Below are 52,288 nucleotides of genomic sequence, written 5' to 3'. Positions count from 1 at the left end.
GTTTATGGAAGAATTCCATGCTCTTTTCATTACATTTGGAGTCCCCTCTCATAGTGCCAACAAAGGACTTATGTCGAGTATTTATGAACTCTTACACTCAATAAAACAGCTGTTTTTTAAATGGGCAAAAGATGTGAACACTTTACAAAAAATGTGAAAAGTTGGTCCATGTCATGGCTCATTTTGAAAAACACAATGAGCCACCAAATACCCAGAGCATTGCATGCTTTAACTGTTGATCCATACCCATCCCAGTAAATCGCGCATAGGGAAACACAGAACCTGGTCTTCTTTGCTAACTCTGGCATCTGCTCCTCTTACACCTTCCTGTGTTAAACAAGCAAGAAGCATTACTGGAGGAAGAGAGGAGCAAGCTAAGAGTCTTCTCCTCCCATGAGCTGTACAGTCAACTTGGCACTGAGATAAATTCTCTTCACTTGCAGCACCAGCAGTTTCTACAAAGCAGAAAGAAAACTACTCTGTACTTTCCCCAATGCAGCCAGAACGGGGCTTTAAGAGCATACAGAACTGAGATCGAAGACACTCTAGCTCCAATCCTGAGGAAGTCACTGATTCTGAGACTCACATTATTTTTCTGTAAAAAGCAGAGAATCTACAAGGAACACAGTTGGGTGCATTTTTAACAACTTAACCTCTTTTTGCTAGATTGCTCTTTTGTTAGAGTCCTTAACCTCTTTTTGTTAGATTACTCTTTCTAGTCAACATGTCTAAGGGGAATCTTGATTGTTAGCCACTCATGTCTTTGCCAATGACAGGAGTGGGTGGATGACCAACAGATAGCTAATGAGGCATGAGGTCAAATCTGTTAGGGTTTGTAGCAAAGTTTTGCTTTTAAGTAATTCAATAGGAAAAGTAGAACTAGAAAATGGTGCCTCCTTTGCTAGATGTTTTCTCAGTATTTCTTTTATAAAATTATGGCCATTTCAAGATAATGAGTTGAACCAGAATGAGGATGCCAACACAGAAATGAGTGGAAGGAAACAATCACAAGTACCAATTTCCTTGATGTTTTCATTAAACATCTTAACCCACCTTGTAACAGCTTATATCAGAACTTATGTGAAATGAGTTTGTTTAAATTACTTAAATTTGGATTGTTATATTCAGCTTAAGGCAAAGTAATTGATAAACTATTAAGTCATGGCAATGAAATGTGACCACAAACTATATAAAACACCTCATGTACCCAAGCTCTTATTTTCCTGTTCATTTTCATTAACACACTGCACAGCCCTTTTCTAAAATCCTGGCTGGGGACCCCTACTGACCCTTTTAAAAGCAAAGGTGAAAGAAGTACTAAGAGCTCCCCAGAAAGGTCCTGGTTGTGTGTGTGTGTGTGTGTGTGTGTGTGTGTGCGCGCGTGTGCGCGCATGCTCAAGTGGCACATATCACTTTCTCTAGCCAAAACATTTCCAAGTAGATGATGGTGAAGGTGCTGTAGCATCAATTTTCTTTTCAGTTTGGGAGGGAGAAACCTGAATTAAGAACACTGCCTCTAGGTCAATGGCTCTCAACGTTCCTCATGTTGTGGTGACCCCAACCATAACATTATTTTCATTACTATTTCATAATTGTAATTTTGCTACTGTTAAGAATCGGGTGAGTCACACCATCACATTATCCTAAAAGAACCAAACTAATACCCAAATACAAAATCTCATTTTTTCATTCATCTAAATTAAATGTGGATGAGACTTTAGGAATAGTCCATGGTGAGACAAAACTTCTCTGTGGCTGTGAACCTGTGGAATTTTAATGGCAGCCCCACATTATGGAACTGAATTGGCAAAGATCTGACTTTGAAATCTACAGGCTGTAGCCCCACCTTTTGCAGCAGAGGTGGTCTTCCTCCTTTCTGCAGTTCTTGCATTATATCTGTTTATCACTTTGGGTAGTATCAAGTTTCACAATATGCACTCTTCCTACCCACACATACTAATCATTTTATATTAAAGCCCCACCACAAGCACATTTAATGTCCACATTTCTAGCAATACTCTGTTGCTGGTGCTATTCAGTCTCCAAAACAAGAGAGCTCTCACTTCCTTTTGAGCCCTCACTAGAATTGCCTTTGATGCCCATAACGCTACAACCCAGTCTCAAGGCAATCCGAACTTTTGTTGTTAGGTGCCCTCATATCTGTTCCTACTCATAGCAGTGCTATGTACAACAGAACGAAACATTGCCCAGTCCTGTGCCATACCAACTGTTCTTAAAGTTTGGACCAATTGTAGCCACTGTGTCAACCTGGCTCGAGGGTCTTACTCTTGTTTATTTCCCGCTACTTTACCAAGCATGATGTCCTTCTCCAGGGACTTATCTCTCTTGACATGTCCAAAGTATGTAAGATGAAGTCTCACCACCCTTGCCTCTAAGAAGCATGTTGGCTATACTTCTCCACTTTCAGCCAAGATCCATCTGAAATCAGTAATGATATCCCTTGTTCATGTCCTCTTCTGAATCTGACCGAAACTCTGGCAGCTCCCTGTACATGTACTACTGCACTGTTGGATGATCTTCAGCCAGATTTTTTATTAATCATTGTATTGGGGCTCATACACCTATTACAACCCATACATACAATTGTATAAAACACATTTGTACATTCGCTACCCTCATCATTCTCAAAACATTTGTTCTCCACATAAGCCCTTGGCATCAGCTTTTGTCCCCCTCCCTCCCCGCTGCCCCCCCCATGAACCCTTGATAATTTATATTTTGCCATATCTTACATTGTCCGACATCTCCCTTCACCCACTTTTCTGTTGTCCGTCGCCCAAGGAGGTTGTTATATGTAGATCCCTGTAATCGGTTCCCCCTTTCTAACCCACCCTCCTGGTATCGCCTCTCTCAAAACTGGTCCTGAAGGGATCATCTGTCCTGGATTCCCCATGTTTCCAGTTCCTATTTGTACCATCCTCTGGTCCAGCCAGATTTGTAAGGTAGAATTGGTGGGGAGGGGTTTGGAGGAAGTATTTAGGAACTAGAGGAAAGATGTATGTTTCCTTGCTACACTGCACCCTGACTGGCTTGTCTCCTTCTCGCGACCCTTCTGTAAGGGAACGTCCAGTTGCCTACATATCGGCTTTGGGTCCCTACTCCGCATTCACAATATTTTTTGTTCTTTGACACCTGATACCTGATCCCTTCGATACCCCATGATCACACAGGCTGTTGTGCTTCTTCAATGTGGGCTTTGTTGCTTCTGAGCTACATGGCTGCTTGTTTACCTTTAAGACCTGAGACGCAGTATCTTTTGATAGCCGGGTTCTATCAGCTTTCTTCACATTTGCTTATGCACCCGCTTTGTCTCCAGCGATTGTGCTGGGAAGGTGAGCATCATGGAATGCTATTTTAATAGAACAAAGTATTCTTGCATTGAGGAAGTACTTGAGTGGAGGCCCAATGTCCATCTGCTACCTTAGTACTAAGCCTATATAGGCACATAAACCTATTTCCCCAACCATATATATATTTATATTTACGTATGTACATGCCTGTATTGAAACCTCTATAAATGCTCTTTGCCTCCTAGCTCTTTCCTCTATTTCCTTTTACTTTCCTCTTTTCCCATTATTGCTGAGACCACTACTTCCAATCACGGGCCTTGACAAAGTCAGCATATGGAGGAGCATTCAAAGGAGTCTCCACCAAGGAAAATCTCTCCTGTGAACCCTTTGGAATTATTGGCCTGATATAATTATTGATAATTGTAGCTGCTCTCTGGTTCCTGTTAATTTTGATTACTTCCCCTTTGGGGAAACTGATGTCAACTGAGGAATATTCCCCAGAAGGTTTTGAAAGATCCATGTCCTGATTATGTGCAAAGTGTATTGTATAATAAAACTAGAAACTGGAAGCCAGAAACCCCCCTTAAGGAATTTGTTAGATCTTGAGCAGGATGAACTATTGTAACCAGAACCCATGGAAATATGAGGCTCATTTGGAAACTTTTGTTCAAGACTCTAAAAAAAATTTGTCCTCTTCCCACGGTTTTCCCCCTCCTTATATTGGTTACTGCATAGGGGGTAGAATATGGTACCCCCTCCAGGAAATAACCCAAAGAGAAATAGAGTTCCTGACCCTGATTTACCTTATACGAGGGCTTATAATGAAAATGGCATAAGAATAGTTAACAGTAGTTAATAGTAATAGTAGTTTAAGTTTTATGGAACGGTTGGCAAGAAGAGGGTCTCCGTGATGTTTTAAGTCCACTGAAGCAAAGCTACCTATTGAGGCAACTCATACCTTGGTACAGAAAGACTTTTGGGAGTTTACTTTATGGGAACTTAGTGGAAAAGAAAGAACAAGAAATGAAAACCCTAGAGGAACAGCCCAAGAAGGAACAGAAAGAACAGCCAACGCCTGTCAAGTAATTTCTGTGATAATGAAATGCATTAATGCCTTATTGATTTCATAGTTAGAACAATATGCCCTAGTTGAAGTGTGCTCAGTTATTGTTAGGTTTATCACCCTTGTAGTTGAGAAAGCTTTAGTTTCAAGATGTACTAATTTTTAACCAAGGATCATGATGTGATTTATGTAACTTATCATGGTCTTGTGGCCTGAGAATTTCCTGATGTATGACCTCAGGCCATAAGCTTGAGAATATATAAGTTGGAGCTTTGCATGAATAAAATTGGAAGTCACTCGCAACCTTTGAGTCATGTGGTTTTTGTCTCCCACTCACTGATGCCGTGACCCACCTTGCTGCAGCTGACTGCAACACACTATCATGTTCAGCCTTCATTTGGGTTTCAGTAATCCTTCTTGGTTACATTATCCTTGATCATGCCTATCAGGCCTCCTACACCCCCCTCACCACCAATTTGGATCACTTATTTTCTTGTCCCTGGGTTTGTTAGCACCACTTCCTTTCGCCTGACCTTCCCCTGTCCCATGTCCCCCCGGAACTGTTTGTCCCGTTGTTTTCTCCTCCAAATTGTTCATCCAGCCTATCTCATTTAGACAAACCTGCGGAGATAACATGCACAAAAAAAGAAGCTTGTAGTTAATTCAAGGACTGTTTGTGGGCCTTTAGGAGTTTTTTTCCAGTTGAGTCTGATAGGGTGCCAAGCCGTGGCCCCAGTCTATTTTTGGTATTCCCTGGGAACTTTATTGCTGTTCTCCTTGCTGTTCTGTTGCATGCCCTTAATGTTTTGCCTCGGTGTAGTGTGATCAGATTGGTGCAATTCCCACACTGTATCTCGTGTTGTCCCCCGCAGGGCTAGGGGTCAGTGAGGGATGTCGTGTCTTAGTGGGGCTGGGTGTATGGTTTTCTCTGTGGATTGGCTGCTCTGAGTGGGAATATCGTCCTCAAGGCTTGGTGGACTAGGATATGCTCCACTCTCCCCCTCCCCCTTCATTTGCTCCCATGTGCTCTGATCAGACATGTCCCTCTCCCTCAGCTGCAGCTTCAGTGCAGTCCTCTGACATAAATTCTTCTGGGGAGATGGGCAGTGTCCATGTAGTTGGGATTGGGGCCGGCCCCTCATCTTTCCATCTTCTTTTGATGCTTCTTGCATCATTCACTATTTTGTCTGTGGAATATTTCAATATTGCTACTCAGAGCTTGATTTTTTTCTTGAGTTCTTTCAGTTTAAAATATGTGGAGTATGAAAAAATATGTTGAGTATGTTTTTTCCTTTTTGGTTGTCTAACTCTAAGTCTTTGCACATTTCATTCTATCTTTGTCTTCCTGAGCTACCCTTTCAAATTTTCTGTTCAGCTCTTGACTTCACCATTTCTTCCATTTGTCTTAGCTCCTCCACAATTAAGACCAAGTCTCTTTTGATGTTCCTTTTCCTTCCTTTCTTGTCTTAATGACTGTTTGCTTTCTTTTATGGTGGTGGTGGGGTATCAAATGACTTTATCTGAAGAAATGGTACAAATGAAAGAACGGAAGTGGATGTTTGGGTACAATTTTTTTTTTAAAAAGGAGGTCTACTCAACCTGCATGTGCTGACTTGGTGACATGGGGAAGGCCAGGCAGGCCCTCAGCTCTGTCACTGTCTCTCAGAGTATGCTTGCCGGAATCCGGGGCTCCAACTTGCACAGGTTATGACGTTGTCCAGTTCTTTGATGGATTTCACCTGCTTGTCTAGGTACTGCATCTCAGTCACACAGATGGGGGTCATTCTTGTCAGTGGCCAATTTGTGCAGTTCCAGTAGGGACTGGTTGACATTCTTCTCCACGTGCAGCACAAACACTATGGCACTGAGCCCACTCTCCTGGTTTTCAAGGTCTGGTTTCTAAATATCCTGGAGGAAGAGTCACCCCTCTTGTTGATTCTGCATCAGCGTCAGGTTCTCAGCATGTTCCCTCTCCTCTTGAAACTGATGCAGAAAGTATTTGGCAAAATTCTTCAGAGCCACGTCATCCTGGTCAAAGTAGTAGGACATGGACAAGTAGACTAGGAGGTATAGAGCTCCAGGTTGATCTGGTGGTTGGTACTGGCCTCCCCTCCCAGTCATGGCAACAGTGGTGGCTTGGGGGCTTCAGAGGGTGCAGCTGAGAGGTGCTGCTGGAGGCTGGCTGGGTGGAGCCTGAGAGCACTGTTGAAACAGGAGGCAGTGGTGGCTCTGCGAAAAGAGTCTCCCATTTGCTTTATGTATGCTGTTCTTGATGTCCTCCCACAGCTCATCAGGTCTTCTGCCATTATTGTACAATCTGCCAAATCTTTCTTTGAGGTGATCTTGAAACTCAGGTGAGATATACTCAAGGTTGTACTTTGGCTCTTGTGGATTTGTTTTCATTTTCTTCAGCTTCCTGAACTTACTTATGAGCAATTGATCTGTTCTATAGTCAGTCGCTGGCCTAGTTTTAGCTGCTGGTGTAGAGCTTCTATGTGCGTTTCCACAAATTATTCAGTTTCACTGATTTCTGTGTATTTCATCTGGCAAAGTCCATGTGGATAATTGCCATTTGTGCTGTTCAAAAAAGATTTGCAAAGAAGTAATTGTTGGTCTTGCAAAATTCTACCACATAGTCTCCGGATTAATTTATTTCACCAAGACCTAATTTTCCAACTATAGTTCTTTCCTGTTTCTAACTTTCACATACCAATCACATTATCAATGCATTTTGATTTCATTTTTGACCAATTTCATGATAGAATCCTCTATTTTATGCATCACTAGCTTTAGCTGTAGGTGCATACACTTGACTAATAGTTGTATTGACTGGAATTCCTTATATGGGAACCTATGTTATTACAGACAGCACAGAACCTCAAGATAGATTTCCCCCCCCAACAATTTTATTGGTATATAGTTTAAATATCATTGAATAGTTTAAAAAGATCAAAAACAGATGTACAATCATTACAATTACTTTTAGATCATTTTCTTCATCTTCGTATTCATTATTAGCTCATTTCCCCCAACCTCTCCTGACATACCCTCATGGAACTATTAATCCAATTACTGTCTCTATAAATTTACTTATCCTGCATTTCATATGTATATATATATATAACATTAAAGAAAAACAAAGTAAAACAAAACATTTAGTAAAAAATAAAGCAGAAATTTTTTTTTAATTGAGCAAATTTAAGTAGATCATAGGGAGATAAAGTGATAGGGTCCTAAATTTTAACCTAACTGCATCTGCAACACTCGTTTCCAATGATTTGCATTGCATGATAGCAAGGCTATTTATATCTCTGGTCCAGAGTCAGAATTGATTCCCCAGGAGCTTAATGTACATGTATTCCCCCCCTTCATTTTTAACTGAACCAGCTTTAAGGGCCAAAAGAAAGATAAAATTATATTACATTTTTAACCTAATCTCAAATGCTATAAATGACTTTAAAAGGTTCTGTTAACAGGGCTATTGACTGCTCTCAACTGTAATCAGAGGGGATTAATCTGTATGGACCCCGAAAATGGATTCTGGGCTTCCACTGTCCTCTAGTGTTTAGAGGAACAGTTCTCAACCTGTGGGTTGCAACCCCTTGACCCCTTCACAAGAGATCTCCTGATTCATAACAGTAGCAAAATTATAGTTATGAAGTAGCAATGAAAATAATTTTATGGTTAGGGGGTCACAACATGAGGAACTGGCTCAAAGGGTCAAGGCATTAGGAAGGTTGAAAACCAATGGTCTAGAGTCTTTTGCAAACTGGGTGTTCACAATCCTTAAATGACAAAGAATAAAGTTCTACCATGTAGAATCAGTTGATGCCTCACTTGGCTGCTTGTTTGAAAACAAGCCTTTAAGACCCCAGAAACTATTCTGATTGCTGGGCATCCTCAAGTTTCTTGACCACACTTTTCATAGCACCCGCAGTGATTTCTTCATGAGGGCATCAAGAGAGATCTTGTAATGCCCTTTTTGACAATGAATGTGATGCCATTCCTCTTGAATCTGTCATTCCCAGCATAAGCCCCAATTTTCTGATTCAAAAGCCAATGCCAGTTCATGTCAGCTCACTAACACCTAGAATGTTGATCTTTATGAGTTCCTTATCATTTTTTACAGCTTCTAATTTTCCTAGATTCATACTTAGTACCTTCCAAGCTCCGTTAATTGATGTTTGGGGCTGTTTGTTCTCATTTTGTCTCTGGTGGCAGTAAACATAGGCTCTGAAAGCTTTACTCCATCTACATCACTATGGTTGACTCTACTTTTGGGAAGGCAGCTCTTCCTCAATCACATTTTGAGTGTCTTCCGACTTTAGTGTCTCATCTTCTGACACTATTGCTAACAAAGTTCTGCCAGATTCATGGGATTTCATTGTTTGACAATGTTTTGATGCTATCCAGCAACAAATTCCTCAGAACTGGACACCCTATTCCTTCTTCATAGTCTGTTCTTAAGTCTGTATGCTCTGCTGAAACCAGTTCGCTACGGGTGACGCTCTGTGAAATACCAGTAGCATGGCTCCTAGCATCACACAAGCCACCACAGCAGAACAAACTGATAGTGGGCGATCTAGACTTTTCCTATTCCAAAATTCTAAATCTCTACCATCAATTTGATTCTGACTCAGAGCAGTCCTACATAGGATTTCTGAGATTGTGTTTTCCCAGAGCAACTGCAGTTTGAACACCAACCTTCTGACAGTAGCCCAAACTTCCAGCTGCTACACATCACTACTAGCCCAATTCCAAAATCACTTCCACAATGTATCTGTTAAGAGCATAGGTTCCCCAACTTAATTGGCCTACTACTTCCTTTTCAGAATAAAATTTACTCATTAGCCTCAGGCAACTAAAAACTTTTGTACTATAGTCCATAATCCAGGATAAAACATAGGTATCTGCTTTTGAAGCCCCGCTAGATTATTCCAGTGCCCTCCAGCATCACCCTACTCTTCTAATTTATATGTTAGTGACCTAGGGCTACTCTAAGAGAAATACAAGTGGATGGCTTACACAAACAAAACTTTATTCTCACAGCTTATGATGCTACAAGTCCAAATTCAGAGTGCTAGCTCTCTTTGTTGGCTTTGGGGGAAAGTCTCTTGTCTCTTCAGTTTCTCCATGGTTCCTTGGAGTCCTCCATGTGTCTTGCTATTGTGCTCCACCTCTCCTCTGCTTGCTTAATCTCTTTTCTATCTCGAGAGACTGACTCAAGGTACACCCTATACTGTAACACAACAAAGTCTACCCATTCCCAAATGGTATTATGATCACAGGCATAGATTTACAACACACATTTGAGGAAGACATAATTCAATCTCTAATTTGTGGTATCCAGGGAAAAGTGGTTGTTCTGCCCCAGAAGTCTACTTTTCTAGCTCCCTCTCCTAAGAGCTGCTTTGAAGTTCTGTCATGATCTGCGTACCTTCTTAGCCTGCTGTTTCCTCAATTTATAATCAGATAAGCAAATGTCTGAAAGCTAAAAAGAAAATGGGAGAACTTCTTTTCCAACTGAATATTACTTTCCATACCAGCAGTGGTCAGCAGTCTTGGGATGGCCCTAGCTCTGAACTTAAATTACATTCTGTACAACACAACCCTCTTTTAGCCACTGGAGTGCCATGAGATTCTGGGACAGCTGAGCCGAGGTAGCCAAAAAATATCCAGCTTCACTCTGTTCCAAAGTACTTGGTAGATAACAATGTGCTACACTATGTATCGGAAAATGATGAGGGCAATGGGGAGACAGAACAATGCTAAAAAATATGTCCAGAAGTACTAGAAGCATGAAGCGAAAAGTGTGCTCCACGTCCATACAATACAAGTCTGTGCACCTGATAGCAACCAAGGGCCAAACCCTGAAGGCCAAACCATCCAGGTTCAATTATTTCTCAGACTTAAGTTTATGACAAACGTTCCCCTAATGGTATCCCTCCACCCCCACCCCAGGCCCCTCTAAAACCTACTTCTGCTTCCTTCAGGCTCCTACTTTTCTTACTTTAGTTGGGAAAAATCTGCTTCCTGTTCCAATTTGTTCTTTAAATTCAGCTCATCTCCCTAACCGTAATGCTAAAAAGGAGCGTGGACTTACTTGGTCTTTAAAAACCTGCTTCCCCATGGGAATCTGGCAGATGGTAGCTGCAACTACGCAATTTGAAAAGTCACAACACCTGGCCTCTAAGGAATGCTAGACCCATGTAGGCACACACTGGCTGCCAGTGAAGCTCTCTCCCTCGGACCTCTGCCAGAACCCAGCTCTGAACACGCTAAGGAGCCTTCAAGTGGGGATGAGTGGGAAAAGATCATGGCAATGCTGAAGTCTTCGCTTGCCTGAAGATTCCTGAATGGAAAGCCAATCCTGTGCACTATCCCTTCTTCATTTTCACATCTGTGTTCATGATTATATTTCTAGCTCATTTCCATTTTATTTGCAAATATTGACCCTTTGGTATATGCTACAGCCTGAGATGACAAAAATTCATAAAATATGTATTTCCTGTTCCTCGTAGGCTTCCCAGATAAAGTCACATAAATAATCTGTTAAGTGATAACTGTACTGGTATATCATCCATGACTCTGGTTAGGAGCAAAATTAGTTGTTATATTTTTACAAGTACCTCCTAAGGGCAGGAGGTAGTGAGGGTTGGTGGGGATTTTGGTGAACATGGAAATTCTAGTCTTAAGCCTTTAATTATTTAAATTTGGGTTTTTCTAATGCGTACTTTCAAGGAAACACTGGAAAAGTCATGTAACTATAAGACACCTGAGAAGATGAGGTAATAGGAATGTTAAACTTTATAGAAAAAAACAAACCACCCACCTCCTCTGTAGTTATGTTGCAAACTGCTCCCTTCTTTGGACCCTATCCCACTCACCAAATTAGTCAACAAAAATACAAGTTATGCAGTAGTGATGTGATCATCAACTTAAAAGTTCTGCTTTCTCTTAGTGCTTCCTAGAGTTGGACACACTATGTTTCCTTGCTCTACTCAAGCCATCTTCTTCATTTTGATGGTGTTGTTGCTGATGGTGGTGATGAATCTATTTAGGCTTACAGTGATCCTATGTGACTGTAATTGCTGGGTCAGAACAGCCAGTCGTTCAGCTAACTGATCACATAACCACTGCAGCACAGGTAAAGTCCCATGGCTTTACCCACCATTGACATAGGACTCCCAAATCAGACCAGCACACCTGGTGATTTGCCTCCACTTCTCTTTCCCAATCCCCTCAGTTCTTGAGTCCTGTTATTTCAACCCCCCCTTCAGGCTCTCTCCAGTTTGCCCTTTCCTCTCTGCCTTCATTACTGTTGTCCTTCATCATCTCTCTCCTTTACTAGTGGATTACTTGGCAATCTATCCCATGAGACTCTCCTTAAGGCCAGGGAGTTTTCCTTATTCTAGCATCGCGCCTGCCTCTTCCTACACACTACTATTGGATATAGTGATTTGCATGCTTATCTAATGAAGAACTGATGCCCCATGAAGTATGATTGCATATAAACCAGGTGAACAGCTGCAGTTTCAATTCTCCAAAATTTAATTGAATTTTCCTTCTGTGTGCCAATTCTGCTCTTACAACCATCTATTGCTCTAACCTAAAATCTATTAGAAATGTAATTAAACTCAATAGTTCTGCTTTGCTAGTAAAAAAATCAAATAAGAGAGGGACACACTTTAGAAATAGAAGCCACCGTTGTCTTTATAAAACACAGAATTGTGCTGCTGCTGTTGCTTGCTTCAGAAGGAACTGTACATTACAGTTGCAGGGGTAATTTCACAATGGACAAGGTACAGCTCAAAGCAGGACACAAACACAAGTCTTAGTAGAGGGAAACAAATGCAAACAAGTACACAGCTGTGGGGCTCCAGGGACATCTCCCCATCCATGCTGGACTTGAGAGGGATAAAGTTTAGAAACAAAAGTGAAACCCAGAGTAGTCACACATGCCCACCATGTGGCTGCTAAGTGCAACGCCACACATTCCAACCAGGTTGGACTGTGTGCACAGGAAGTCATTTTCCTTATTGCTACCACAGACACCAGTGCGTTTGACACATTGTCTTTGCTTGCACAGACCTTGAAGGGTTTCCCATTTCCTTTGTCAAAGGAAATCATCCTCCCACCCTATTCTGTGTTGCTTTGTTTTTGAGCCCATTGCCTCTACTCCCTTTCTTGGGCTCCTAAGCAGCAGCCAGAGGTTCTTAGCCAGCAGGAACAGAGAAAGGGGAGAGCACCAACCCAGCCTCTCTCCCTGCCCAGGGAGAAGGCAAGTCCTAATATGTGGGAGAAGAAAACAACAGCTCTTCTCCCTAATCTGCTTAGAAGGCCAAATAGGAACTAGTGCCCTGCATATCCCTGCCATGATCAGACTTTCAGAAGGCATCCCAGCTACCACTGTCCTGGATTGGCCTAGGCCCAGTATATAAATACAAATAGTTTCCTTCTGACACAGTTCCCAAATCTGCCTTTGGACTAGAGTGAGATGGTGGGGAAGGAACTTCCATGCTTTTTGCTACATATGGTGCCAGCCAGGTCTAGACCATTGTCCTACTAATATAGCAGATGTCACATGGGCTGTCTAATGAGTCAGAGACGTTGCCTGGCTGCCATTTTTGGATGCTGACATCACAGAATCCTGGACAGAAAAAGAAAACTATCCAAGAACCTTGTTGCTTAGCCAAAGAGGAAGTAATAGAGGAGCTACGGATTAAGTGGGACCCAGGGATTTTTTTAGAGGTTTCATCTTTTTAAGTATACCTTAATTCTTCAGTCTCGATTGAAGCCTCAGGCTTATCCCCAGAGGCTGGCAATAGCACCTCAGTTCCCAATGCAACCCACTAGCCTCTAAGGAGAAAGTAGTGCTGTCTTTTCTCTTTTCCCCTATGCCCAATCCCAAGCCCTCTAATCCTGGCTACTAAAGAACCGCAACCCTAGGACATCCTCAGAAAAGGGAAGCCCTACATCAAGGTAAAAAGAGCCAGATTTAGAAGAACACGGATAAACAAGCCTCAAGAAGTAGATGGTGTACAAGCTGTTGGAAGGCCCCCTGCTTCATGCCAGTAGGGCAGGCCTGCTGCTCTGGTATAAGCCTGAGGGCAGCCCAGGCCAGAGGGCACCAACAGGTTTGAGGAACAAGTTCTTAGTCTTCTGTAGCCAAGGAGTTAAACCTGACCTTGCCAGTTCATGGTGGGATCACTGCAGCCATGCAGAGAATTCATCATCACATAGGAAGGAGAGTAGACCAGCAGGTAGGCAGGCAGGCCAGCAAGCAAGCTGAATGCATTGGGAAAAAGGAAAAGGAAGCCGAGAGAGGAGGGGAAAGGAAAGGCAAAATAGTGGAATGAAGAAAGCAAAGTAAAACTTGTCTAAGATGAGGCCAAGTTTCCTTGGCCCCAATGGGGTTCCTCAGCGTCTGGGTAAGAAGCACTGCTTAACCCAAATCCCAGCAAGCCAAAGCTTCCTGCCAACACAACTTCTCAACTGGTATGCACCTCCTTTCAAACAAGGGTAAGCCTCAAAGTCAAGGTATTTTTCAAGTTTCAAAGATTAAAGAAAACAAAACAGATCTGAGCAAGAAGTTATTTTCCTATCACTGCACAAGCTGCTCCTCTTGCTATCATTTCTTAAACATCATGTATAATGTCAAAAGGGCTAAAGAAGCATTTGAAGCCCCAGCTCAAAACCAGACTGGAGAAAGTGAGGCAGAGAGAAATGAAGAGCACAAACTCATTGCTGGGAAGAGGCAGCTGCCACCTGCTCCCAGTGGACATTTGCAAATGCTGGTGAATGACTGGACCCCCGAGGAATAGTACCCCTATCCCAGCCCCAAAATGCACCCAAGAAGAGAACATGCAGAGCCTACGGTCCCAGGAGAGCTCCCCTCACTTAGCGGTGATTGGACATGAAGGAGACAGAATATGAAGGTGATGGACACGGTAGATGGAGTGTTGGCATCACTCTCTTTAGGCACTTGTGTAAGGAATGTAGGCTCTCCAGTGAACTGCCTCCTCCCAGAGCCCTCTGGTCTGTTCTTCAGCGGGCCGTATGCCCAACGGGGCAGCCCACCTGTGGCCAGCAGGAAAAGTCAAGGAGGAGTTGCTCAACAGTCCTGATGCCTTCTTCAGAATGAATGTTTGTGCTACGTTTTGTGAAGCTGCTTAACAATGTAGGCAACCAGAACAGAATCTGGGATAGGCTGTTTTGCATAGCAAATCTGGGTCTGTACAAAGGCTGCTGGGGACAAGAGAGAGTGGGTCTAACCGCGCAGGCCTGGGTTCAGACTGGTCTTCCTCCAGCTGGCTTCCAGGCGTGGGCTGGGTCTGAAGTGTCATGGCTCTGTCACCAAATTGAGGCAAACCCACGTCTAGGCTTCTCCAAAAGAGAAACTTCCAGCGGTTAACTCCCCATCCAAGCAATAAAAACAGTCAGGAATGAGGGGTACCTGTCTCAAGGCAAGTAGGCCCTATGCTAGCACCCTCTACCTTTCTAGTCTGGCAAAAGAGCCAAGCCCTACCTTGGTCCAGGGAGACTATTAGAAAAATACAATAAACCATGCCACCCACTCGCATGCCCTAGTGGGGAACCAGAAAAAATTCATGTGTGTAAACAGAAGCTAAAGGAGCAGCAAAATCTCCCAGCGCATCCATGGGACATGCTGGAATAAGGGAAGAGCCAGTGTCAAAGGACAGGCCAAAGGAAGGGATGCACTTGCAGGACAGAGGGTAGGGCAGTGCTGAGGCAGGAGTCTGCAGCAAGAAGGTATTATCTGCACAGAGGAAGGATGGAGCCTGAGCCCCACATCTTGCGGAGAGAAACCACCTCCCTCCTCCCTCCTCCCTAGTCAGGCCAGAGAGCAAGTCGGGTATGTGGTTCCTTGGATGGCTCAATGTTTCTGGCATGTAAACTCTGTGGGCATGGGAGGGATTTCCAGATTTTGGCAATAGACTCAAGTAATGGTATAAAAATAACATTTCGCTCTCTTTTTTTCGTGTCTTAAACCTAAGGAACTTTTTGTTGTATGATACCCCCAGTTCAGAAATATTGAAACATAAGAGACTTGACCATCAGGGGAAGAAGGGAAGGGGGAAAAAAAGAAGCCGCTGCCGCCACAGCCAAGTGTGAGAAATGCCATGCCACTAACTCCAGACCTGGCCAGGGTGGGAGGAGCGGGGGCAGGAAGTGGAGGAGACGTAAGTGGAAAGGCCAGGGGCCGGTCATCTCAGCAGCTCTGAAACTTGTCAGGTCTGAAAGTGCAAATGTCAATGGATTTTAACCATCTTGAGGTTGTGATCTTTTTAAAAGCTTAATGAATGTGAAGTAAATTCCTTCAGTATGCAAAATAGCTGGCATTCTGGCAGGAGGCTTGGGTTGGGGGTATTTCTTCCCCATCTATCTCCTGTTCAACCCCCACCCAACCCCCCAAAAGAAAGGTACAAAAGGTTGCCGTGCTGCAGCATTACCGTTACAGGGAAGGCACTGGTTACCCACCAGCAGGCGGAAGGAAGACAGGGTCGTGTCGCATCAGAGCTAAGTGCCATAGTGCCTTAAGTCTTACTAGGGGCTGGATGCTTGTCAGGGAGGAGGTGGTAAGGGGAAGCAGAAGTGTGGAAGATAGGAATAAGGACAAGGGGTCTGGCAGCTGGGGGAGGAGCAACCAAAACCATTAGCATTAAAAATCTTCCTACAAACTGGATTCTGAACCCATTAAAACATCTAGTATCCTAAAATATTGATCTGGGTTTTTAATTTTTTTCCTTTCTTTTTTTCCCCTTAAACAAATCTAGACCTTTTCTGATTAAGGCGCCTAAAAAAAAAAAAAAATCCTTCCCTCCTCCCACCCACTATCCCAAGCCCCTCACTTTCCCTTCTAAAGTATCAAACTCAAACCTACCAGCTTATGTCCGCAGGGCTGAAGAGCCAGCCTTACCAAACTGTCAGGCATGAGTCCTTAGCACTGTGAGTCACATGAGACACCTGTGTGTATGGTGGGCACCGATAATACCCCTCTTGGTCCAGTGGGGTCAGGGCCAGATGTGACAAGATGGGGTGAAGGGTGGGGGGCATGAGGTGAATATCAGAGATTTCTGGCTGGTGGTCTAGCTTGCCAACCCTGTTCCCCACCCTTTCACAAGCCCTGTAGGAGGAAGCATGGCCTCCTACAGCCCTCCCTACCCCTCCTCCTTCCTCCCTGCTTCCTCTGGATTCAGGTGGCACAGCTCCTAGGGCTTAGAAAGCTTTCTTCTATCCAGTGAGGTAACAGCGTTCTGCCTTCAAGCAAAGTACATGGTGCGCAGAGTATCCTGGTGCACTTGAACGGCTTTGGCCAGGGCCTGGGGGTCCCGTCCATTGCTCTGCCCCGATATGTGGCTCCCCTCTCCACTGAAAAAGAAAAATGAGCTGCTGTGAATCCCCACATCTATCCCTGGGGAATCGTTTCTCATATCGATTTAAGTGAAAACCCCAAACTCACTTCTCACAGAGGATCCCAAGGATACCATACAGACAAGATCCATTTCCTTCTACTCAGGAGAAGTTGAGAAGGTCTGGTTCACGTGGCTAACCCTAGGCCTCACCTGTCATGCTCCTTGTCCACCAAGTGGTATCGAGCCCGGAAGGCCACCAGGCGGGCATAGTAGGCAGGGGCTGGGATAGAAACGGAGCGTGTGCATCGTACGTAAGTGTGGCACAGCTGGTACGTCAAAATCTGGAGCTCATCCGCTGTGAAACGGTTGTCATCCCAAAGCACATAGTAATGGGATGGTCGGCTGGTACCCTGGAAAGACAGGAAGGTGAGGGGCCAGGTGTGGGAGAGGGATGGCTGTTGATACGGAACGGGATTGCTATCTAAACCCTCCCATGACAAGTTGACACAAAAGCATCTACACCATAAAGTGCCCTTTATAAAGGCAACCTGCTTAAGATGCTTAAAATATACTTCCAGGCACACCCAGGTTTTCACAAGAGAGCAATCCTGATCTGAATGCCATTCAAGGAAGACAGATATAGTCTGGAATCAGTGGAAATAATCAACTAATCTTAGACCCACTGGAAGCACCAGCTACCTGGATGCCTGCATGGCTGCAAAGGTAGAAGTCAAACTCAAATGGGTGGGTGATGTTGGTGTCCACAGTGGTCCCTGCAGGAATGTTGCCACTCTTTCCAATCTGTAGAGAAACAAACACAACCAAGATCCCAAGACCCGCATGGCCCGAACTAGGGCCATGGTTCAACTCTACTCTGACTTCACCAAGATCCTGAAGAATGTGGGAGTGACTTTCCTCAGAGAATACAGGGTCTAAATCCAATGGACTTCTGAATTTAAACAGGCCTGCCTTCATACCTTGGTTTTCCACTTATTAGCTGTATGCTCTTAGCAAATTATTTAAACTCTGAGTTTAAACTGGTAATAACAATAATACCTACCTTACAGGGCTCTGTGGGAAGATGCCTTGTACATACAGGGAGAAGTTCAATAGACAGTAGTTCCCTTCCCCTTGTCTGGGAGCTGGTCTGTGCCTGGGGGTCTAGGTCAGGGAGTTAGGAGGAGGGAGAAGCAGCAGAAGAGAAGGGAGGAGGGGAGCCTTGGGCAGGGAGGTGCTAAGGAAAGACAAAAAGGGCTAAGGAAGGAAGATGCCAGGGTGGATGGACTGGGAAAACTGAAATACTCATATTCGATCTGAAGCACTTCTTCCCTACCAAGAGAAGGGAGAGAGTAGGGTAACCTCCTCAGTCCCTAACTCACCCGCTCATTCTTGTCAGCACAGAAAAGGCGTGTGTGATGGCGTTTCTGCACCACAATGTACGTGATCCCAGGCTGGTAGTCCTTTTCCAGTTTGATGCAGGCATCACGGATGGCCAGCAGCTCATAGTGGAGGATCTGGGCACAGAGTAAAGAGGGAGACAAAGAGACACAGCTTCTCTTGAGTTCACCCACCTTTGTGAACTAAGGGCATGCTACTTAAAAATAAGGCTTTTTGCTCTGTCTCCCTTTATAAGCTCATGCTCAATCAAAGGGGACGCTCAACCCTGCCAGCCAAAATCACAAGCTTATACTCAGTTCAGCTGCTCTGTTCCTAGATAACCTTGACTAGGAGAACTGACACCAGCACAGACCACAATACACAGACCTCGTGTCCACAGAGGAAGCTCTAAAATCAATGCCTCAGACTAAGTTCATTTCAGGATTTAGTTGCTAATGGGAGCTAGTTCTCCCTGTGAGCTCCAAGAGCAGCCACAGTTTGGACCACTGGAGAAGAGCAGACAAATAGATCAGGGATGGTGCAGAGGTAGCAAATGAATTTAGTCCTATGAAGGCACGGTGTCAGTTAAAAAAAGAAAATGAACCCCCAAAAAAGCAGTAGCAGCTTATTGCTGTCAAGTTGATTCAGACTGACAGCAACTGCATAGGCTTTTTGAAGCTATAATTTTTTAAAAACAATTTATTAGGGGCTCATACAACTCTTATCACAGTCCATACATATACATACATCAATTGTATAAAGCACATCCATACATTCCCTGCCCCTATCATTCTCAAAGCATTTGCTCTCCACCCAAGCCCCTTGCATCAGGTCCTCTTTTTCTTTCTTCCCTAGCTATAAATTTTTACAGGAGCAGACCGCCTCATCTTTCTTCGTGGAGCAGCCGGTAGGTTCATACTACTGATCTTACAGTCAGCACCCCAATTACTCAACCAGGGCATAACCCACCATTCCCCCAGGCCTCCTTATACAAAATCCACCGGGTGTCAATTCTGACTCAGAGAAATCCCGGAGTACAGAGTAGAACTGCCCCTTTGGGTTTGCAAGACTAAATCTTTATGGAGGCAGAGAGCTTCCCGGAGTGGCTGGTGGGTTCAAACCATTGAACTTGTGGCTAGCAGCTAGCGCGTAGCCCAATCTGCCACCACTGCTCCCTATATAAAATCTCAGAGAGGCTTAGTAATTCTGATTGCTTTGCTTAACAGTTTTGAGCAGTTTGAACTTTAACTCACGGCCACGTGAAGCCCTACACATGCCTGGACAGAGAAGTGATATAATAAACTTATCTGATCTCTTAGGAAACATATAATGAATTGAAGAAACAGAATAGTTAAGAGCATAGATTTTGGGATCAGATAAATTGATCTGATCCCAGCTCCACATTTAGTAGCTTGCGCAACACAGAAGAAATCATTTAGCATTTCCAAGTTTCACTTTCCTCATCTGTTCAAATGGGAATAGAACAATTGCTTCATAGAGCATTAAACAGAACATACACTTAAAGGATTTAGTGCAGTTCATGGCACATAAAAAATGCTCAATATGTGGTAAAAGTTTTTAATGCTATTAAATGCTAGTCAAGGAAATTGCTTCAGTATAGTCAACAATAGAATACAAAGGCTTGGCAGAGGAAATGAACAGGAAGAATATTATGAAGAAATGTCTACAGCAGTGGTCCTCAAAAGTGTGATTTTAAATCAATGGCATCACCTAGGAAATTGCTAGATATACAATTTCCAGGGCCCCACCTTAAGATCCACCTATTCAGAGATTCTATGGCTAGTGTACCAAGCCCTCTCCATGTGATCCTAATGTACACCAAAGTGTGAGAACCACTGGTCTGCAGAATTAGTCTTTAACAGGAATTAACTAGTAAATATACATTGTGGGTCTTCTGCCACAAGAAAGGTCTACAGATGCTTGCATGTACATCAGCTATGATCTCTGCTCCAAAATGTACCTATTTAACAAAGCTCCCTGAAAAGTACCACCTACAAATGCCAACAGCTTAGAAAAGGTAACAGCACTTAATCCTCTAGCCTTCTATGTAAAGTTCTTGTATACCTACTGTGGGCCTTACCTGGGGAAGCTGGCCTTCAGGGACCCCATCTCGGTAGAAGATGATGCGAGTAGGTTTGAAGCGAGTGGACTTGTAGAACTGGATGAGCAGCTCACGCACCATGTAGGACAAGTCTTCAATGATCTCCTGCCGCGGTCGCTGCACCCGCACAGTAGCACAGTACCTGCTAGGGTGGGCATCCATGCTGCCTACCACCTGACAAGCAAAGAGGCAGGATCAGCCACCTTCTAGCTCTTCCACTCTCCCACTTATCAGGTTGTGAGTTTGGAGAAAAGCTTCGTAACAAGAAAAACAAAACCAAAAACTGTGCAATAGATTCAGTGAGCCCTGGGTCTCAATCTCTATTCTTTCACTCATGCAGAAGTTACTGTATTCATTTGATACCCCCCCCCCCCCGCCTGCTTCTCTCAAAATACAACAGCTGTTTGCAGTGCTGCTGTGGTCTATATAAGGCATCTTACATAGGGTCTAGCACATAGTTAGCCTATGTCAAGCACAGTGTCAGTGACTCAATTCCCACTCGTGGTAATGCTGTAGAGGGTTTCTGAGACTACTCATCTTTACAAGTAGACAGCCTCATTTTCTCCTGCAGAGCCGCTGGTGGGATGAACCACTTAACCCACAGTGCTACCAGGGTTCCTTGCTCAGTTAAGTACTTGATAAATCTGGAATTATCTATCACTTGCTAAGGAGGATGTGAAGGTTTGGAATACACACTTAAAGAGTGACCTCACCCAGCTACAAGTTTGTCTCTATTTTCATTCAAGTGTTAATCTGCTCCAGAACCATGGTGAATGTGTTCTTGGAGTTGATAGGGGCACTGTCATTTCCAAAGGGGATAGTGCCGAGCATGAAGATCGCAGCCTACAAGCAATTTTGTGAAGATACCCAAAGTGTAGATAATGGGATGGTCATTTGATACCTTATGGAGGGTCAAGAGTTAGAGCCGAGGGGAGAAAATCATGTTGGCTAAGAGGGGAACATCAAGAGATGAGAGACAGCATCACTCACTGCTGTGATAGAGGGCTTTTTTCCATCCCCTGCAGGGGGGTGTGTAACATCTGCTCCCAGGAATATCACTGGCTGCTGAAAGACGGCAGAGCTGAGCAAAGGAGAGAAAATAAATCGTGAGGACTAGGGGCTTCTCTTCCAGGTACCGTCTTAATACCCATTTTGGTCCCATCCTCTTTCATCAGTATCCAGCATGGCATTCATCCCCAGCACACACCTTGAAGAGGAAATGGGCAAAAGCATTTCATACCGCTGGTGTGGGACGAGGATGTTGTTAATGCCACCAAGCTTGACATTGATCTTGAGGCAGAGGTTGGACAGGGTCTGAGGCGAGGTCTTAACCACATTCTTCACTTGCACACATTGTGTAGCCATTCCCAAGAGTGTATCGCCAACACGTTTCACCTCAGCTATGGGTAGAGAGAGAACCTATTAGTGCATTCAACAAACATTCACTGGATGCTTCAGTGCCAACACCCACAAGATACCAGGAATACAATGGGACCAGAAACAGAGGGTCTATAAATTTATGGTGTTTAATTATAAAAATAATAAGGATAAATGCTATGGGAGAAAACTTTATGGAGCTATCAGACCTATAATAATGGGTAATAACCTCATTCAGAAAGGATTCTCACATAAAATGGAACTAAAAACTGACAGCAGCAAAAACTTGGAGAAGAGGTATTTGGGAGAGAGCATTCCAGGCAGCGGGAACAACATGCAAAACTGCACTCCACTAGGAGGCAGCAAGAAGATATACTTAAGACAATGAAAGGCCAGAGTGGCAAAAAAGGAGAGCAGGGGGCCTTGATGAAAGGGAAAGCATGTAGTCATTAAACTTGGCTGTGGGATGAAGGAAGCTTAAGATGCAATCACAGACAATGGAAAGAAACAAATGAACTGAAAGGCTAGTTAAGGGATGCAGTTATGAACTGGAAATGCAAATAAAGCAAAAGATGCATTATGAATAACTTCTGAATTATTTTAAGACACTTTGAGTCTGGATTGCTTTTTGATCATCTCACTTAAGAGATCAACTAGATAAGTGACATAGTGATCAGAAGCTCAAAACAGTAGTATGAAATGGAGATCTAAATTTGTGAGCTACAGCAGGCCCCAGATCATGAACCAGTTGTTTCTCAGTTTGCCTATAAGTTAGATTTGTATGTAAATTGGAAGTTAGATAGGCTTCATATCTAACATCAGTAAGTTCCATGTTGATCGTGATATGTAGTACACAGTACACCTTTCTAAGAATAAAACAACATTGAAGATACATGAAACATGTTTTCATACTGATATCATGAACCATTTATGTGCTATTCAACATTCTAATAATAATAGACTGTACAGGGGTTGATTCATCACTATAGGTTGTTTGTAAGTCACTGAGTCGTAGCCCAGGGACAGCAGGTATCAGGCACAGGTAGTACGTGAAAGCATGGTCTCAGAAGAGCCCAACAAGGAGAGAAGAATGAAAGGAAAGTGAGCTTAGCTCTGAACCGTGAGGACCGCCTGTCATCTGCATGCCAAACGATGAAGCTGCAAAGGAGAAACAGCCAGTGAGTCAGAGCGCCACAACCATGTTGGCTATGAATAACAAGGGGAGAGAATGTTTCAAGAGGAGAAGAGGTCGTCAACAAAATCACATATTGTTAAGAGGTCAGGTAAAATTGAGACAGAATTTCCTGTGGAGTTAATGATACGGTATGTCATTTATCAAGGAGATGTAGGCCCATGGAGGGTTTGCTGAGATATGAACATGTTTTAAAAGCTAAAGGGACCATTTCTACTTCCAAGAAACATGAAGTAATTAATGTCAAACCAATGCTTTTACAGAGAACACTCACAAGTCAGGAAAAATAGAGCGATCAGCTTTGTCATGGGAGCAGGGAGTTGCTGAAGCAGGAAATGTGTTCTAAAACTCCAGGGTGAGACTTTCACAAAAGAGAGTTATTTTCCACAGCTGTTTTTGTAAGTTGGGTACCTTTGCTGGCTCTAGGTGTGGGCCAGGAGCTGAGCCTCCCACCTTTACACCATCAGGGAGTCACTGTTCGGGGTCAAAGGGAACAGAATTCATTTTTGGCAGAGATAGACTCTTGGTCTAAATGCAAAAGAAAAGGTAATTTTCTTTATCGAAAACATAGAATAGTATATTGACCTTGATAGAGTTCTTAATAAAGATACAGACAATATTAGCCATAAAAGGAGAGAGAAAGAAGTTTAACTAAATTAAAATTTAAAAGTTCTGTTCAATACAAGATAGCATTAATAAATCTGGAAGATAAATGACAGAATAAGGGGAATCTATGCAACACATATACTACTCAACAAAAGAATGATAAAGAATGCTATAAATTAGTAAGAGGCACAATATCACTAAGCCAAGAGTAGCTAAAATAAAGAGGGAATACCAAATATGATCAAGATGTGAAGCATCTGAACTTCTCATACACTGCTGGTGGCAAGGTAAATTGGTACACTGAAATTCCACTCTGACAGCAAAGGACATGTACAAGAAGGTGCAATGAAGCAGTTAATTGTACAGCTAAAATGAAAATGAAACAGAAACTATCCTAGTACATGCATTAACAATAGAAAGTATACTTAACTGATGGTTTATTCATTAGAATATAAAAACTCCACATTAGTAAGAATGAACAACAAGTAACATGGGCAAATCTCACAAGCCTGATGCAGAATTAAAGAAACCAGACACAGAGAAACTATAAAAAGCTTTCATTGAAAAAAAGTACAACAATAACAATTTAGTTGAGAGGAAGTAGTTACTATCCTAAAGACAGGATGAGGTATGATAACAGACTGGAGGTGGGCCAATCTGACACTACTCTTCTATACTGCCAGGACACCCACGATGCTAACCAATCCTTGCTTTGTCCATCACAGAAAGAATGGGTCCATTCCAACTGGCTTAATTCCTAGGAAGATGTGTCATTTTATGAGGACTTCAAAAAATTTATGGGAAAAGTGGAATTAAAAATTGAACATTTCCCACAAATTTTTAAGTCCCTTTGTATAATCAAGGAATTATTATTTTTTAATCCAACCAAGTCTGTTTGGTTAAAGAGAGCCAAGGTCCTACTCCTGGTAAGAGGATGGAGAGAAGGATAACTGAACCCAGAATAAGGCAACTCCATTGAGTAAGCACTGCCTTCCCCGTCTGTTGTATTACATTCCTGAAGCAAGCCCAAAACACTGGATTCTCTCTTTAATGGAGAGGACCATAAACAAGGCAGTTCTAACAATTTTCCTTACCTGCTACTCAAGGCCATTGATTATGGGCCCAAGAGAGATACAGCTTAGAGGTCACCAACCTCCCTCTATAATTAAATTTTCAGTATCATGTTAGTGGAAGACTATCTTAGGTGTCTATAGGAAGATGAAAGGGTTCAGAGCAGATTTACATCTGCTCCATGCTCAAAATACAAAGTGAGCTAGTGATTAAATGAAGATCCAATACATTTCTAGAGGAAATCAGAAAAAAATTCAAAACAAAACAAAAACAACAAGTATTAGCTCACCCTCTAGGAGGGATAAGCAAAGACTAAGTAGCACTTAACATCTGACCTGGTTGTGAAAGCTAGAGAGAATTTAAAGAACAAGTTGGGGATTAAGAAGATGGGCACTAAATATTCAAGGTAAAGGCAAGCAATGTGAGTAAAACCAGGCCAGATTGGAAAGCATGGACATAAATGAGTGTTTATGTATCCACGATATGCCACTATATCCACTATGCTAGATGTTTTTTATACAATTTAAAAGATTCAGAGGGACTAGACAACTTGCCTAAAGCCAATAGATGAACCTGGTCAGGACAGAAATTCACTTCTGGCTAATTTCAGAGTCAGTGATTTTTTTTCCACTATATTGTGGCTTGTGCCTAGTCAAGAGGTTTGCTGCAGGACACAGTTGGAGAGATGAAATGAAGATCAGGGTCTTTTATGCAGTAGTGAATGGGAACCAAAGAAGGCTTTGATTTTGTAGAATGGTCATGAAAGTCTCATCTAACCACCTATTCAGGAAATATTTAGGAAGCTAGATTAGATGTAAATTGGTTCGGTGTAGGTGGCGAGGAGGGAATGTATCACGAGAACGATTGTAATAAAGAATACTGGAAGTGAAGCAAAGAGGACACAGACTACCTTCAAAGTGTAGATGACGGTTCCCAGAAGCAAAGGTAATGCGAAAAACATAAGCAAAGAGAAATGGTTACTAGTAGTAGGTCATAAAAAGCTGACAAGCTACTGAAGAAATGACAGATCCCAGAGTGTTTTATAAGGGAAGAGACTCCATGTTTAACTAATTAATATATCCCTAGCATAGACTCTTAACATATAATACGTGATCCACAAACACATGGGAATAAGCGAGTTAGGGATAAGGATGGACAGAAGATGCAAAGACTTCAATGGTTAGATCAATATTTTAATATATATACAAGATGATCAAAGCAATCAAAATGGACAAGAATTTCAACAGAATACTAAGGTAAGAAGAGAGGGCAGAAAACAGAAACGTGGGACATAGCAGGCACTGAGAGCTATTTGGGGAGCCCTGATGGCACAATGGTTAAGCACTTGGCTGTTAACCAACGGGTCTGTGCTTCTAATCCACCACCAGTGGCTCTAAGGGAAAAGAACTGGCTACCTGCCCTACTGAAATTAACAGCCTAGGAAATCCTATGGTGACTCTCTACTCTGCCAGATGGACAACTGCAGCAGAGTCAACCCAGGATAAGCACCGTGTATACTCGAGTATAAGCTGACCCGAATATCAGCCAAGACACCTAATTTTACCACCGAAACTGCCTTAAAAATGTGCTGAAAAACTCAGCTTATACTCGAGTATATACAGATCAAAACAGTAGAAAATATCTAGATATCAAGGAATGAGAAGAGCTGAGCAAGGCCATTAGTGACCCTGTGCAGGAGGTCAATAGAGGCACAAACAAGGTAGATGAAAGAGGCTGAATGAGTGCCTGGTGAGAAATTAGGGATAGAAAACATAGAGAACAAATTTTAAAAATTTGGTGAATTACTAATAATAGTAAGAAGAAAAAAGCCTAAAAGAGATGGCAAGATTGCAGTTATGTGCTCTGGGGTAAGAATCTTTAGATGTTGAAGGGTTAAAGGGAATGAAGTCCCATACCTAGCAGGGTTGGTGGGAACAAGAGCACTGGGAGGGAGGAAGAGGAAGACATTTCTTCCTTTGGGCAGGAAAGATGGAGAGGGAAAATGGCACACAGAGAGGATTACACTCATCCCCATTTTTTCAAAGGGGAGAAAACTCAAAAAACATTCAGGCAAGGCAACACGATGAGCAGAACCACTAGAATACCCTGATAAAGACAGGCGTCTGGCCTAGTCCATCTCTACATCTGGCCCAGCTTAGCCTGTCATCAAGTCCACACACAGAGGGCTCCAGGAAACACTACTGACAGGGAAGTAAACAGATAAGCAAGCCTGGCGACGACACAAAGTCTCATATAAATCAGTATTCCTCCTACAAGAAGAGCACCAACAGCTGTGGCCAACCACGAGTTCATACGGGGCCCTCCCCAGAAGCTTCCAGGGAGCTACCCTGAGAAGAGCCCCATCAACATTATCAATGTCCCCTAAGAACTGTACCATACACTGGCGTCTTCCCTGGCAGGATGACGATAATGAGCTGCAGCCCTGAGTAGGTGTTCTTGAGATGCCGGAACATGGGCTCCACACTGTCTGCCCCCTGCGCATACTTGCAGAAGCAAGGCTGGCCCTGGATGGGCATCCCTGCGTCCTTGGAAATCTTCCGCAGCTGGTCTGTGAAGTTCCTGCAGCACAAGTATGGTCATGACAGGAGGCAGTTAGGCCCACTTTAATACTTCTACCCGAACATCTCTACCTCAGATGCTCTGCACTGAGAGGTCATGAGGTACGCTAAGATGAGTAAGACAAAAGCACACTAATAGAAAAGGGAAAAAGAGACATGCACACACATATAGTTGAGTAGGACATGTCGAGAGCTTGCTAAGTACTCAATGACACTGAGAGCTGAGGGAGTTCAGAGACGGACTCTATGGGAAGTCTCAGGGTGCCCTACTCTTGTCCCACACAAGCAGCTAATTCCTATGCTCCATTGTATGCCCTTAACAATACCAACAGGTAGGCCTCTGCTCAAAATAAATGAGGTTCCTACAATGAGAGCACAGGAGATGGGGGGGAGCTCTCTTCCTTTACTACTACTTCTCTGAAGCCTGAAAACCAATTGCTGAACAAGCTACCTTCCTTGGTTTCTGGGCTCTAACGCTAGGGAAGGAAGGCAGCTGGAGGAGAGGTGCATGTGCAGATTAAAAGAAGAAAATCAAGGTCAGACTACCAGACAAAATGAGTAACAGGGAAATTTAATTTATGAAATCCTGCATTTACATTCAAATGCAATAATATACAAATAAAGAAATGAAAATAATTATATAGGGGATGTGGGCATCAGGTTTGACTTTTATTATAAAGCACATAATGGCATGATGATAGATTTATAAACCTTTAATTAAATAAAACAAGAAGGATCAACACAGCATACTATGTGTAAAATCCAAAAGCACTTATACGAGGGACCTTCAAAGAACTCATGGAAAAATTCCATGATCGTTTCATTCTATTTTCACACTCTCTTTATGAGCCCCGTGTGTATAAACAATCAATATAAATCAGACAGGGAGGTTGCAGTAATCTGTGACAGCGGCTGCATCAGAAAGGAGAAAAAGGACTAGGATGGACGGTAAGAAAGAACTTCATATTCATAAGACCACTTTTAAAGCATAGATGAGAAGGCCGGGAGGAAGGAAGCAAGTAGAATGAAATATGAGACTGTGGACATTGTGAAGAACGTAACCAGCGTCACTGCTCATATTTTTGTCTAGAAACACACCCCTCCCACCTTCCCCACTCACTAGACCAGTCACTTCTTTCCAAGGTCCTTCCTTCACAATTGTGAAGGTCCAAGAACAGTTTGGGAAATAAGTTCAGAGAGACTTCCCAGACAGTCAGCCTATGATGGTCCTGCTTTTGTTTGCCAGTTAATGTCAAAAGTCAAATAATATTTTTAATAAATTATTTCCTTACTTCACATGTTATCCTTTAAGGAAAAAAATCTCTTTACAAACAGTCTTCATGGTTTTGTAGTTCTTGCCATTTTTGGAATCCAGGTTATGAGGTATGATGTGAGGGAGAGTATTAAATTACATTAAAATTTAAAAAATTGTCTTCAAATATATCAGTAATTTTATTTTCTTAATAAAGTATTAAATAATTATGATCGAACTCTAGATGACAGATACTTGAGTGTTAAATTATTTTAATTTAAAAAATTTTTGTGGTAGGAGTGTGGGGTAGAAAGGGGGAACTGATTACAAGGATCTACATATAACCTCCTCCCTGAGTGAAAAGTGGGTGAAGTGAGACATCGGACAGTGTAAGGTATGACAAAATAATAATTTATAAATTATCAAGGGTTCATGAGGGTGGGGAAAGCGGGGCGGGAAGGGGAAAAAATGAGGAGCTGATGCCGGGGGCTTAAGCAGAGAGCAAGTGTTTTGAGAATGATGAGGGCAATGAATGTACAAATGTGCTTGCACAATTGACATATGTATGGATTGTGATAAGTGGTATGAGCTCCTAATAAAATGATTGGAAATAATAATTTAAAAAAATTTAAATTTTCCAATATCAATTTTAGAATAAAAGATACAACTTAGCCAACGTTTACGATCACTAAGTGCTAAGCCTTTCATAGGCTACTGAACAGTAGTAGTTCTCCCAATGCTCTGCCTTCATACAACTGCAGTGCAGCTCCATGAATGGCCAATGTTATACCATGTCCCATTAAAAGTGAGTCTGTACTAAAATAAAATTGGTATTTCTAATCTTCTCTTCACGACCAGATCCCACTTGGGATATTGTTAGGATTAGCGTTTGATGTCACAAAGTGTGCTAAGGGAAGTCTAGGATGGGGAGGGTCTCAAAATCCTATCCTAAAAGTGATGCAGCTAAAGTAATGAGGTTCTATCTAATGTTCCTTCACCCACCTCAACTATGGATTTATTCCGTTCCACAGCCTCGCTCCTCTTTTCTGTCTTGTGGAAAAATACCCTTCTGCATTCTGGATCCCATGCCCTCATACTTACTGAGGACCTTGCTCCACCTCCTTCCTAGGTTTTGTGGCTCGAGTTTCAGCCATCTCCTTACTAGAAACATTCTCCCTGGACAATCTCACCCACTCCCATGCCTAAGGATCCTTACATTCTTATCTTTAGCTCAGAACTATAACATCAAATCATGAAGCGGGTGCACAGGCCATGTTCTTCTCCCTTGCCTTTAGGGTCACTGGGAGAAGAGGTTGGCTGAACAAATAAACCCTTGCAACTCTGAGAATCTAAGTTTATCTGTTTCATACTCCAAAATACCCAAAGTCAGTAGACTGTGTCACAAAAGAAAAGGGCAGGGGAAAGATATGGAAGAGAGAGCAGCATCCAGAGAATACACCTAGAGACACCTGGGGGCTCCAAGTCTTTCCAGTATTGCTAAGGGTCACCTTCCAAAGGTAGGCCTAGACCAAGGGCAGCCTGGCCTTAAACGCAAACCATTGCCATCGAGTCGATTCCAACTTAGGGTGACCCTGTAAGACAGGACAGACGAGGGCAACGAATGCATAAGGGTACTTTGCTCAACTGATGTATGTATGGATTGTGATAAGAGTTGTAATGAGCCCCAATAAAAAGATTAATAAAAAAAAAAAAAAGACAGGACAGAACTGTCCCTGTGAGTTTCTGAGACTGTGAATCTTTACGGGAGGAGAAATCCTAATCTTTCTCCCACTGAGAAACGCGGGGGTTGAATGGTTGATTCTGTGCTTAGCAGCTCAGTGTGTAGCCCCTTACACCATCGAGCCGAAGAGGCTAACAAGAATCCAAGCAAGGGGCCACGACCCCATTGAGAGAAACTACACTTGCAATCGTGGTGTTGGGATTCTGTGAGGGAAATAGGAAATTTGTGGGAGCAGGACAACCAGAGTCTCTGTATTTCCCAGAGGCTGCTAGAACAATGCTGACACAGACTTCACGGCAAACTGGATCCACGAGGTCTATATTTCCATGGTCCTCATCAATGCCCAGTGATCACCTACATTGACTTCTTCATCCCTCATGGACCCAGAGGCAAGCAGCAACCATTTCAGAAGATTGCAGGAGCCACTGAACTGTTGTACATTGTAAGTGAGTGAATTTGTGGTATTTAAAATATTTCTGAATAAAACCAAATCCACTGCTGTCAAGTCAATTCCTTGGTCTTCGGAGCTTAACTCTAGAGGACAGAGTAGAATTGATCCAGTGCTCCCTGGGGTTTCCAAGACTGGAAATCTTTCTCTGGAGAAGAGGCGGGTATGTTTGAACAGATGACCTTGCAGTTAGTGGTCCAATGCTAAACCCATTGTGCAACCAGGGTTTCATCTCAATAAGGCTGTTTTAAAAAAAAAATTGCAAGGGGACGTGGGCAAGGGAGGGGGAAGAGAGGATGTTTGTGACTGCTTTACCCCCTCATTCACTAATTTAGGATTATTATGCCCCCAAGTCCTGTTTTAAGTCACGGGCTCTATTGCCTTTCTCACTGCTGTCACCACACCCAGCCCTTCCACCACAGGTCAGGTTCACCTAACTCAGGTCACCTGAAACTGACTGCAAAAATTCCACATGTTGGAGAGGACAGCTCAGAGGACCACCTGAATAAGCTGCTCTTTTTTTGGTTTCCAATTAGGGACACAATCTTTGAGGGTTCAGATCTGATATGACTCCAGCTCTGACACTTTTGTAATGCAGAAGCCCCAACAAGTTACTTAACCTCTTTGAACCCCGGTCTCCTGAAAATGGAAAAATCACTTCACTATTTACTCCACAGTGAAGATGAGATGGGGGAACATAAATTAGGTAATTGGTACAATGTTGACAAACATTATAGTCATTGCTACTACTATTTGTTACTACCAATGATAATGATTTTGACAATGAAATTATTTAGGCCTCCCCCAGAAGATTCATGTCCTGAAAGCATCTTCTCTGACACAGCTATGGCCGCGTATTCAGACTCCTGACTACACATGAAGAGAAAAGGGACAAGGTGTTTAAGCTAAAATGAGCAAGGGAAGCAGAAATTCGAGGATTAGAAAGGGCAGAGAACCCACCAAATAAATCTTGGCCCTTTGAAGCTGGGAGGAGGCAAGGCAGTTCTTCCCACCCCCCCACCCCACCCCCATACCCCCAACCCTCCTTACTTGAGCACCTCTTCTCGACACTGTTTTTGGGGTGCGAAGCAGGCGATAGCCCAGACTTTGATCTCAATCCCATTGTAGAACTGCTTCCCCCGCATGTCCCAGACACCCTGATTGGGTGTGGCAATGGCCCGATTCTGAGGGTAGGCAAAGGGGGTGCCCAGGTGAGCCTCGAAGAGGCAGGTGTGTAGGGGAGCAAAAAGCCCCTCCTGTCCCACCCAGCCACCCAATAGGCCCCAGAGATGTTGTCTGGCCCTGACCCTGCTCACCCGGCCGCCGTACTGCAAGATAGGCGCCGGCAGCACTCGCCCGGTCACCTCCGTCATGTCATCCTTCACTTTGATCCCAAATTCCTGGATGTAAGGATCTAAGTTGTAGCTGGCATTCTTCATCTGCAAAGCAAAAGATGAGGCATCTCATGAGAGCAGCAGTTTGGTAACACTGCTCGTCCCCTGGCTCCCTAGGAGTCTTAAAGCGAGGCTGTAAGTGGCAATCAACAGCCCTGACGAGAGAAAGAGAGAGAGAGAGAGAGAGAGAGAGAGAGAGAGAGAGAGAGAGAGAGAGAGAGAGAGAGAGACAGAGAGACAGACAGAGACAGAGACAGACAGAGACAGACAGAGACAGACCAGGGAAAGCGAGGGTGCAGAGCACAGGGGTGAAGACAGGAATTAGTTGTAGGGTCCAGAAATCAGAGCAGCCTTTGAAGCTATAAACACCAAATCCACAATTAGGTCTTCTTGAGGGTCCTGATGGGACAGAAGAGCAATTAGACTCCCAGGGGCCCCGAGGAATGAGCATGTATCTCTCTGTAGCCCCACTGACCAGGCGGCTGATCTCCTCCTGTCTGTCAGGCGCCGACCTGGCTGTAGCTTTTATCATAGTAGAAGTCTGGTTATCAGTCAGCTTCTTGATGCATCGCTGCCCAGCCACAATGTTACAGACCTGAGGAAATACGAAGGACAGGTAGTGCTGGTTTGAGTATGGTCCACAGTCCACCCTGTACCTGGTGCCCCACAGTGAGAGAAGAGGCCCTGATTTCAGTCAACCTTGTACATACTTATATTCTCCCCTGAATTTTACCGGATATGTAAATTAGGAAACATTCAGTACAATACAAAAGGCAGAACAGCCTTCATAACTAAGATGCAAAGTCCCTAGGATGGGGCTCCTTAGGATCGCATTAGCAGTTATTTGACTGTGAGCAAGTTTACTTAATGCTCCTTGGCCTCAGGGCTCATTAGTTAGATAGGGAGGACAATAACAAGCTCGGAAGGATGTCTGGAGATTTAAAATAATAGAGCACTTCAACTGTACTCCGAGTACAGTTCTAAGATATATCAAATATCGATAAAATTATAGCACATTATTTACTAAAGGAGCCAGTATAGCATCTTCCAAACACTGAAAAACTCTCTCTCTCTCTCACACACACACACACACACACACACACACGATTCTTAAAGTAGTAGGCAGTTCTCCAATGGCTACATCCCACATCCTACACCCCACCAGGGGGACTAGGGATTGCTCTCAATAGTAAATTTAAGACTACAGAAATAACTGCCTCCCTTGGCCTGATATCTGAGTGAGGAACACTGTGCTACTCGGTTCCTCTCTTTTAGGTCCACCAGAACACCATAGATATGAGAAAAGGCTTTCTGGTGATAGACAAGACATCCACTCTCCAGGATATGGTATTGATGATTTCATGGGCAGAAAAGCGGGTGGCAGAGTAGAGAAAAGCAACAAGTTTAGAAGGCTTGTGTTTGAGGCTCAGGTTTGTTATTTCTAGGTCATGTTACCTTGGACAAGTCCCATAACCACTTCAAGATTCTGGTTCTTTAATCTTTAACACGGGAAAAATATTAGCTGCCTTAAAAGATTTCTGGGAGAAGGATACGTCTTTCTACTCTTACACTTGGGAACCTACAGGAGCAATCCTACCCTGCCATTAACTGGGGGCTCTGAGTCTAAATCAGACTTGATGGCATTGAGTATAAGGTTGTTGTGTAAACTCAGACAAAATGAAACAGGTAATTTGTATGTACACACACAAACCTACAACTGATGTACGGGCTCCCTGCCTAATCCTCAGAATTCATGTTAAAATGAGAGAAGTAGAAACTAAGTCAAGGTCACCTGCCTTTAACATTGTAGTACAAATACACAGAATAGTCAATTCACCTAAGGAAAAACCAATGTTGTTGGAATTTACAAGGCCGAGATCTTGAAGGCCCCTTGAAGTTGTAGCTCTCCAAAGATTTCAGCCACAGAATCAAAACTGGCAAACGACTAAAGCAGGGAGGAACTATCAGGAAATGAGGAAATGACTTTGCTGACACTTGCGAGGGTCTGGATAGCTACTTAAAGAAGACCTAAAACCTAGACTCTAGGCACTGGGTAGTTTGGGTCTCCAGCTGTAGAATTCAAGTCCTTTTGTCATTCTACTTGAAATCCTCTACTGGGTTCCTATTACAATCAGAACAAAATCCCACCTCACTGTCTCTGGGTGGACTCAAACTCCCAACCTTGCCATTAGCAGCAAAGTGTGTTAAATATTTATACTACTCAGGGTCTCTGCTACTTGCATACTCTGGCATGGAGGCGCCTTAAAAACATTATAATAGTTTAAGAAGTCTGTCACAAAAGACTCATATTGTATGATTCCACTTATAGGAAATGTACAGAACAGACAAATTAATAAAGACAGAAAGTAGATTAATGAGCAGGGGCTGGAGAGGGGGGCGGGTGCCATGGGTCAATAGGGGAGGAATGAGAATTGATGGCTTATGAGTAATGGTATATTTTGGGGAGCTTTGGGGGGAAATAAAATGTTCTACAGCTAGATTGTAGTTATAGAAGATAAAACCCTACCACTATAAGCACATTTAATGAGAATATTCTACAAATAATCTGAGAAATCATTATTATTAAATTTAAAATTCCACGGTTTCAGATACTGGAACCCTCACACATTGCTGGTAACTGTACCATGGTGCCCCTTTGAGTCGACCTGGTTATTTCTCAAAATGGCACACAGTTACTACATGATTCTGCCCGTAGGTACATACACAGGAGAAATGAAAACCCACTTCCATACAAAAACTTATATCCCAGTGTTCAAATCAGCACTATTCACAATAGCCTCCAAATGAAAACCAAACGAAACAAATGGATTGATGGCTAAACACAATGGGATATTCTTTGGCAATAAAAAAGGAATGAAGGACTGACACATGCTACTATCTTACAATCACTGGAAACATGAAGTGAAAGCAGCTAGTTATAAAAGGACACATTTTGTTATGATTCCATTTATAGGAAATATCCACAATAGGCAAATTCCCAGAGATCCGAAAAACAATTCATTATGGCTGAGGAGGGAGGAGCGGGAAGCAACTGCTAATGGGGTACAGGATCCCTTTTGAGGGGATCAAAATTGGGATTGGATATGAGTGATGATTACCTAACTGTCACTACACTAATTATCAATGAACTGTATACTTTAAAAGGATAAATTTTATGGCATATAAATTTTATTTTAAAAGAGTTGTTCTAAAAATAATTCCACCTGGCCATAATATGCTATGTGATTTGCCCCTGCACTTCTCCCAATATTGTTTCCTATTACTTTTTTTCTTACATACTACAAGCCACCCAATTCTGACCACTCCCTGGAAGAGCCACAAGTTCACTGATGTTTCAATGCTTTTGTGCTTGCTATTTCCTAAGATTCTTTTTTTTTTCTTTCCTCAGATTCTTATAAAGAATAAATTATTCTATAATTTAGGCCTTAGCTTTAATGTCTCCTTCCCTCCTCTCTTCACTCTTCTGTTACTGTTATGAATTTTATCACGGTTATGATCTGAACTGTGCCTTCCTAAAAGACACATTGAGATCCTAACCTCCAATACCCATGAACACTGCCATGTTTGGAAATAGGTATTTGAAGATGTTATCAGTCATCAGACAAGAGGTCACAATGGTTAGATCCCAATCCAACATGAATAGCATTCTTTATAAAAGGCGAGCAGAAACACTGAGGAACATGTCGGAAAGAACATTGCGTGAGAACAGAAGCTGCTGTAAGCCCAAGGAACACCTGGAGCTAACCGAAGCTGAGCGAGATAGAGCCTCCAGAGAGAACACGGCCCTGCCAACACCCTAAATATGGCCTGCTAACCTCCAGACCCAAACCACTGGAAGTTCCTGCTCTTTGCGAGACTTTATGACAGCTCTAGACAACCACCACAATCGTCCTCACAGCACTTACCATTATCGGAAACTAACTTACTTAGCTGCAATATATTATTAGCTCCCCATTTTAGAACAGAAGCTCCATGGCAGCAGGAAGCTTGTCTAAGTTATTAACCTCGAGATTTCTGGCACCTAGGTGGTATATGATACACATATAGTAGAGTTCAATATGTATCTGTTAAATAAACAGTAGATATTACAATAGAAGGCATTATATGTAGATATTCACGTTGGGAACGCCTGGTTAAACAGAGGCAATGTTAATTTGCTAACAAATCTCAGTTTCCAGCAGGTATTACCTAAAGCTACCTACTTTGCCGGGATTGTCCATACAGAGTTCTGTTTAAACACTAAAAACATGTTGCCTCTATCTCACTTTCTGCCCATCAGCACCTATTCACCCAAATCAGTGTTTGTGCATTTGGGGATCTTTCCTTCCCTTTGCTTACTTCTGAAATCCGAAGTTTGAGCTTCGTTCCCAGCTACCTAACTCCTATTGCTAGAATAAAAGTCAGAGAGTAGTCTAGGCCAGTGATTCCTAAACTTTAACGTGTATATGAATCTTTTTGGGTCTGGTTAAAATACAGATTTATTCTAAGGAGGTCTGGGTGGAGTCTTCTTCTGCGCATCCCTACTAGCCTCCCAGGTGAGGCCAATGCTACTGCTCCAATGGCCACACTCAGAGTACCACTGGATTAGACAATGAGGCACACTTTAGTAGTTTCTCATTCAACGTTTGGTTAGTGTTTCCCAGTTCAAATGTAGCCTAATTACTCTGTATGTGCATTCTATGACTTACACTGCATTATTACTCTATTGTAGGATCTCAAAGATGAGCTGAAGTATACAAGTATGTCAATCTGAGAGCTAACATTTTTTCAAAAGACATTTTGATCACAGGGGACATAGAACGTACATAATACTTAACATTCATTTCCATTTTGGGTAAAATAACATACGCCTCTATCTCTTAATTCATTTGAGAAATTTCTCCTCCCTCACTCCCCAGCTCCAGACAAGAGAGAAAGGAATTAAGAGTAGAACACGAGTGTGGGTATCTGAAATCTGTCGTGGGTGAATTAATTAATTATTAAACTGTTCAATAGAATATGCACCTCTGTCTCAAAGCCCTGAATGGCGAACAAGGGAGAACAGGATGGAGGCTAAGAGGAGAACATTTCATAGAAGAGCTACCTCATATGGCTCAGAATGTCAATTTTCCAAACTTCAAAAGGAAGATGAGACTACAAATGGAAGACCAGATCTCGTGGTCAGTGTACAGAGACAATGCTTGTTCCCCAGCCCAGCCCTTACTTGGCAGTCTCACCTCTAGGGGCAGGTAGGTATGCTTTTGTTCCTGGCCAACTTGTAGGCAGGGCAGATGGGGATACTTGAGCTGAAGGTTATACTTTTGCTTGAAATACTGTGCCACTGTGCACTCCACAGTCTGTCCACTCTCCAGCTGCAAGGGAAACCTGTTTGGGGAAGGGAAAGTGGTTATCACAGGCCAGCATTCAGACCCACTAGACCTACAGCCATGGAAAGTCCCAAACTTTTGCCTCATCCAACCCAGCCTCTCCTCTGAGAACAGCTGCTCACTGGAAATCAGGCAATATGGTGCTCCCAGGGAGAAGTTCAAGATCTCAGTTCCACAAAGGTCAGGGCCATGCCTAGCTCATCTGTATTTCTAGGGTCCAGCATACAGTCTGACATAAGAGGAGCTAGTGTGGTCTGGCTCAAGAACAGAAATGGAATTAGTGACAGCTTCCCCAAGTCAAGACCAGTGACACATTTCTTATTAGAGGAAAGAATTGAGAGAGAGATTCTAGCATTTACAAGCTTGGGGATAACAAGCTTGCTCTATGGTAAAGGCCCAAGGAGGAACAATAGAGACCAAGAAGGTAAAAAGGTAGGGTCAGGGAAGGCTAGGAGAATGCCTGGCGAAGACTCATTCTCAGGGGCAGTGAGGGAGGGAACAGGATAGAGGAGAGTGTGTTTGGAATCTCAGTCCTTTTCTACAAACAGAGAATGGCTAAGTTCTGCCAACTTACGTCTGATGGCTAGCAGGGCGGCGGGTAACATTGCACACACGGTATTTTCTCTTCATCTGTCCACAGTGGGTCACTTCCACCTTCAAGCCTGGGGCATACACACTTTGTGTCAAGGTTGTAAGAGGTTGCCCATGTGTTTGGCCATCTATCCCAAGGGGGATTCCCTCTTAGGGCTAAAGAGAAAGAAGTGCCGTCTCTCATTCCAGCCTGGTCCTCACCCTTGATCTCCTTAGTGAAGCGAACACGCTGAGAGTCAGTCAGGGGCTTGGGCTGCTCGTCTATGTTCCTGATGTCCAATACTTCACACATGAACTCGATCACCGGCTGCGCTTTGTAGAAGGCAGTGGCCGACACTGTGGGCACAGGGCAGAGATAGCTCAGCTTAGGTTTTATCTTCGAGGACAAATGGAGGCACTTCTCTTTACACCCTCCTTCCTTATAGGGGAGTGGGATAGGGGAGGCCCCAGGGCTTAGAGTAGGAGTATGATTGCAGAACTGGGAGGGACAGGCTGGGAATGTGGGCCCTGGGCTCGGGGTGCCCCTGGTTCCACGGTTCTCCCCACTCACCATCAATGTTGAGCATCATCTTCCACATGGCAGGGCGCACAGACTGGTGAAAGCCGAACCAGACCTCACGCCCACCCCCCAGCGGGTGGTAGTAGCCCTCAGGCGGTGAGAAGAAGGAGCGGCCCACAGGGGTGTACCTGGCAGGGACAGGCAGAGAACTGGTCCCTCGGGCACAGGCCCCCACCCTGTGAGGCATCCTGGGCACGGAGGAGCCCTGGCCTGGAAGGCAGGACACCAGGGCTTTAATTCCACCTCTGATCTTTTACTAGTTTTGTGACCTTGTGCAAGTCTCTACCCTTTCTCTGCCCTACAGGGACAGATGGGATAGGGCCCAAAGAGATCTAAGGGCCAGGACTTCAAACCACCAAAATTTCTATGCACACATGGCATGGCATGTGGTAGGGGATTTATTGTAAGAAAGATTTCTTCTGAAAAGTACATAGTGAGACATAACTACATACTCGCATTCATCTCCCTCCTACCCCACAGCAGTTCTCCACCACTTGTTGCCCAGATACTAACGACACCCAGTACCTCATGGAAGCCAGGTGTCTCATGGCCACATCCAGGGCTTGCACGGACTCCAGGGGAACAGGGATCTGACCGCTGACCAGGGCTTCATGCAGCATGCGCCAGCTCACAATGGCTAGCCACTTGATGGAGACCTTAAAGATTCGATCCTTCCCTTCCCCAGGGATTGTCACCTCAAAATCCACCTTCAAGAAGGTGAGAGACAAGGGTGAAGGACTGCCATTTCTTTCCCACAATCTCACATTCCCTGACCTGTCCAAATGTCCCCAAACTATGGATTTGCCTAGAATCAGTTCCTAGAGCAGGCAGGGGTCACAATGAGGACCCAGGAGGAAACCAGCCCCTTAGTCTGCAGGCACCATCACATGTTGGGCAAAAGGAGACTTAGCCACAGCCTCCTTAGCTCACTGCTTCTGTCTCCTTCAACCACACCTTACAGGAAGTCGAATCTGAGTTGGCTTGGCACACAGAATAAACACACACCAGCACCTAGTGTCCACCCACCATAGAACATACTTTTCTGCACAAACAATGGACCACCATACTCCAAATAAGCTTACATGGGCTTTATCCCACTCCGGACCCTGACACAGGCCAAGCATGATTTCAACCTCACCCGTTCATTGCCAATGGGCAGTGCTGTGACGGTGTAAATGTTCTTCTTTCCATCATACACGGGCTTGCGGTCACCAAAGATCTGAGGCTTGAAATGCTGGACCATGTATTCCACCACTTCCCTGTGGGGGACAGGGATGGCCTATAGAAGCTGACAGACTACCACTTCAAAGCCCCATCTACTACTCTTCACACCCAATAGCTACTCAAATTGTATTTTTTGAGCGCTTCTCAAAAAATGCCAACATGCATATGAACCACCTGGAGATCTTATCAGGACACAGATTCCAATTCTGTAAGACAAGAAACCTGAAATTCTGCATTTCTAACAGGCTCCCAGGTGTTGCTGCTGGTCGTCAAATGACCCAGGCTCTAAATGACCTGAATGAGTAGGTGTAAGTGACCCCTGAGCAGAGGAGGCAGCTGGGGGGTGGGGAGGCTTAATCCCAGGGACTGTCTAGAATCAGGACAAGTTGAGATGCAAAAATAGATGGGGGTAAGGGCTGGAAGAAGAGCCTCATCTCTTTCATCTCTCTAAGGCCCTTAGTACCGATCATCACCTTTTCTCTCCACTCATCTCTTTAACGTCATTTCCTGTCCCAAACCCCAGAATGTCCATCTATCCTTCAAATCCTAGCTCATCCAACTAACTGACTTCTCTAGATTTTCCACTAAAATTCTTGAATGCCGCTCGTTAAAAAAACACTCAAGATACAGATTGGGAACAGCTATAAACACATGGTTTCAGACTCAATCAGACTTCAGTAAAGCAGGCATGAGGAATAGAATTTCTGATACCTTGCTGGTGGAAGTGTAAGTTGTTACAACTTAAAGGGGGGGCAGGGCAATTATCTAAAAATATTTTTAAGGTATTGTGCTAGCAACTCCACTCCTAAGGATATGCCCTGCATATGCACTCACAACAACATTCAATGCAGTTCCATTTTTGTAACAAGCTTAAATCAACCTAAAAATGTCCCTACAGATTAAATTATAATGTATGCAATTCAATAGCATACCTATGGTGAATGCAAAAAAATAAGGTTGATTTGTATTTACTGATTTATATTATACCCCAAATAGCTCTTTTTTTCCCAATTGAATAAAAGCAAGCTCCCGAAATAGGTATCTGAGAGGTCATAATTTGTAGGTGGTTTTTGTTGTTGTTTAAGAAAAACCTCTATGTACATAAATCCTTGTATGTCCATAGAGAAATCTCTGGCAAGCTAGGAATAATAATAGTGAACACTTTGTGGAGAAGCACTAGGAGACTGGAGACAGGGCACTAAAGGAACCTTTACACGGGTACTCTGTCATATTTGGAGTTCTTTACATTGTACATAGTTTTTAAGCAATAAAATTAATTCTAAAAATAAAGTGTCTCCAGCTTGGATTCTTGTGCTGTACTCCTCAATGTGACTCTCACTCCTTCCTGCTCTATCTCTAGCTTTGAACCTCTCCTCCTCCCTGGGCTCGCTTGCCTCAGTCTGTAAATATATCTGTATTTCATTCCTAAAACATCTTCGTTCACTTATTTCAACACACAGTGAAATGTTCAAGGCACATGCTTGACCCCTCTAGCCAACATAGCTCCTCTCTCCCCACTTCTCTACCAAGTTTCTGGGGAAACTTAGTAGCGCCTATTGTACTCTCCCCCTGCCATCTCCCCTGCCGCATTTAACTCACTGTAGTCAGATGATAAGCTTAACTACCCTACTGAAATTGGTCTAGCAGGAGCCACCAATGGGCTCCCAATGGCCAAGTTCATGGACCTTTTAAGCATTTACTTTACTTTGCTATTTCTAGTACCTGAAAATGCTAGCCATCTCCTCCTCCAAAGCTTTCTTGAGCCTTCATCCTTTTTTCCTTTCCTACCCCTCCAACAGGAAAGGGAAGGTTCCTAGGTTTGGTGGCTTAGCGGTGGATCACTTACCGGTTGACTCTGCGCGGACACTTATCTGGCTTAATGTCCACCTCGTAGTGATAGACGTCAATCTTAGGAATGTCCACCTCAAAGTAATTGGCCAGGAGCTTGATCGGTTTCCCCACAGTGCCAATGCCAGGTCGGCGAGGGGCCTGGAACACCTGCTGCAGGGGGGGCAGGTAAGCGCCCGCAGCTGTGAAGACAAAGAAGCCGGTGAGGCCAGACTAGTAGCCTCCTCATCACCAATGACCAGAGAAGGCACGGACCTCTCAGCAAAGGAACAGGAAAGCAAGAGAAAGCCTCTGGCCTGCCTACCCAGCTGAAGGTTTCCATGGGTTCTGACACCTCAAACTCACTTTTTTCATTTTTTTAATTAATAACCTCTCCCTAGTCAGGAAAATTATCCCCGTTGTCTATCTTAAATCTGTCAAGTGAGTTTGTAATGTTTCTATTATGTGTTAGGTAGAGAGGCTAAATCTAGTTCCCAGTAAATAAAAAAAAAATTTTTTTTGGCTACTAGATGAAGACCCTTGTTCCTACCAGGTATCTGGCAGGCAGAAGACCAAGATGTCCTATTGTCTCTGCCATCCAGATGGTCTTCTCACTCATTACCATCCTGAATGCCAAACAGCATCATTTCTTTTTTTTTTTTTCAGCATCATTTCTTAATGTTCCCCTACAACGCAGACTGGAGGAAGAGTCAAAGGAGGCCAGGGGTGGGTGGGGATGGCATCTGAGACAGGATTAAGGCAACTGAGAAGGCTAGGTTAGAGACAGAAAAGGGAAGGAGACCAAAAAGTTAAGAGTTTGGAGGTTAAGAAAGCGAGAGACACTAAAGTTGGGGACTAGAAAAAGCAAATAAAACACGTTAAAACCTTGAATTGGAAGCCAGGGGGTAAGATGAAATAGGTTAGCATTGGGAAATGCAGCAGAAGTGAGGCTGCAAATGGAGGATATTAAGAAGGAAAAGCCCAAATGAAGAAAGCTGGGCACAAACAGACCAAATATAGAACACTGAGGCAAGAAAAGGAAAGATTCAGGGTCCTAGCAAAGAGCCCTGGTGCTGCTGTTGAGTAAGCGCTGGATGAGTGTCTGACTGCTATGTGCAAGGTTGGTGGTTCAAACCCTGTTGCTACCTGCTCCTCTCAAGATGTATAGCCTCAGAAACCCCATGAGTCAGAAATGACTTAATGACAGGGAGGCAGAGGGAACCTTGGTGGTAGAGTGGTTAGTGTTAGAGCGCTAACCAAAGGGTTGATGGTTCCACGGGGAAAAGATGCACCGATCTTCCACACAAATTTACAGCCTTAGAAATCCTCTGGGGCAGTTCTCATCTGTTATAGGGCCGCTATGAGTCAGACCCTATGGCAGTGGGTGGGAAGGAGAATAGAAAGTCTTTGCTGTTCCTTCAGCTTATATTCAGCAGACCCCTTCATGTCCCTTTGCTCCTTCCACAGAGGGCCCAGACAGCAGCAGAAGGGATCCATTTTAACACCAAGGGGGGCCCTTGGGAAGGGGCTAAGGCGGGGCCAGCATCCTGCTCCTTTCTCTTCTCTTGTCACCAATCTGACTGCTGCCCTCAGCCTTCTTTTTCCAGCTTGTAGAGAAAGAGAGAAGGAACATTGTCTAAGAGGAGTCTTTGTCCTCAGCTACTATTGTTCAGGACACAGTACCAGGCCAGGTGGGAGGGGAGGGGGAAATAAGCCAACCCAAAGCCTCCTTCCTCAGAGCTCTGCCAGGGGGTGGGGTGGGGAGGAATGGGACGTATAGGCTTGGGGGTCAGGAGGAGGTCACAACCACTCAGGGGAGGGGCACACTTCCCAGCCTGAGCTGCTCCTGTCTCTCTGTAACCACCTGTCAAATCCAACCACACTCTGCAGCCAGGGAAATGGAGAACCAGCCAGAGGGGGCAAGGCCTTTAGAACTCAGTTACATGGAAAGTGGAAGGCTCACTACTATTATCTGGCCACCTACTTCGAAAAGAGCTGGACAAAAACTGAACACAACCAAAGTCAAACCGGCCACACTCAGCACATACACCCAGACCCAATGGCGGCCTTATCTTTATTCCAATACTCCTCACTGCGTTAGACTGCATGTGATCTGCCCTGGGCCCTGCTGACGCTCCAGTGCCTGCCACACAGGTCAGCACACAGACATCAAATGAATGAACATACCACAAGCACACACAGCACATAAACACACAAATACCTGCAACTGCCCAGTAACAATGACAAATTCTGCATAGGACTGTGGATGTGGCCAGTTAAGAGATACCCTTCCCTTCCTCTGATTCCATTTACCTCCTTCAGCTTCTCAAACAGAATGAATGTTTGGGGCTTTGGAAGAAAGACACTGCTTAGAGCTGTGGATTGGGTGGAAAAGTCGGAGGCTGGGACTGATACTTTAGCCCCAAAGCTTTCTCTCTCCCACAAATTGGACTACCCACCAGGCCGAGCATCCTTTACTCCAGGAAAGTCTTGAGAAAACAGGAGAGTCCCTACTCCCTCCATCCCCACCCTTAGGAAGGCTGGGAGAGGTGGTAATCTTTCCCATCCCATCCCCCTGAAGGCCTTACAGCTGTACAAAGCCCCCCACTCACCCAACCCCCAGCTTTTAGTCTGAGAAAGGGACACTTCCCTTCAGAGCCAGACAGGGACAGACGGCCACTTTGTGATGCAGATGAGGGCCCCAGCACAAGGACAAAGCTTGGGCCTAGGGGGAAAGGGGCGGGGCCCTTCCCTGCAGACAGCGCAAGGAAGGAGGGGCCCTGCAAAGGACACTCCCTCCCCCCCATCCTCAACTGGCCTAGAGAACAGCAGACAGCCTAGGTCTCGGAATTCTTTCTCAAGTCTACATGCCCGCCCCCATCCCCACCCAGGGAGCCAGACTGCTTTTTTAAGTCATAAATTCAAGGTTGGGTTAGCTAACAGATAAGCAAAGACAATGTCTCCAAAGAAGAATTTGTCCACACATGAGAATATACAGAGGAGCAAACTTTACCATGATTCAATTCAGTTAATAAACATGAACTGTGTCGGGTTCTATGTACACTAGGTACTTCCTGGTTCTACAGACAAATCAGGCACTGCACTGCCCTGCCCTTAGGAAGCTTCCAGTCCAGACCATAAGCTTGGTCACACTTGAGCACAAGTCCAGTTTGGAGGAGGAAGAGGGCAAACCTTATACTGCCATCAAGTCAATTCTGACTCACAGTGATCCTATGCGGCAGAGTAGAAAACCCCTGGTTGGTTCCTGAGACTGTAACTCTTTAGGGGAGTAGAAAGCCTCATCTTTATCCAGTCGTTTCCAACCGCTGACCTTGCTGTTGCCTAACCCTATGCTACCAGGGGGCACCTGGTCCAATGAAGGCAGCAACAATTCAGTTCCTTAGTTTTTGTGTATTCTCAGGCCTCAGGCCATCTCAAGGCACCACTCTAACCCCCAAGAAAATAGTCTGAGCCTGGGAAGAAGACAGGGGGTTTCTCCATCTGAAGTTTCCAGACTGAATTTCTGTTACATACTTCAATGAGGCAAAACCTGTCTCACTCTGCTTTTCCCAAGGCTACAACAGATTCCAAACAACAGGTTTTGTCCCCTCACTTTTTTGTTGTTGTAACAAACAAAAAAAGTCAACTTTTTCACTCCAGAGCTTATAAAGAATTCATCAGGACAAAATCACCAGCAGTCTGGTGTTGATCTCAGTGAGTTCTTCAGAAATTCACCTGGACCTCTGTGACCCACCCACCTCCTCTAGCCCACAGGTTTTTTCAAACAGGCTCCAGCCTAGAAGACTCAGAGCTCCTGGAATGGAGAGAGCCCTACAGGAGCGAAAAAAGTCATGACCACTAAAGTCAATTGTTTTCTGCACTGTATTCTTAGAACCTCCAGCGTCTCTGGAAGGTTGTTTGTATTTGGAGATGAGTACTCAATCAGTACTTTTGAGACCACTGGATGGATGATTTCGGTAAGTTGGTAGGGGATATTTCCTTGAAAAGTGAAGGTGGTGGCGGGGTTTGTTCTAAAAGTTACAGATCTTTCCACCAGAAAAGTAAATCCTATTGCAAATGGGATATAGTATGAGAAGTGACCTGAAAGATTCAGTGACACAGAGCACAGGAGGTGGTCTCAATATCCCAAGGCTCATCCTGGGGTCTCTTCTTGGGAAGCCCTACCTCCATTTCTCTTGCTTGCTTGTGAAAAAGAAGTTAAGGATACAGCTGAGATTTGGTACAACTGGGTGCAGGGTAAAATCTCTTACCTTTGCCCCCTACCCATCAGCTAGCTGCAACCTAGATTCTAATGACATGGCGTTGACAAACTAGTAGTGTATAGGAAATGTGCAAAATATTAAAGTATAGGAAGAGGTCAGGCGGTTGGTCACATCAAGAGACAGTTTAAAGGAAAGGTTATTTATTGTCCTTAGATTTAAAGTTATACTCTTCTCAGTACTAGCCCAGAAATGGGCAAACAAGGCGGTGAACCCCTTCCAGGTGGACTGGGTCCCACAGTCAGTAACCTTCTCTAAGACCTAGTTACAAGGTGGACCCACTCCTATCCCCAAATTGCTTCTGTCCCAGTCTTTCCGTATTACTGTGGCAGGGAAAGGCAGTTTGGCTGTTTCCCTTAACCGTTCTTGGCACACTGTGCCTGAAGGGATTTCAGCGCCACGTGTTAAGAGACCCCAGGACGGGGGAGGGGACCATCGCTGTTCACTTGGGCAAGCATAAACGTAGTAGGGGTGCCCCTTCGCTAAACCCGGACCAGGAAGGGGGAACGGTCTGAGCAGCCCAGCCACGCCCCCACCACTTCAGGCAGCCCCTACCAGCCAGCCACCTCCGCGCATGCTCCTGCACCTCCGCTCTGGCTCCCCAGACTCACTAGGGGGAATCCCAGGGCTGGCTCCCCGCCCACCACCCCCTGACCCTCACCCCAACGTCAGGCCCGGTTGGGGCGGAGCTCACAAGCCAGCTCTGGCGCCTCATTCCTGAGACACAGTTACAGATTGAATTGTGTTCCCCCACAAATCAGTGTTGTAAATCCTAACCTCTATGCCTGTGTTTATAATCCCATTTGGGAATGGGTTGCCTTTGTTATGTTAATGCTCAGGATTAGTGGAGGGTGTGTCTTGAATCCATCTCTTTTGAGATATAAAATATTAAAACAAGCCAAGGGAAGAAGCAGAGTTGGGGGAAGATAGACCGAAAGCCACAGGAACATCTCTCAGGCGCAGAACCTCGGAGGAGACAAGGACTTTCATCCAGGTTCAGTCGAGAGAGAACGCCTTCCCCTTCAGAGCCAGCACCCTGAATCCGAAAGTCTAACCTCCCGAACTATGAGAAAAGGAATTTCTGACTGTTAGAGCCATTCACTTCTGTTACAGCAGCACTAGAGAACTAAGACAGACAATATTCCAGTCCAGCCAGACTGAGCTCCCCCCCCCCCCGGGGCCCATCAGTGTCGCGCCCCCTCCCTCCAGGACACCTGGAGCCCGCCCCCTGCCACCTGCCGGGCCTCTCCCTAGGCCTCCTCGGATCTGCCGGAGTCCTTGAGTGCGATCAGGCCCTCCCTCCAAGATTACTTCTCACTCCCAGGACTGCACACAACCTCCTTTAACAAACGGCTGCTAGCTCAGCCCTGCCTTCAGAATGTTTCCTCTCCCGGAACTGCACACAGCCCCCCTTCAAACTGGGCCCCCATCCCAGGAGGGCCCCTCTTCTCACTCAGGAGCCCTTCCTTCACTCGGAAACCCGCTTCTCACGCGGGAGCTCTCTGGTCCTTGGAGCACGCACAGCAATCCCCTTCCCGGGGGCCCTTACCTGCTCCCGAGGGTCCCGCTTCCATCCCATATACCCGTGCGGAGGTCAGGCGGCCTGGAGACTTTGGAGTCCAGCGTGAGGGGCCTACGTACCCCGCACCCTCACTGCTAGGGCTCCCGGGCCGGGCTCGGCACCCCCCCGAAGCCCGGCCGCTCGCGCCGCCACCCCCGCAGCCTCCGTAGCCACCGCCGCGGAGGCTGCAGCAGCTCCCCCTTCGATCACCCGGCCAGTTGGTAGTGCGCAGGCGCGGCCGCCAGACCCAGAGGGCGGACGGGAACGAGTCAAGCGGGGCGCTCCGACGGCAACAAAGGCCAACGGAGAGGGGCGGGGGCACCGGGGACCGGAGGCAGCGGCCCCTGGCGGTCACCCGTTGCCATGCAGCCCAGCGGGAGGGCTCCAGTGGAGGCGCCGCGGAAACCGCGAAACCGCGCAGTGTCGTTACAGAGACTGGAAGGCCCACCCCTGCAGCAGCATTCCGGCCCTGTACCTTTTCCCCAAACGGCCCCCTGCAAACTCAAACACGCATATCTCCCATTCACGCAAGACCACCAGCACATAACGGGACCCCACCTCATACCCAGGTCCCCCTTACACATTCTAGCGCCCCATCACCCAGAGACCCTGCCTCCCACCTCTCCTAATCACCCTCATCCTTCAAGTCTTGGCTGTAGAACGACTGCCTCCCTGAAGACTTTCTCCATTCCTCGTCGCTCAACTCACTGACGCCACCCTCTTTTCCAGACCTTCTACTGGACGCGGAGACCAGAGAGATACAACAGCCCCTGCCTACCCCAAAATATGCCACGTCTCAACATAAGTGCAGCTACCATCTGCAGTCCCTGGGAAGGACCTGCCTGTATTTCATTTACAGCTCATGCTGAATTCTGCCCATCTGCTCTCACCCTCATCACCTTACTTAAAATGACTTTTGCTGACAAAATCCAATGGTAGTTTTCCATTCTTATTTCAGTCACGCCTGACATCATAATCCATGCCTCTCCTTCCTTTTAGAATCTTCTTGCTTTCTTCATTTTCTGAGGTCCCAATTTGGCTAATTCCTTTTCCATCTCCTTTGAGGGTTCCTGCGGCTTTTGCTAAATACTATGGTTCACCCTGGATCCAAAACCAGCTCTCTTCTCATTCCATTCTCCCCTTTCCCCTTGGAGAGCTCTTCTCCTGTCTTTCCCCATCTTTATCTCCAGTCTTTTCTTATTTCCAAGTGTTTGCTGGACAGCTCCTCCTGGATCGCCTACCAACAGTGGAAATTTAAGGAGTCAAACACATGCTAGTCTGCGGAGCCCAGCCCAATTGCAACTGCGTGGAACAACCCCACTTCCTTCCCAGAAAATGTACTACAGAGGACAACACTGAAGCTACAGCTCAGGGAGAGGGGTGTGTCTGATCAGAGCACACAGGAGCAAACGAAGACGGAAGGAAGAGTGGGTGGGAAACATCCTGGCCCACCAAGCCCCAAGTATGATATTCCTGCTCAGAGTAGACAATGCACAGAGAGGGCAATGGGACCGGCCCCAACACGAGGCACAACATACCTCAGACACATATCACTATGAGGAACAACACTGGAGGCACAGTGTAGGAATTGTGCCTGATCTGACCCCACCACACCAGGGCGAGGGAAGCAAAGCAATGAAGTCCCAAGGAATACCAAAAATAGACCTTGCAGTTAGGGTCTGGTGCCCCACCAGACTCAACCAGAAAACATTCCTAAATGTCAACAAACAGACCTGGAACCATTTATAGGCTTTTTTGTCATTGGTGTTTTTTTCCCTTTTGTTTTGCTCTATCTTGTTTTTGTGCTTATTATTGCCCCTACATACCTACATAGATAAGATAGGCAGGATAGAAGATGGCGACCTAGTAACACATACCACAGGGACTCTGCAGAAATCAGTCCAGGAGAGTTGCTTAGAGGGAAATTCAACACTGCTGGAATTCAGGAGGAGCATTATAAAGATAAGTAGGCACAGACCCAGAGTTTTGAGGGGCTGGGGGCTTTTGGCTTACCTCAGTGGACACTGGCTGGGGCTTGACCTTGGCCCTGCCACTGTCTCTGCTGGAGCCTAGGACCATTTGGAGCCTATAGGGCGGCTTGGTCTCAACACAGCCGCAGTTTGCGGCCACCCGTCTCAGGGCAGGGACTGGACCCTTGCACCTCCTCTCTGTCCCCCCTTCGGTCTTAGAGGGCTGTGTAGGGGCCTTTTCTCAACACAGCCACAGTTTGCCGCCGCAGCATCATCGGAGCAGGAACTAAACCCTTGCAGCTCCACTGGCAGGGATCCGACTCAGCTACATTGTTGCTTTGTTTCCACTCTTCATTATATTCCCCCTCACCCACGGCCCCAGCAAGCTTGCTTTTTAACTTTTTTTTCCTCCTCTTTGCCTCTTGGTCTCACACACTACTGCTAACCTCCAGACCACTCCCCTTAGCCTAGGGCATTTACACCTGTGCCACACTCAGCTAGGTGAGCTCCACCCTGTGTGTAGCTACCTCAAGACTGGGAATGAAGGATGAAATGATAGAAGAGGTAAAAGCCATAAACCAAAGAGAAATACAGGAGCTTAGAGAGGAGATAACAAAAACCAGTAGCAGTCTCACGGACCCTGAGAAGCAATTGGAGGAATCAGAGAATCACATCAGTGACTTGGAGGACAGCCAAGCAGACTTTAACAAACTCGAACAAAATTCTAATAAGATCATCAGAGAAGCTGAAGAAAACTTAAGAGCTATGTCTGATGCTATGAAGCAGAACAACATTAGAATTATTGGATTACTGGAGGAAGACACAACAAAGAAATCATCTACAACAATAGTGAGAGAATTCTTGGAGGAAAGCTTCCCTAGTTTAATGATTGAAAACCAGGCAACCATTCAGGAGGCTGAAAAAACACCTGTTATACTGCATCCCAAGAAGAAGTCACCAAGGCACATAATAGTTAAATTATCCAACTTTGAGGAAAAAGAGAAAATCATGAGAGCAGCTAGGGAAAAACAAGCAATCACATATAAAGATTCCCACATAAGAATATGCTCAGACCTATCAGCAGAAACTATGAAGAAGAGGAGAAAGTGGAGTAACTTATTCCAAAAACTGAAGGAAAACAATGCAAACCCAAGAATATTCTACCCAGCCAAATTATCAATCAAGATAGATGGAGAAGTAAGAATCTTCCCAGACAAGGAAAAACTCAAAGAATATGTTAGAAGAAACCCAGCCCTACAAAAGATACTTACCGACCCAGTATGGGCAGAAGAACAACACTCACCAAGCATAAATAAGAGACCACCGCACCCAGAGGGCAAAAAAGAGAAAGACTTATAGAAATAAAGAAAAAAGAGAAAGACTTATAGAAATATAGACTTATTAAATATAGAAAGACTTAAAAGGCTGCTGAGGTAAGCTTAAAAAATGCAAAAAGGGCTTAGGGAAAAAGCTACAGTATACAAACATTCCTGGGGTGAGGACCAGGTAATATGGAAGGGACCAGACCAAATACAGGATACACATGGTAGACAACTAAAAAGGGGGTGGGGAAAGGAAAAATAATAATAATGAAAAAGAAAAGGGTAGGGGGGGCACAGGGCACTGACCCACCCAAGGGGAGGTATTGTTTGTCTCCACAGGGAAAGAGGGACCAGACTTCAACCAGGTGCTCCAAGATGTGAATACAACATGCTGGCGTGGAGTAGGGAACCAGTGGAGAGGTCTGGGGGGTAGCCCCAACACCAACTACTAAGTGGATACCTGCCCCTCCCCTCAGAAGAATTTATTTCAAAGGATGGCACTGAGTCTACAGCTCAGGAAGAGGGACATATCTGATCGGCGCACATGGGAGCAGATGAAGGGGGAGGAGGAGAGAGTGGAGCACATCATGGCCCACCAGGCCAGGAGGTCGATGTTCCCAATTAGAGCAGCCAGTTGACAGAGAGGACCACATGGCTGGCCCCACTATGAGACATGACGTTCCTCACTGACCCATAGCCCTACAGGGGACAACACCGGAGACACAGTGTGGGAAATGCACCCGATTGGATCCCGCCAGACCAAGGCAAAACATTAAGGGGGTGCAACAGAACAGCACGGGAATGGAGCGGAGAGGTCCCTAGGGAATGCTGAAGGTGTACTTTGGGGCCAGGGCGTAGTGCCCCAACAGACTGGACTGGAAAACACTCCTAAGGCCAACAAACAATCCTTGAACTAACTACAAGCTTTTTCTTTCTTGTGTTTTTGTCATTGTTTTGTTGTATATAGTTGCTTGGTTGTGCTCTGTCTTGTTTTTTGTGCGTGATTATCTCTGCAGTTCTGTCTAAATAAGATAGGCCGGATGAACAATTGGAGGAGAAAACAACAGGACCGATAGGTCTGTGGGGACATGGGAGAGGGGGCGGTGGGGGGAAAGGTAGTGGTGTTAATAAACCCAGGGACAAGGGAACAACAAGCAATCCAAATCGGTGGTAAGGAGGGTGTGGGAGGCCTGGTTGGGCACGATCAAGGGTAATGTAACTAAGAGGAATTGCTGAAACCCTGGTGGGGACTGAGCATGATAGTGAACAGGAGGGAAGTCAAAGGAAATAGAGGAAAGAGCTGGGAGGCAGAGGGCATTTATAAAGGTCTAGATAAAGACATGTAGATATGCAACTATATCTATACATGAGGTTGGGGAAATAGATCTATGTGCCTATATTTATAGGGTTAGTATTAAGATAGAAGGACACTGGGACTCTACTCAAGTACTCCTTCAATGCAAGAATACGTTCTTCTATTCAATTGGCATTCTGTGATGCTCACCTTCCCGTCACAACCGTTGAAGACAAAGAGGGTGAACAACTAAATGCAAAGAAAGCTGATGGTGCCTGGCTATCAAAAGATATAGTATCTGGGGTCTTAAAGGCTTGAAGGTAAACAAGCGGCCATCTAGCTCAGAAGCAATAAAGCCCACAT

General features: G+C 44.7%; 1 protein-coding gene across 2 annotated transcripts; it reads right to left on the bottom strand.

Moving 5' to 3' along the window:
* Window positions 1-12,061: 12,061 nt before the first annotated feature.
* On the bottom strand, window positions 12,062-47,579 carry AGO1 (argonaute RISC component 1). 2 transcript variants are annotated; one of them, XM_075553850.1, is made up of 19 exons: window positions 47,328-47,579; window positions 41,518-41,701; window positions 39,586-39,706; window positions 38,973-39,154; window positions 38,439-38,575; window positions 38,090-38,224; window positions 37,872-37,959; window positions 37,148-37,295; window positions 32,386-32,505; window positions 31,824-31,955; window positions 31,567-31,700; window positions 26,892-27,076; window positions 21,491-21,650; window positions 21,241-21,331; window positions 20,230-20,424; window positions 18,131-18,265; window positions 17,451-17,552; window positions 16,962-17,161; window positions 12,062-16,767 (listed from the first exon to the last, which is right to left on the bottom strand). In XM_075553850.1, exons 1-19 carry the CDS (start codon window positions 47,350-47,352, stop codon window positions 16,659-16,661), a joined length of 2,583 nt encoding a protein of 860 aa, XP_075409965.1. In that variant the 5' UTR covers window positions 47,353-47,579; the 3' UTR covers window positions 12,062-16,658. The 2 variants fall into 2 exon arrangements, with proteins under 2 accessions (XP_075409965.1, XP_075409971.1); XM_075553856.1 differs by having other exon boundaries at window positions 31,833-31,955; window positions 47,328-47,578.
* Window positions 47,580-52,288: the final 4,709 nt, after the last annotated feature.

The sequence above is a fragment of the Tenrec ecaudatus genome, chromosome 1 (genome assembly GCF_050624435.1).
Source record: "Tenrec ecaudatus isolate mTenEca1 chromosome 1, mTenEca1.hap1, whole genome shotgun sequence".
Taxonomy (NCBI): domain Eukaryota; kingdom Metazoa; phylum Chordata; class Mammalia; order Afrosoricida; family Tenrecidae; genus Tenrec; species Tenrec ecaudatus.
Note: the sequence above shows the minus strand (reverse complement) of the source record. Positions and strands in the feature narration are given on the sequence as shown.

Bases quoted from the DNA above. Each gene is read 5' to 3' on its own strand.
- AGO1 (XM_075553850.1), bottom strand. From the start codon at position 47,352: ATGGAAGCGGGACCCTCGGGAGCAG. The intron at 41,702-47,327 runs GTAAGGGCCCCC...TTGTCTTCACAG, and splicing joins AGCGGGACCCTCGGGAGCAG to CTGCGGGCGCTTACCTGCCC. The intron at 21,651-26,891 runs GTACAGTTCTTA...CTCTACCCATAG, and splicing joins AGGGAAGACGCCAGTGTATG to CTGAGGTGAAACGTGTTGGC.